The sequence below is a fragment of the Salvelinus sp. IW2-2015 genome, linkage group LG10 (assembly GCF_002910315.2).
Source record: "Salvelinus sp. IW2-2015 linkage group LG10, ASM291031v2, whole genome shotgun sequence".
In the NCBI taxonomy this organism is placed as follows: domain Eukaryota; kingdom Metazoa; phylum Chordata; class Actinopteri; order Salmoniformes; family Salmonidae; genus Salvelinus; species Salvelinus sp. IW2-2015.
The window spans coordinates 17,824,055-17,896,143 of record NC_036850.1 but is presented as its reverse complement, the minus strand read 5'-3'; the positions used below and the strand labels follow the sequence as shown (position 1 = coordinate 17,896,143).

Below are 72,089 nucleotides of genomic sequence, written 5' to 3'. Positions count from 1 at the left end.
CGGTAGGGATATCCTTGTCTCATCGCGCACAAGCGACTCCTGTGGCGGGCCGGGCGCAGTGCGCGCTAACCAAGGTAGCCAGGTGCACAGTGTTTCCTCCGACACATTGGTGCGGCTGGCTTCCGGGTTGGAGGCGCGCTGTGTTAAGAAGCAGTGCGGCTTGGTTGGGTTGTGTTTCAGAGGACGCATGGCTTTCGACCTTCGTCTCTCCTGAGCCCGTACGGGAGTTGTAGCGATGAGACAAGATAGTAATTACTAACAATTGGATACCACGAAATTGGGGAGAAAAGTGGGTAAAATAAAAATAAAATATAAAAAATAAAATATATATATATTGTCTGTGAGTATAACAGAACTGATTTTGCAGGCGAAAACCTGAGGAAATCCAACCCGGAAGTGCCTTTTATTTGGAAAAATCCCTGTTCCGTTGCCTGCCCCTCCTCCATTTAAAAGGGTATCAACCAGATTCCTTTTCCAATGGCTTCCTCAGGCTGTGACCAGGCTTTAGACATAGTTTCAAGCTTTTATTTTGAAAAATGAGCGAGAATTTTCAAAACGAGTCAGGTGTCCTTTTGATTAGTTCCTGCGCGCGACAGATGTAGCTCGACATTTTCTTTCTCTGTAGTATTGAATAGGTTACCGTCCGGTTGAAATATTATCGATTATGTATGTTAAAAACAACCTGAGGATTGATTATGAAAGACCTTTGACATGTTTCTACGAACATTACGGATACTTTTTGGAATTTTCGTCTGCCCTCGTCTGCCCTTCAGGACCGGAACGAGCCTGTGGTTTTCTGAACATAACGCGCAAACCAAATGGCGGTTTTTGGTTATAAAACTAATCTTTATCGAACAAAAATAACATTTATTGTGTAACTGGGAGTCTCGTGAGTACAAACATCCGAAGATTATCAAAGGTAAGCGATAACATTTTCTGCTTTCTGACTTTCGTGACCAAGCTAATTTAAGGCTAGCTGTTCTTAGTGTTTTGTCTAGTGATTGATAAACTCACAAACGCTTGGATTGCTTTCGCTGTAAGCATATTTTCAAAATCTGACACGATAGGTGGATTAACAACAAGCTAAGCTGTGTTTTGGTATATTTCACTTGTGATTTCATGATTATAAATATTTTTTGTATTTTATTTGAATTGTTTATTGCCTTACCTTTGACGAAATTATTTTGTTGGCACTCCAATATGTCCCATAACATGTTCAATTAATTCCGTCGATATATATCCAAAATGTCAATTTATTTGGACCGTTTCATCCAGAAAAACACAGCTTCCAACTTTCGCCAAGTCACTACAAATATATCAAAAGTTACATGTAAACTTTACCAAAACATTTCAAACTACATTTGTAATACAACGTTTAGCATTTTTAAACGTAATAATCGATCAATTTGAAGACGGGATGATCTGTGTTCAATACAAAAGAAAACAAACTGACGCAACCTTTTTCGTAACGTGCCTCTCTCAAAAAATGTACTTCATGTGACCCTCATTTACGATAGCCCTACTTCTTCACTACACAAAGGAATAACCTGAACCGATTTCCAAGGACTGGTGACATCCAGTGGAAGCGTGTAGTAACTGCAAGCATGTCCATTAGAAATCTGGTGTCTCTAAGAAAACTAATTGAAAAGACAGTGACATCAAAAAAATAACAAATTCTGAATGGTTTGTCCTCAGGGTTTTGCCTGCTACATAAGTTCTGTTATTCTCACAGACATGATTCAAACAGTTTTAGAAACTTCAGTGTTTTCTATCCAAATCTACTAATAATATGCATATCTTATATCTGGGATGAGTAGCAAGCAGTTGAATTTTGGCATGCTATTTTTCCGAAAGTGAAAATGCTGCCCCTGCCCTCAAAAGTTAAATGGAGGAGGGGCAGGCAAAAGGACAGGGATTTTTCCAAATAAAAGGCACTTCCGGGTTAGATTTCCTCAGGTTTTCGCCTGCAAAATCAGTTCTGTTATACTCACAGACAATATTTTGACAGTTTTGGAAACTTTAGAGTGGTTTCTATCCTAATCTGTCAATGATATGCATATTCTAGCATCTGCACCTGAGAAATAGTCCGTTTACCTTGGGAACATTATTTTTCCAAACATAAAAATTCTGCCCCCTAGCTGAAAGAAGTTAAGGAGAAGTTTATCTATAATTCCATGTATAACACTTGTATCTTTTATCAATGTTTATTATGAGTATTTCTCTAATTTGATGTGGCTCTCTGCACTTTCACCAGATGTTTGTTTGAGACAATGCATTTCTGAACATAAAACACCAATTTCAAATGAGGTTTTTGGACATGAAGATTAACTTTATCGAACAAAACACACATTTATTGTGTAACATGAAGTCCTGTGAGTGCCATCTGATGAAGATCATCAAAGGTTAGTGATGAAATTAATCGCTATTTCTGACATTTGTGAGCCCTCTCCTTGGCTGGAAAATGGCTGTATGGTTTTCTGTGACTAGGTGCTGACCTAACATAATCGTTTGGTGTGCTTTCGCCGTAAAGCCTATTTGAAATCGGACACTGTGACTGGATTTAAAAGAAGTTTATCTTTAAAATGGTGTATAATACTTGTATGTTTGAGGAATTTTAATTATGGTATTTCTGTTGTTTTGAATAAGTTGGGACGCTAGCGTCCCACATATCCCCGAGAGGTTTTAAACCCTTTACAATGAAGATCTGTGAAGTTATTTCGATTTTTACAAATTATCTTTGACAGACAGGGTCCTGAAAAAGGGACTTTTMTTTTTTTGCTGAGTTTATATATATACACACTACCGTTCAAAAGTTTGGGGTCACTTAGAAATGTCCTTGTTTTTTAAAGAAAAGCACATTTTTTGTCCATTAAAATAACATCAAATTGATCAGAAATACAGTGTAGACATTGTTAATGTTGTAAATTACTATTGTAGCTGGAAAAGGCTTTTAGTGGAATATCTACATAGGTGTACAAAGGCCCATTATCAGCAACCATCACTCCTGTGTTCTAATGGAACGTTGTGTTAGCTAATCCAAGTTTATCATTTTAAAAGGCTAATTGATCATTAGCAAACCATTTTGCAATTATGTTAGCACAGCTGAAAACTGTTAAAAAAGCAATAAAACTGGCCTTAGACTAGTGGAGCATCAGAATTTGTGGGTTCAATTACAGGCTCAAAATGGCCAGAAACAAAGACTTTCTTCTGGAACTCGTCAGTCTATTCTTGTTCTGAGAAATGAAGGCTATTCCGTGCGAGAAATTGCCAAGAAACTGAAGATCTCGTGCAACACTGTCTACTACTCCCTTCACAGAACAGCGCAAACTGGCTCTAACCAGAATAGAAAGAGGAGTGGGAGGCCCCAGTTCACAACTGAGCAAGAGGACAAGTACATTAGAGTGTCCAGTTTGAGAAACAGACACCTCACAAGTCCTAAACTGGCAACAGCATTAAATAGTACCCGCAAAACACCAGTCTCAACGTCAACAGTGAGAGGTGACTCCGGGATGCTGGCCTTCTAGGCAGAGTTGCAAAGAAAAAGACATATCTCAGACTGGCCATTAAAAAGAACAGATTAAGATGGGCAAAAGAACACAGGCACTGGACCGAGGAACTCTGCCTAGAAGGCCAGAATCGCGGAGTTGCCTCTTCACTGTTGACGTCGAGACTGGTGTTTTGCGGATTTTTTCTCTAAAAGCTGGGACCTTTTAATGTAGACTGTACTATACTGACTCTGTTTTACAAATCTTTCATTGAGAGTATTTTAACTTTTTGTATTGTTTGTTGGTTTGGCAATTTATTTATTTTATTTTTTTATTTCACCTTTATTTAACCAGGTAGGCTAGTTGAGAACAAGTTCTCATTTGCAACTGCGACCTGGCCAAGATAAAGCATAGCAGTGTGAACAGACAACACAGAGTTACACATGGAGTAAACAATAAACAAGTCAATAACATGGTAGAAAAAAAAGAGAATCTATATACAATGTGTGCAAAAGGCATGAGGTAGGCAATAAATCGAATAATTACAAATTTAGCAGATTAACACTGGAGTGATAAATCATCAGATGATCATGTGCAAGAAGAGATACTGGTGTGCAAAAGAGCAGAAAAAGTAAATAAATAAAAGCAGTATGGGGGTGAGGTAGGTAAATTGGGTGGGTAGTTTACAGATGGACTATGTACAGCTGCACGATCGGTTAGCTGCTCGGATAGCAGATTTTTAAAGTTGTTGAGGGAGATAAAAGTCTCCAACTTCAGAGATTTTTGCAATTCGTTCCAGTCGCAGGCAGCAGAGAACTGGAAGGAAAGGCGTCCAAATGAGGTTTTGGCTTTAGGGATGATCAGTGAGATACACCTGCGGAGCGCGTGCTGCGGGTGGGTGTAGCCATCGTGACCAGTGAACTGAGATAAGGCGGCACTTACCTAGCATAGCCTTGTAGATGACCTGGAGCCAGTGGGTCTGACAAGAACATGTAGCGAGGGCCAGCCGACTAGGGCATACAGGTCGCAGTGGTGGGCGTATAAGGTGCTTTAGTAACAAAACGAATGGCACTGTGATAAACTGCATCCAGTTTGCTGAGTAGAGTATTGGAAGCTATTTTGTAGATGACATCGCCGAAGTCGAGGATCGGTAGGATAGTCAGTTTTACTAGGGTAATTTGGCGGCGTGAGTGAAGGAGGCTTTGTTGCGGAAATAGAAAGCCGATTCTTGATTTGATTTTGGATTGGAGATGTTTGATATGAGTCTGGAAGAGAGTTTGCAGTCTAGCACAGACACCTAGGTACTTATAGATGTCCACATATTCTAGGTCGGAACCGTCCAGGGTGGTGATGCTAGTCGGGCGTGCGGGTGCAGGCAGCGAACGGTTGAAAAGCATGCATTGGTGTTTACTAGCGTTTAAGAGCAGTTGGAGGCCACGGAAGGAGTGTTGTATGGCATTGAAGCTCGTATGGAGGTTATATAGCACAGTGTCCAAGAAGGGCCGGAAGTATATAGAATGGTGTCGTCTGCGTAGAGGTGGATCAGGGAATCGCCGCAGCAAGGGCAACATCATTGATGTATACAGAGAAAAGAGTGGCCCGAGAATTGAACCCTGTGGTACCCCCATAGAGACTGCCAGAGGACCGGACAACATGCCCTCCGATTTGACACACTGAACTCTGTCTGCAAAGTAGTGGTGAACCAGGCAAGGCAGTCATTAGAAAAACGAGGCTACTGAGTCTGCCGATAAGAATATGGTGATTGACAGAGCGAAAGCCTTGGCCAGGTCGATGAAGACGGCTGCACAGTAATGTCTTTTATCGATGGCGGTTATGATATCGTTTGCCACTGCCACTGTCAGCCAGAGAAATATGCTGAGAAGGATTATCACCACAGCAAGCAAGGTACTTGGAGTCAAACAGACAGGCCTGGATAGATCTTTCAGGTCAGGACCCTCCGCAAGGCTCACAAAATCATTTCAGACCCAAGCCACACCCTGTACCCGGACTTTGAACTACTATCCCTGGGGCAGATGGAGGGCACCCCTCAGCAGGAAAAACAGAACTAGACAATCATTTGTGCCAGGTGTGATATCCCTCCTAAATATGTTAATGTTCCTATCGACTCAGTAAGGCAAGCAGGCTAGTCTTTTTATTTTTATTTTATTGGTATGTTAACTGTTATGAAAGTTGTATTGTCAATTTTGTTTATTTTAAACGCCACTTTAAACGTGTACATGACACCGCAACAAATTTCCACATGGGGACAATAAAGTCAGTAAGGTAAGTAATAGTTGCTGATAATGGGCCTCTGTACGCCTATGTAGATATTCCATTAAAAATCATCAGTTTTCCAGCTACAATAGTAATTACATCATTAAAATGTCTACAGTCATGGCCAAAAGTTTTGAGAATGACACAATATTAATTTTCACAAAGTCTGCTGCCTCAGTTGTATGATGGCAATATGCATATACTCCAGAATGTTATGAAGAGTGATCAGATGAATTGCAATTAATTACAAAGTCCCTCTTTGCCATGCAAATGAACTGAATCCCCAAAAACATTTCCACTGCATTTCAGCCCTGCCAAAAAAGGACCAGCTGACATCATGTCAGTGATTCTCTCCGTTAACACAGGTGTGAGTGTTGACGAGGACAAGGTTGGAGATCAGTCTGTCATGCTGATTTAGTTCGAATAACAGACTGGAAGCTTCTAAAGGAGGGTGAGCTTCCTCTGTCAACCATGGTTCTTCCTTACCTGCAAGGAAACACGTGCCGTCATCATTGCTTTGCACAAAAAGGGCTTCACAGGCAAGGATATTGCTGCCAGTAAGATTGCACCTAAATCAACCCTTTATCGGATCATCAAGAACTTCAAGGAGAGCGGCTTAATTGTTGGAAGAAGGCTTCGGAGCGCCCAAGAAAGTCCAGCAAGCGCCAGGACCGTCTCCTAAAGTTGATTCAGCTGCGGGATCGGGGCACCACCAGTAAGAGCTTGCTCAGGAATGGCAGCAGGCAGGTGTGAGTGCATCTGCACGCACAGTGAGGCGAAGACTTTTGGAGGATGGCCTGGTGTCAAGAAGGCAGCAAAGAAGCCACTTCTCTCCAGAAAAACATCAGGGACAGACTGATATTCTGCAAAAGTACAGGGATTGGACTGCTGAGACTGGGGTAAAGTAAAATTTCTCTGATGAATCCCCTTTCCAAATGTGTGGGCATCGGAAAAAAAGCTTGTCCGCGAGAAGACAAGGTGAGCGCTACCATCAGTCCTGTGTCATGCCAACAGTAAAGCATCCTGAGACCATTCATGTGTGGGCGTTGCTTCTCAGCCAAGGGAGTGGGCTCACTCACAATTTTGCCTAAAACACAGCCATGAATAAAGAATGGTACCAACACATCCTCGAGAGCATCTTCTCCCAACCATCCAGGAAACAGTTTGGTGACGAACCATGCCTTTTCCAGCATGATGGAGCACCTTGCCCTAAGGGCAAAAGTGATAAACTAAGTGGCTCGGGGAACAAAACATCGATATTGTGGTTCCATGGCTAGAAACTCCCCAGACCTTAATCCCATTGAGAACTTGTGGTCAATCCTCAAGAGGCGGGTGGACAAACAAAAACCCACAAATTATGACAAAACTCCAAGCATTGATTATGCTAGAATGGTTGCCATCAGTCAGGATGTGGCCCCGAAGTTAATGACAGCAAGCCAGGGCAGATTGCAGAGGTCTTGAAAAGAAGGGTCAACACTGCAAATATGTAATTGTCAATAAAAGCCTTTGACACTTATGAAATGCTTGTAATTATACTTCAGTATTCCATAGTAACATCTGACAAAAATATCTAAAGACACTGAAGCAGCAAACTTTGTGGAAATTAATATTTGTGTCATTCTCAAAACTTTTAGACACGACTGTACACTGTATTTCTGATCAATTCAATGTTATTTTAATGGGAAAAGTATTAAGTTCTGCTTTTCTAATGTATCAAATACTTATGTCATGCAATAAAATGCAAATGAATTACTTAAAAATCATACAATGTGATTTTCTGGATTTTGGATTCCATCTCTCACAGTTGAAGTGTACCTATGATAAAAAATGACAGACCTCTACATGCTTTGTAAGTAGGAAAAACCTGCAAAATCCGGCAGTGTTTCAAATACTTGTTCTCCCCACTGTATATGTATGTGCGTTAATAAACTCAGTATTTCTAAACCTGAGACTGCCTCCTGCCTACTCTTCTCTACACTTGTGACATGCTCAGAGTAATTGGAATAGAAAATAGCACTTCTATGAGGAAAACACTTGAGCACAACACACTTTTCAAACACACCTTTAAGTTATCACTGAAGCACTAGCCTAACCAATAATATAGGGATAGCACAAGAAAAACATCCCAAAAATGACCAATTCCTGTTAAACAAGTTGGAGCACTCAAAAAACAGGCAGAGATAGGTCTACCTGTCACGCCCTGGCCATAGAGAGGGTTTATTCTCTATTTTGGTTAGGCCAGGGTGTGACTAGGGTGGGCATTCTAGTTTCTTTATTTCTATGTTTTCTATTTCTTTGTGTTTGGCCGGTGTGGCAACTGTCTGATCGTTGTCTCTGATTGAGAACCATACTTAGGTAGCCCTTTTTTTCACCTGTCTTTGTGGGAAGTTAACTTTGTTTGATGGCACATTGCCTTAAGCGTGACGGTTTGTTTTGGCATTGTTTATTGTTTTGTTGGTGACATCTACTATTAAAAGTATGAACGCTCACCACGCTGCACCTTGGTCCTCATCTGTTCACGGCCGTGACACTACCTGAACTCTAACCAAGAATGTACTCAATACAATTAAATAGCTAAACTTTTGGGTTAGTGGCTTTAGACTAAAAAACTATTTTATCAAGGTTAAAATACAGCTGCTGTATTAAGCCTCTAGAAGATACATGAAAATGCCAGTTAGTCACATTTAAACTTGCAAATATACAGACATTGGATACATTTCAACTTACATAAAACTCCTTTCAAACTCTGCTTAGCTGTAGTCTCCCAAAGCATCGTGTTACACCTACAGTCAATATTTACAGGATTCATATATTCAAAACAATTTCAATGATATTACTGATTTGAAATAGACTTACCATGACTTTCAAACAATTCATCATCCTCAAACAGACATGGTCACATGGTGTAGGCCCCATAGTAGTAGTCTCTCCAAAAGGGGGACACTTTCACGGCACTTCCATAGAAAGCGATTTTCGAAGCAGGTTCGTTTTTGCTAACTCTGACCCAAATCCTTTTTCTTAACCTCAGTCTCCTAACGTGCTATGCTAATTTTCCTAACCTGCTGCGAAAAAGAAATTTTGTGTGCAGTGAAAAGCATTTCCCCTCTCCAAAATTGCTGACTGAAGTTGCCTTTTAAAGGGATAGCAGGTCATTGATTTTAGACCTTCATTACCTCACCATAGTGGTGGACATTCAAAAGGTCCCACCTGTTACTGTACATGTTGATCATGCTGGTCTGTATGTACATCTTATGTACAGTATCTTCTCATTCACACTGAGCATGACACCAGATATACACATCCTGACATCCATCTTACATGACTGTGGAGCTATCAAGGAGAAACACAGTATATCTAACATCACATTTTATTTGTTAAGTTACATGAGTAGCAACATTTAAATAAACATGATTTTGAGTATAGAATAAGATTTACATAAAACATCTAAATAACTTCTGTCACTCAGACAACAGTACAGTAAAAACAATTAACAGGTGGAAGACAGAGGGCATCTCAGAAGACAGGGGATACATTCAATCAATAGAGATGGTGATGAAAATGTGTTTGCATAAACGTAGCTTTAAAAGCTGTTTAAATGCATTATGTTACCAAAAACGTTCAAGTAAAGTTTAAATCGTTATCCCAAACAAAGAGTCAGTGATGAGTTGTAGAAGTACATTTAAAGTATTTAACCAAAGAAAATGATCACATTGGGGACTCAAAGGGTACTCCTGCATTGTGAAAATAGAGCAAAACCATTTTGGGGTTTTTCAGAGCACAAAAGACAAAATATTCAATTTTAACTAAAAGTAAACTACTGTCCTCTTCACATATGCACCAGCTGTATTAAAAWAAAAAAGTATCTGAAAAGAAAATGGGAAGAAAATGTACAACATACAAGGCCACAGAATGAGGATTGGTCAAAGTGATTTCATAAAAAAATCCTTTCCTCAACCTCATTCAATTCAGTGGTTGTGGTCAAAGATTTCACAGTGTGTGATTGTGTAATATATATATATATATATTACACAGTATACCAATGCTCAAGAAAAGCTCTATTGGCCATTTTGTGTAGTAGGTTATAGTTGGACATACATAATGTGGATTAAGTGCAGATCTTAGAGGTCCTTTCAATAGATCAGCATTTTACCAGAATTCCGGACACAGTGTTCCGTGCCAGTGCATAACCATCTAGGAAGTGTATGTGATCTAATGGTGTGGGTGGTGGGTGGAGGGGTGAAGGCACATACAGTATCTAATGGCTTCAAATGTAGGTAATGACCTTAAAAACCTGTTATGGCTGCAGGGGGCGTATTGGAAAAACTGGAAAATATGTGCCAATTTTCAAACGGCCTCTTAATCAATTTTTGCTCTTACAATATGCATATTATTAATACTATTGGATAGAAAACAGTCTCTAGTTTCTAAAACCGTTTTAATTTTTTCTCTGAGTGGAACAGAAGTCATTTGGCAGCACTTTCCCTGACCAGGAAGTAGAATGTCAGAAATCTCTGCTCTCTTCAACGTTATGCCTATACATGGTCATTTGACGTGACCGAGACCCTACGGACACGTCAGACGCCTTCCTCTGGGTGTCAAGAGGGTGTGAGAGAGGAATTTTGTGTTCATCTTGTTTAGAGTTGAATAATAGCTATTTCTGGCGTGACCGACCAATTCCGGAGTCTGAAACGCGCGACTTGGGAGTGACATTGGGTTCTGTTTTGCTGCCGTTTTGGACGGGAACAATCTCCGACTCGGTTTTTATTTTGTAATTGAGACCATATCATCGTAATGTATTGTTTTTTCAATATATTTAATCAGATTATTTGAAATTTTTTCGGGAGTTTGCGTGTTTCCGTTCTCTGAATTTATTTTATGTTGGACAGATCCGTGCCAGTGGACCGGTACCCATGCTAAATTAAGGTGGAAAGTTGCCATTATGAATCCAACAACGAACTCATCTGGACAAAGGACATATGATCAACAATCTGATGAAAGATCAGCAAAAGTAAGACCCAATTTATAATGTTATTTCATTATCTGTCGTTTGCATGTCAACTGGTCGTGCGCGCGCCCAAGTGTGTCTGGCAATGTGGCTATGCTAATATAGCGCTACATTTTGTTTTCGCTGTAAAACATTTTAATAAATTGGAAAATATGTCTGGAATCACAAGAATCCTGTTTTTCAATTGCTGCACAGTATGTATTTCTCAGATTGTTTTATGAGGAGTAATTAAGTATTTGATTGGTGTCTGTAAATGTTATGGCTGCTTTCGGTGCAATTTCTGATTGTAGCTGAAATGTAATTTATGATTTATACCATAAATATGCACATTTTTCAAAAAAAACATATGCTATACAATAAATATGTTATCAGACTGTCATCTTATGAAGTTTGTTCTTGGTTAGTGGCTATATATATCTTTATTTGGTCAATAGTGATAGCTGGTGATGGAGGTTAAAACTGATGTCGTGTTAGAAAGTTGGTGTCTTTTTGCTAACGTGGTTAGTAATAGATTTTACATATTTTGTCTTCCCTGTAAACATTTTAAAAATCGGACATGTTGGCTTGATTCACAAGATGTCTACCTTTCATATGCTGTATTGGACTTGTTAATGTGTGAAAGTTAAATATAAAAAAAAAAATAGCTTTTTGAATTGCGCGCCCTGCACTTTGAGCTGGATGTTGTTCATAAGGTTACCGGTTGTCGGGCTGCACCCCAAACAGGTTTTAACATAAGATGCAAGAAAGCATGTTTTAATGTGCCTTGTATAGGTGTCTTCATTTAAGGGGAGTGTGGTTGTCTGTTGGATTTCCGTGGTAATCCCGTGGTCCAGCAGCACGTATTTTGGGTAGTGGGTTGTCCTCACACCTCTGATTAGCTTTCACCAGTGTTCCACAGAGAAGTTGGACTCAGATCTATTAAGAAAGAGCAAAATCATCACAGACTTAGAACAGTTAAAAAACACCAATGTCTTCCTCTCACTGCTCTCTCTTGTGGAATTGATTAGTCATTACAATAAATAGAAACAATAATGGTTGAGAAAATGATTGGCATTATCTATAAACAAGTACTGTATTTAAAACTATCCTTGATTATAACTTCACAAAATCACTAACGATTTGTTTGTGACATGCGTCAAACAAGTATTGCTGAATGTGACTACAGGTCTTGCTGCTTGTGGATCACGTGGTTTGTTGTACTCCAGAATGGGAGGGATGCTCTCCTGATGCTCCTCCTCTTCATCAGGGAGCTGTGAAGAAATCATAGGTGATTTAGGTTTTATTGTCCTACTTGTGTGAAATGTCTTCAGTGTGGTCAATGTAATGCAATAGTTTTATTGACTACTATAGTTTCTTTTTTTCCATTTTTTTTCTCCATTTAGTCATAAAAATTCAATGTAGATCTCAAAGGTGGTCTGTAGGTCGTCACGTGAGACTAAATCAAATACAATGGCACCACCTAGTGGCTGTATTGTGAACAGCAGGTGATGAGCAGCTGGTTCCTTTACCTCCCAGTACATCTCATCATCGAAGCAGTTCTCATCAGCAGGATCACCCCAGATGGGTAACTTCAGGATGGAACCTGTGAACAGAGGAGATAGCGTTTAACTTCAGTCCCTTTCCTTCAAGTACGTCACCCCSTATACCACCCATGTCACCTCTAGGTCACCCTTTATATGCCCATGGCTCCTCTCTATCTCTGATGCTAGGCTGTCGCGGCCAAACTCACCGACTATAGCTCCGCCTACAACCCCGAAGACGATGGACACACACATGCCAGCGGCCTGGTATCCACCCTGAGTTAACACGGTTCTGTCCTTAAAGTCTCCAGTGAAGTCAAACGTGTTGATCAACCTGGACGGAAAAGAACAATGTACAGAATCAGATTGTGTCCCATATTTAGGCTTTATGTTGAGTCTTCTAATGACTCTGTATATTTCCAACTAACTGTCAGATTACAGCCTAAACTGTAACTGACATAAATTGTTTGGTGCAAAATGACATTAATCGTTTAAGATATGTCCTGTGACATACAGTAACTGTGTGATWTGATTGGTTGATGAGAGGTTGTGGGGGAATATGTGTTCTGATTGTCTGGTAACAAGGATACATGTTCAGGTTCATGTGGTTTGGCTGTGTAGCCTTAAGCCCTCGGGTCTCCGGACTCACCCCTGCTTTCCGTAGACTGACTCGCTGGCAGCTGCAGCAGTGATGGCTCCAACTATCCCGCCAATCACCCCAGGCATGGCGTGCAGGTTGTGTATTCCACACGTGTCCTGAATCTTCAGTGTCTTTTCCAAGAAGGGCTGGGAGGGGACAGGGAAAAGTTTAACACACCTGTAAACAGCCCCAAATAGTGTATTACCATTTATGGCAAAGGAATCTGCCCAACAAATATTAGGCAGCCATTTAGAGTGCTATACCTTCTTTATTGAGTGTGGCCCAACATCATTCATAAGAAGTAAATAAGAGTTGTAAGAGTTGTCATGCCTTTCTTTGGACAGAACCTACTAAGCCTACAAAACAAGACAATGTAGCTTCAAGATGTGAGAGGCCAGGGGTGAGACTCACAGAAATGAAGATGTAGCCCATGGTAGAGATGATGCCGCAGAAGAAGCCCACGATCAGAGCTCCGTAGGGAGAGATCATAAACTCAGCCGCTGTCCCCAAGGCAACACCCCCAGCCAGGGTGGAATTCTGGATATGCACCTGTTAAGCAAGAGAGAGCACCAGTCATGACACTCAAACTTGTCAGTCAACAAGATGAGTGCAGAGGAGGATTATGCAGACTGAGAGGTCATCAGTTAGTGTCACAAATACACAGTTACAGAGAATGTCACATATTCAAACACACATACACATAGTGATGGTTCCTTACCATGTCGAGCTTGCCAGTCTTCTGGGAAAGGCTGGAGATGGCCACTGTGGTGAGGACAGTGGAGGCTAGGCACAGGTAGGTGTTGATGACTGCCCTGTGCTGACCGTCTCCATGGTCAGTAATGGCCGAGTTGAAACTGGGCCAGAACATCCACAGGAACAGTGTGCCTGAGGAGAGAGAAGGGACAACACAGTTAAAATACACCGATCATCACACACACTTCAAAACAGGAACAGTTCCATGCAGAAAACTTCTACAAACTAAAGATAGGTCACCATCACCAGAGGGAGTGAAACCCACACAGAGCAAATCAGAACCATTCGTATGTTTATGCAATGAACAACTAGCTCACCGATCATGGCGAAGGTATCGGAGTGGTACACAGAGCCCTGCATATGCTTGCTCTGGTGTAAATTAGGTCGGTAAAGGACCCGAGAGATGGCCAGACCATAATAACCTCCAAAGGTGTGAATAACCATGGAGCCACCGGCATCCCTAGCCTGTGGGGATAGAAACAGTCATTTGTTACCAGGTGTACAAAACCATGTGATTACGTGGCTGCAGGCCATTGAGGTTACATAAATACGTTACTATATCAGGGTTATAGGGTGAATTCAATGAATCCAACCATGGCTAATACAGTGTGTTTAATTTAATAGTTGTACGCCCAGAGAGTGCTTAATGGGACTCACATGAAGTAAGTTCAGAATGATGTACTCTTCCACAGCGAACAGAGTGACACCAAACAGGGTCATAACCAACAGCTGGACCGGGCTGACTTTKCCCAGCACTGCCCCGTAGGCTATGAGACAGCCCGCCACACAGAAGTCAGCATTGATCAGACTGCAGATAGAAGACACAGGTGGGTGGGGTGGAGACAGATTACTACTGGAGAGTCATGTGAGAGAGTCAGTCATGTATACAGTAGTAAAACCTGAATGACTAGATCAGTAAGTAATCCTCCTTCAGGTAATCCTCCTTCAGGTCTTTCTCTCAGCTATGATAGGAATGATAGTCTGCCCTTCMAGATGAATAACCCGGGAGATAAGTCTCAAGGATAATGATATTTGTGATGAAGTCAACCTAAATGATTACAACCTCCCCGCCTCTTGTTATTGAGATTCTCAGAACAAGTACCCATCCATCAGTTGAACCCAGGGATGGGGAACTGTGATGGGGGTGACCCCCCTCATGACAGTGAAGATAAAACATTTACATTTTAAATTCAATTTCCTGCAAAACAGCACATTTTGGCATGGGACGTAGAGAAAATGTTGCTGTTCTAAAGCAAGTTTGCAGCAATTCTACACATTTTGTCATGGGGTGGAGGCAAATATTTGCATCGATGGGCCCCACACCGGTCGGTAATACGATCATGCTTAAATAGCTGGCCACTAGACTAACTCACCAATCTAAAAACAAATGTAGCTGACATGTGCTAATTGAGTGACTGCTGATGCACAACCACATTTTGAAATTGCACTTAGTTTATTCTATTATTCTAACTCTCAATAGTAAATTGAGATCCCTACTGAGTCCCCCCCAGTTTAAATAATAATAATATGATGTCCGCGGGCCGCCAGTTGCCCATACCTGGTTTAACCCATCACTGCTTAACCCATGGTGACAGCTTGCTTAACCCTAAGAGAGTTTATGGTACAGTCTATTGCTCCTACAACCATTCTGCCATTGTCTCAGTATGAGTAGCAACTCACTGATTAAGCCTCCTCCCCTCTCCTATGCATGTGCATACCTCATCAGTTCTCACTCTAATTACTGAACAAATTGCAGCCTCAGATGCACATCAGTGCGGTTGCATACCTTTCAATACCGATGAAGATCTTTCCTGTCTGGGGGTCTAGAGAGTGGAACCAGCCTTGCATGAGCAGAGCCCACTGCAGGCCGAAGGAGGCAATGAGGAAGTTGAAGCCGACCGCACCGAAGCTGTACCTCTTCAAGAAAGTCATGAGGAACCCAAAACCCACAAAGATCATCACATGGACATCCTGGAAGCCTGGAGAGAGGAGAGTTAGAAGGAGAAAGCGTGAGATAGAGAAAGAGAGAGATGGAGAAAGAGAGAGAGGGAGAGCGAGCGAGAGAATTATTAAAAGTGTGAAATAAATCCTACTAGTTAATGCAACATGTTATTGCATCAAATGCAAGTGGTTGCATAGTTTTTGATAAAAATCAGTCCTGGTGTTCTGTACCATTTGGTCAAAGTTTTAAAGCGATTAACTCAACATGTTCAACTGGATATGTCATCACCAGATTAGCAGGTTTAGGATACACACCCTGTCAGTTTACACGCCCGAGCTACAGCTGGGATATAATCTCTGACAAATCAAAACACATCATATTATAAGAGGAAACAGATGCCACATAACATCACAAGTGAACTTAACTTGTCACTCATTCAGCCTGGCTATCAGCAAAGATGCACCATCAGAAGCTGATATGAACCAAGCTAGAATCAGACAAATTGGAAATAAGACCTGACCAACATGTGGTAAAGAGGATACGTAGTTTTAACCCAAGTTAGGGAGGCAAATTTGGACTGCTACTGCATTAGTCCATTAATGAATAGATGCTTTCAAAATAACTGAGACTGAGATCGTTATCCAGAGGATATCACAGGGGAAATTGTCAAACATCTTAGAGATCAAAGGTTGTCATCTGATCAAACAGCAAGCATGCTTTTTATTAATAACCTGATTCTTTATCATTTCAATGAAGATGAAACCATGAATCATACATTTACTGTATATTGTCAACCTAAACGATGCACCAGGCAGTCCAGTGATTATGAATGTACTTACTGGGGTATCTGAAGTAGAAGTCATTCTCTATGTCRCTGGTGATGTTSTCATGGGCCTTGGTCTCTACCCAGTGTGYGTYCGACTCCTYGTCGTAGCGGATGAAGACTCCGAAGAGGATGATCATGGCGATCTGCCAGACGAAGCAGACTACCGGCAGTGTAAGACGGATGTTGGTGTTCTTTTGCCGAGAGAARTAGTCTTTGCATCCCTGGMTGCAATTCCCCATGGTGGTGGCTGAGTAAGTACTGAGACAGTGATGCTCTTTGACGTGCCCTGAGTGTGGCTGTGACCCTGAAACTACAGGCTGTATCAGCACAGGTATATATGGACCAAAGAGAGGTGTGTCCTCAGTGTGAGCCAGCTGTTGCCCTACCCAGCGCCAAACCCTCCCTCCCCGCCCTCTGGCACCTTGATAGATGACATCTGGCACAAAGCAGCAGAGAGTCCCGTGCATTTGATTGTTTGTCCCAAACAACATGTTGCATAAGAGGGGTTAGAGGAAAACCTGAAAAAAATACATTTGGTTGCCATTTTTTGTTGTTAGAGGAGATCTCCTTTGTTGTTACTGGGCAACAAGCAACCTGGTCTCAGAGAAAGAAGTATAATACTATACATCCTCCAAGATGTATGATAAGTTAAGTCATCCAATTTGTATGCTATTGTACTGTACAACCGGGTAAAACGTATGATGATACACAGTACCAGTCAAAAGTTTGGACACAGATACTCATTCCAGGGTTTTTCTTTATTTTTACTATTTTCTGCATTGTAGTTTAATAGCGAAGACATCAAAACTATGAAATAACACATATGGAATTATCTAGTAGCCAAAAAAGTGTTAAACAAATCAAAATATATTTTATATTTGAGATTCTTCAAAGTATCCATCCTTTGCCTTGATTACAGCTCTGCACACTCAACTGGAATGCATTTCAATTAACAGGTGTGCCTTGTTAAAATGTAATTTGTGGAATTTCTTTCCATCTTAATGTGTTTGAGCCAATCAGTTGTGTAGTGACAAGGTGGGGGTGGTATACAGAAGATAGCCCTATTTGGTAAAAKACCAAGTCCATATTATGTTGTTAGGTTCTAAATGAACCGAGTAAAACTCAAGGACGATTAGTAAAGCTTAAACCAAGTTTATTCACCCATTGGGTCATACAGCTGCATAAGACAAAAACATATTTCCACCAGGGGTAGTATATATACCCCAATTTGTGAGGAGTCTCCTCCTTCCCTCTAAATATTACATCTTTATTACTAGGCAGGACGTCAAGTGATGCGGGCAATAAACTGTTCCTTCTCCCTTAATGTCACCTCACCTGACCTCGACCCCCTTCCTCACTAATCCACAGCTGTCCACCATTATCAGTGAACACAATCATGTGATTGACTCTCCTCTACTCAGCACCTCCCAAAGCCCCCTGGCTCCTCCTGACCCAACCATATACAGTTGAAGTCAGAAGTTTACATACACCTTAGCCAAATACATTTAAACTCAGTTTTTCACAATTCCTGACATTTAATCCTAGTAAACATTCCCTGTCTTAGGTCAGGTAGGATCACTACTTTATTTTAAGAATGTGAAATGTCAGAATAGTAGAGAGAATGATTTATTTCAGATTATATTTCTTTCATCACATTCCCAGTGGGTCAGAAGTTTACATACACTCAGTTAGTATTTGGTAGTATTGCCTTTAAATTGTTTAACTTGGGTCAAATGTTTCAGGAGCCGTCCACAAGCTTCCCACAATATGTTGGGTACATTTTGGCCCATTTTTCCTGACAGAGCTGGTGTAACTGAGTCAGGTTTGTAGGCCTCCTTGCTCGCAAATGCTTTTTTCAGTTCTGCCCACACATTTTCTATAGGATTGAGGTCAGGGCTTTGTGATGGCCACTCCAATACCTTGACTTTTTTTACCTTAAGCCATTTTCCACAACTTTGGAAGTGTGCTTGGTGTCATTGTCAATTTGGAAGACCCATTTGCGACCAAGTTTTAACTTCCTGACTAATGTCTTGAGATGTTGCTTCAATATATCCACATCATTTTCCTCCCTCATGATGCCATCTATTTTGTGAAGTGCACCAGTCCATCCTTCAGTGTTTGAGGTGACAGACGGACAGTGCTTTAAATATCTAATGGTGCAGTCATAGTTCATCTCTTGCCAGGTCATGTTACTTAGCATTTCTTTCAAGGTGCTTGAGTGATTGTTAACATAAGATAATTGGGCTTTGTGACTGTGTTTACTCATGGTTGATCAATCACTCTGTGGTGTATGTCTGTCTGTCACCCAACTTGTCTTCACGGTTGGGATGGTGTTCTTCGGCTTGCAAGCATCCCCCTTTTTCCACCAAACATAACRATGGTCATTATGGCCAAACAGTTCTATTTTTGTTTCATCAGACCAGAGGACATATCTCCAAAAAGTACGATCTTTGTCACCATGTGCAGTTGCAAACCGTAGTCTGGCTTTTTTATGGCGGTTTTGGAGCAGTGGCCTCTTCCTTGCTGAGCGGTCTTTCAGGTTATGTCGACATAGGACTCGTTTTACTGTGGATATAGATACTTTTGTACCTGTTTCCTCCAGCATCTTCACAAGGTCCTTTGCTGTTGTTCTGGGATTGATTTGCACTTTTCACATCAAAGTAAGTTCATCTCTAGGAGACAGAACGCGTCTCCTTCCTGAGTGGTATGACGGCTGCGTGGTCCCATGGTGTTTATACTTGCGTACTATTGTTTGTACAGATGAACATGGTACCTTCAGGCGTTTGGAAATTGCTCCCAAGGATGAACCAGACTTGTGGAGGCCTACAATTATTTTCTGAGGTCTTGACTGATTTCCTTTGATTTTCCCATGATGTCAAGCAAAGAGGCACCGAGTTTGAAGGTAGGCCTTGAAATACATCCACAGGTACACCTCCAATTGACTGAAATTATGTCAATTAGTTGGAATTTCTGGAATTTTCCAAGCTGTTTAAAGGCACAGTATGTAAACTTTTGACCCACTGGAATTGTGATACAGTGAATTATAAGTGAAATAATCTGTCATGAAAACAATTGTTGGAAAAATTACTTGTGTCATGCACAAAGTAGATGTCCTAACTGACTTGACAAAACTTTAGTTTGTTAACAAGAAATTTGTGGAGTAGTTGAAAAACGAGTTTTAGTGACTCCAACCTAAGTGTATGTAAACTTCCGACTTCAACTGTACATTCGTCCTACAGATACCCATTAACTTCTGGTGTATAAAGTTACCAGCCTCAGAAATTGCAGCCCAAAAAAATGCATCACAGTGTTCAAGTAACAGACACATCTCAACATCAACTGTTCAGAGGAGACTGTGTGAAACAGGCCTTCATGGTCGACTTGCTGCAAGAAACCACTACTAAAGTATACCAATAAGAAGAAGAGACTTGCTTGGACTAAGAAACACGAGCAATGGACATTCGACCGGTGGAAATCTTTCCTTTGGTCTGATGAGTCCAAATTTGTTAGTTCCAACCGCCATGTCTTTGTGAGACGCAGAGTAGGTGAACGGATGATCTCCGCATGTGTGGTTCCCACCGCGATGCATGGAGGAGGAGGTGTGGGGGTGCTTTGCTGGTGACACTGTTGATGGTTTATTTAGAATTCAAGGCACACTTAACCAGCATGGCTACCACAGCATTCTGCAGCAATACGCCATCCCATCAGTTTTGTGCTCAGTGGAACTATTGTTTGTTTTCAATAGGACAATGACCCAACACATCTCCAGGCTGTGTAAGGGCTATTTGACCAAGAAAGAGAGTGATGGTGTGCTGATCAGATGACCTGGCCTCCACAATCACCCGACCTAAACCCAATTGAGATGGTTTGGGATGAGTTGGACCGCAGAGTGAAGGAAAAGCAGCCAACATGTGCTCAGCATATGTGGGAACTCCTTCAAGACTGTTGGAAAAGCATTCCAGGTGGAGATGGTCAAGAGAATGCCAAGAGTGTGCAAAGCTGTCATCAAGGCAAAGGGTTGCTACTTTGAAGAATCTCAAATATAAAATATATTTTGATTTGTTTAAAACATTTTGTTACTACATGATTCCATATGTGTTATTTCATAGTTTTGATGTCTCCACTATTATTCTACAATATAGAAAATAGTACAAATAAAGAAAAACCCTGAAATTATTAGGTGTGTCCAAACTTTTGACTGGTACTGTACTTCCTATAATTCGTATGACCACTATTCCATTCATAATGTCACCTAAAGTAGAAGTGTCAGAGATTTACTTACAGAATAATTCGACTTGCCCTAAGAACACGTTGGCTGCGGCCTGGAGTTACAAAGCAGAAATGATATAACAGTATTCATTACAAATCAAATCAAATGTATTTATATAGCCCTTCTTACATCAGCTGATATCTCAAAGTGCTGTACAGAAACCCAGCCTAAAACCCCAAACAGCAAGCAATGCAGGTGTAGAAGCACGGTGGCTAGGAAAAACTCCCTAGAAAGGCCAAAACCTAGGAAGAAACCTAGAGAGGAACCAGGCTATGAACCAGGCTACAAACAACATTCTGCATTAGAGAAGGTCAGGGAAACTACAAATACTCCAGGTCATGGTTGACATTTTTTGTAGTCAAAAGACAGATATATACAACATTTAAAGCTGCAATATGTAACTTTTTGGGCGACCCGACCAAATTCACATAGAAATGTGAATTATAGATCTGTRAATCTCATTGAAAGCAAGTCTAAGAAGTGATAGATCTGTTCCATGTGCACTATTTATATGCTTCCCGTGTTTAAGTTTCGTTTTTGCATCTTTTACTTTCGGTTTTGTACACCAGCTTCAAACAGCTGAAAATACAATATTTTTTGTGATGAAAAATATATTTTACAGCGGTTTAGATGGTACATGAGAGTTATTTAAGATATTCTTCAAAGAGGTAGGGTTTCAGAGGTTTTCGGAAGAGTGGCAGGGAACGTTGTCCTAACTTTAGGGGGAAGCTTGTTCCACCATTGGGGTGTCAGGACAGAGAAGAGCTTTGACTGGGCTGCGGGAGCTAACCTCCCTTAAAGGTGGGAGGGCTGAGAGACCAAGGGTGGCTGAACGGAGTGCTTGGGTTGGGACGTAGGATTTGAGCATAGCCTGAAGGTAAGGAGGGGCAGTTCCCCTTGATGCTCCGTAGGCAAGCACCAGGGTCTTGATGATGATACGAGCTTCGACTGGAAGCCAGTGGACTGTGCGGAGGAGCAGGGTGACATGGGAGAACTTAGGAAGGTTGAACACCAGACATAAACAACACATTTGGTATGTTATCCCACAGCACTGTGTTGTATGCAATACATTCCCCTTCTACCTGCAGTGTTCATTTAAGAAAGCAGCTGATGGATCAGCAACCTCAGCTTTAGCTGCTTTGAGTTACCATGAACTGTATTTGCATCTTGGGGGGATATTGCCCTATCCACTGTCTGTAATGAATGAATTAACATGTATTTAAATATTTATGTTTGGACAAACAAATTATCATTTTTGTTTAACATGTGAGTACCTATTTGACAATGTCGGTCTTCCTTAATCCATTTGTGCAGACATAATTCATGTAGCCTAATAATGTTGAGATGAGTACCAAGGCTATGCAAATTGCAGTACCAAATCTTCTACCCATAGCTTGCAACTTAGTTGGTGCATTATTRATAGAATTTAAGGTCAGTGCAATAGAAAATATAATTATTTACAGCAAACATAGGCTTGTTTGTCCTGGTGATGGTGATGTTTGGGTTGATAGTGTACTACTTGGTGCCCTGACTCCTGTTGATGGTGATGTGTGGATTGATCTTAAATAAACACTGCAGGCAACAGGGGCATTTCTGGCATACACAGACCTGCAGGATAACATACCAAATGTTTTGTTTATGTCTGTATCAATTTAAATAGACACACATAGAGCAATATCTGTCCAGTCATCTGCCCAAAGTGGTAATGAGGTGTATCTGAGGCAATAAGGGCATCCGGTAACTCCATGTGCCACGCTGCCTTCACTGAACAGCAGGCCTGTATCAGTCTGGATTATATGTACATAGCCAGAGCACAAAGAGGAAACTGGCAGTATAATGTGGGGTAACAATTTTACTACTAAATATGTATTTTTAACAAAGTATATTGAATGAAATGGCTTTTCAATTAAATKAAATCTGTAATTTTAAAGTTTTGTTCAGGGTAGGGAGAGAATAGAGGAGTGTGAGAATTAGAAATTCAAGTAATCTAATCCTGAAACAAATGTTCAGTAAACAAAATGATTCTCACCTGGACCTTGATATGGACCAATGTTGTTTCGTTTACCTTGGAGACTCCCTGATGTGGTTTTGAGTAGAGCCCAAACTTTAACTATGATTTTGAGTTAAAATTTGCCTTGATTGAGCACCTACCAAACTCTACTTTCATTGATCAGTCATTGAAAAAACATAGAAAAATAATTTCAACATCTTCTAAAGTCACTCTAACGAAAGTCGTCGGGAGAAGGAGAGGAGGACCAAAGTGCAGCGTGGTACGTATCCATAATTACTTTTAATCAAGATGAATACACAAACAAAAACGACCAACGAACAGTTCTGACAGGTGCAACAAACACTAACCAGAAAATAACCACCCACAAACAAAAGTGTGAAAACAGGCTACCTAAGTATGGCTCTCAATCAGAGACAACGATAGACAGCTGCCTCTGATTGAGAACCATACCARGCCAAACACATACAAATAGAAAACCTAGACCTACAGCATAGAATACCCACCCACATCACACCCTGACCAAACTAAAAATAGAAACATACAAAGCAATCTACGGTCAGGGCGTGACACACCCGTAGCTAACCACATAGGCCAACTACTGAATATATGATGAAATACAGTATTATTTAACCCTTAGTGAACTCAGTACACTATATCAATAAGGACCTGTGCACCTCTACTAGAAGAGAACATCCTCCTAAATGCATGTGTTTTCTAGGTATGCAGGCGATGCGTGCAGATGGGGCATCATAAGAACACGCGTGATGGACACACACACAGCATGATGTCGGTTGCTGTCTTAGTTGGTGTCTCGCTGATGACTCTTATCTTAACTATGATCAAGGCCCTGGAGCGTTTCTTTTGCTATTCTAACATCTACTGTCGTTTTTGACAGTTGATAATCAGAGGGAATTAATAGACAAACTCGTGGTATTGGTACTGTACAAGATCTTAGTGACATAAGCATAAAAAACTGTTAGGTAAAACCTAAATTTATGTTGTACTGTATGTAATCAACATGAAATACAATGATAAGAATGCTATAATGATTGTCAATTGTGCTGTAGTAGCAACAATAAGAGTGGTATACATTTTTTATTTTGCATTTCAGATTAGATTTGAGGTGTCTCTTTACAGTGGTATCTTCAGTGTTCAACTGTGGTAGCCTGGTCCCATCTCTGTTTGTGCTCTTGCCAATGCCAACTTCACTGCTGTCATTATCAAGCCAACATAGGCATTGGCATGATAGCACAACCTGACTGGCACTGAGGCCTCAACTACGGGATATAACTTCAACAAAATATGTTGGATGAGTAGGCCTAAGTTGTCTGTAAACAAAATAAATGAATTGTACGAGGACAAAAGTGCCTTGCATATCTAATAGGTTGTCTAATAAGGAGTTTTCTGATGGTTCGGAATAATACAACAACATTATTCAAAAATAAATATATGACTGGGTCTCACCTCCTCATTGTTATGAGCCTGAACAGCCTTCAAATAATTAACCATTAGAGACAGACTAAACCAGGGCAATGCCTTACAGACAGTTCAGGTTTTTTCAGTGATTGTTTTAATTAAAAGTTTGAGTGAATGTCAGACATAGCCACTAGCCTCTAGTACCTCCAGAAGACCAACCATTCAGTTGGGCCAAGGTGAGTTTCACAAACAAAACTAATCAGTGAAAGAATGTGACCAAGGGATATTATGGAGTCAGTTAGATCATTATCTTCAAAGCTACATTCCTACAAGGCTCTCTATTACATGGTGTGGTGTCCTCAACTGTCATTGCGGCACAGATACATTCCACCAGTGATGTACCATAAGATCTCATGGAGAGCTGCAAATCAATAGGCAGGTGAGTCACAGAACAGCGCACCACAGTTACCTCAGGCAATTTCTGAGTTTTGCTTTCTTAGCCCTCTCTGCCCAAAACAGTGAATGTGGTTTGCCTGCCAATGCCGCAATACAATAACACTATTAACCATCTCTGACACCACTGAGGGGTGTAGAACCACATGAGGTCTGAGGATATGAGAAAATGTACAGTGTAAAGCAACAGGGCCCTCTCTCCTTAAACTTAGCCAGTCTATTTTTGCTCTCTTACCAAATACTAATTGAATTATCATGTCTTTCATTGTTTTCCGTGACAAGGAGTTGGAATGATAGCATCGATCTGGGACCAGGCTCAGATGGTCCCTGACCATCTGAGCTGTGAAGGAGAGAGACAGTGAATATGAATATGAATGACACAACATCGGAGATGTGAAGGGAAAGGGGATACCTAGTCAGTTGTATAACTGAATGCATTCAACTGAAATGTGTCTGGGACCATTTAACCCTCTGAATCAGAGAGGTGCAGAGGGCTGCCTTAATCCACGTCATCGGCATCCGGGGAGCAGTTGTTGTTGGAGGTTAACTGCCTTGCTCAAGGGTAGAATGGCAGATTTTTCCACCTTGCTGGCTTAAAGGAAAATACACTATGCGTTTTGCATCATAATGATGTGGCAAGTGACACCTTGCTTCTTGAATGTCCAATATCTTGAAAACTTGACTGCTAACATGCAAAACATTTGGGGACTGTATCAACAGTAGACTAATGAAAAGAAAACCAAAGTATAGTTTTGGAGTGGGTTTTTCCTTTAAGTCAGGGATTTAAAGCATGAGAAGATGTATAATCCACTCATTCTGCATTATAGCATTGCTATACCATAGTAATAGAAACCAAGCGAAAGAAAACAGGAACAACAGTAAAGAAAAAAGATTTTAAAAAAGGCCCAAGCCCAGTGATTGTTTACCTTTGTCTCAGAAAGCTCCTCATCACTCATGCCATCTCTACTGTGAAAACGAATCAAATGTGATTTATGTGATACATGGTGATGCAGCAGTCTGAGCGACATACTGGCTCGGAGTGAAGCCTCCCTTGGCTCACATCACAGAGAATACATCCTTCGCCAGGTGATTAATAACTGGATGTCACTATTAACCCATATAGCTCGGAGGTTTACCAAGAGTTATCAGAGTATCTCTCACATTTCCAGTTTTCTCCTTTGTTCGTGCACCTTGGTTGATGCTTAGAGACATACAGTATGCATACAGTATGCATTCACGAGATAGGTGATAGCATAGAGGAATGAGAGACAGACAGCTATCTCTGGGTGACACCGACCCACGCTCACTCATAGTAGGGCCTGACACTCTTGATAGCCTGCTGACAGAGAGCACTGATCTACAACAGAGATACAATTCATCATACCTCACTGACGTGAAACCCTTCACAATGGCTAGTCATGTGATAACTCACTTTTAAGATGTCACAGACTGACGCAAAACCCCTGGCGGAGTCATAAGGTTTCCTGCATCATGATATGTGGACCAAAAAAACTCAGGTAACGCTGAGGGATGGATTGGATCCCCACCTCTTTAAGGAATACCTAGGATAAAGTAATCCTCCTAACCCCACCCCTCCCCCTTAAAAGAGTTAGATGCACTATTGTAAAGTGGTTGTTCCACTGGATTTCATAAGGTGAATGCACCAATTTGTAAGTCGCTCTGGATAAGAGCGTCTGCTAAATGACTTAAATGTAAATGTAAATGGATGGGAAGATAGGCTTCTGAGAAGTTTGGAGATTATTGGAATTATTGCACATAGAAGAAGCATGCTTTTATGAATTGGAATGTTCCTGCAGCAGCGTTTTGGGTTATTTTGTTGACCCCTACCCTGGTCATCCTGTGACATTCAGGCCCTGAAGACATTGTGGTTCAAAGCTCAGCCAGTAGGGTAGTAAAGTGGACAGGCTCATAGAGCGGAGAAGCCAACCAAAACTAGCTATAAATCAGGCCCTGAGTCAATTAAAGTATAAGGTACCTTTACAACTAATGTTTAAAAATCGACTATTCCCAACACTTTGCTGTACTAGCTTTAAAAAATCTTTATTAGCAATGCAATGTAATCTGTACTAGATGTACTATCTCCCTAACTGCAACTGTACAAACTGCACTAGCTTTGAAATTGTATCTGCTCAAAGAACATGCAGTGGTATTAAGCAGGGTTCCCAAACTCGGTCCTGGGGACCCCACTAGGTGCACATTAGAATTTTTGCCCTAGCACTACACAGCTGATTGAAATAATCAAAGCTTGATGATGAGTTGGCTGTTTGAATCAGCTTTGTAGTGCTTGGGCAAAACTCACAAAACTCACAACGTGTGCCCAAGGGGGGCCCAGGACCGAGTTTGGGAAACCCTGGTCTAAAGTACTTAAGTAAAAATACTTTAAAGTACTACTTAAGTTGTTTTTGGTGGTATCTGCACATTACTATTTATATTTTTGACAACTTTTACTTCACTACATTCCTAAAGAGAATAATGTACTTTTTACTGCATATATTTTCCCAGACACCCAAAAGTACTCGAATGCTTAGCAGGACAGGAAAACGGTCCGATTCAAACACTTATCAAGACAACATTTCTGGTCATCCCTACTGCATATGATCTGGCTGACTCACTGAACACAAATGCTTCGTTTGTAAATTATGTCTGGGTGTTGGAGTGTGCCCCTGGCTATCCGTAAATTTAAAAAACAAGAAAATGGTGCCGTCTGGTTTGCTTAATGTAAGGAATTTGAAATTATTTATACTTTTACTTTTGATAGTTAAGTATATTTTAGCAATTACATTTACTTTTGATACTTAAGTATATTTTAAACCAAATACCTTCAGACTTTTACTCAGGTAGTATTTTACTGGGTGACTTTCACTTTTACTTTTTTCTATTCTCTTAATTTTCTATTAAGATATCTTTTACTCAAGTATGACAATTGCGTACTTTTTCCACCACTGTGATCATGCCAGGAATAGTTGGTTCACGTCGCTTAACCCGCCCTGTGAATGGAAAGAGGGAGGAAAGAATTTCTGTATTATTGAAGTAAGATGAAGAATTTCTCCTGACCCATGTAAAGCTGGGATATATGAGATATGCGGTGCGAGCTTATGTACAAAAGCTTCGATGTCATAAATGTTTTAAAAAATGGCCACTTGTCAAGTGTTTGCAAACGGAATATCATTGTTGAAGAGTCTGAGGATGCAAGGTATTCCAATTGTAATGAGAATCAGCTTCCAGAGTTCTCTGAGTGCCCTGTTAGGGTGAAGGAGGTCAAAGTAGGAAGGATCAGGGCTGTCGAGAAGGTCTCCTATGCAGAGACAGTGAAAATTGTCAAATCAGCGAGTTGAGATGATGAAGCTATGGCCGTGGATGCCCAACAGTCTGTGGATGTTTCAGTTGAGATATCCTGAAAGATTAATCGCTGAAGAAGGTTGATTTTGTTGCGTTTATTGTGCAGGTGATTCATTGTACAGGACAAACTAACAAAAAAATCTGGAAATCATTATGAAAGTGGCTAAAAGGTTCTTGGATCTCCAGGATTTCAAGGCTGAAAACATTGCAGGGAATACTGTCGGAAGATGCTTTCCCCTCTCAGGCCCCCAGAGCCTGTAGCGATCTGAGTACATTTATGAAGTGAAGGAGTACATATACTTTTGTTTAGCTAGTTTTTTGATAATACAACCTAGTTAGTTCATAGCTCATACAAGTTTATTGTGTATTGTCTAGATACTGCTGGTTATGTAAAGTTATCATTTGATAATGCTAGCGAGGCAGTTTAGCTAGCTATAGGCTAGTTAACGTTAGCTAGTTATGGCCTACAAGTCGGGTTTGAAAGTTAATTCGTAGCTCATACAGATGTGTTCTGTATTGTCTAGGGCAAAACTAAATAATGGATGCAGCTATGGTGGTACCTAACACATGTCTCAGTAATACAGTGAACTAGGACTGGAGCAACAAACCATAGCGGCATTACCGGCCTGAATCTAATACAATCTGGTGCTAGTCATTCTGTACAAAAGGACTGGAGCAACAAACCATAGCGGCATTACCGGCCTGAATCTAATACAATCTGGTGCTAGTCATTCTGTACAAAAGTTCACTTCCTGGTCTTAATTTAAGGTTAGGGTTATGCATAAGGTTAGCAGTGTTGTTAGGGTTAGGTTTAAAATCACATTCTAAGAAGTGTAATTGTAGAAATAGGCRGTGTTTATAACTTTGTGCCTGTGGTAACTATGACGACCTAGATTTAACTTGACCCGAGTTACTGCCCTGGTGACACAGACGGCTTCATCAACAATGGTAATGTGTGTTATGTGAAAATGTGTCTAAAAAAAATACTCGGTTTGATTAAACTAGTTGGTTAATTACCCAGCCAAGCAGATACAAGGAGAAGTCATTTTKGTTGTGAAGTGCAAAAAAAGCTTGGTCCTTTCTTTATAACAAAATGCAATTTACCACTAGTGTATTTATTGAATAACCCTGTCACGGGCCCTCCCAGTCAACACCACCTCATAAGACGAGGAAGTACATTGTTTTTGAGGATTGCCTGCTGCAGAGATGTCCAGTTTAAAGCCGAACATGCAACATAGAGAAGACCAGCAGGGGGACCCTCAGCATCATGCAGACATGCCCTAGCTGTGCGCATTCCTATAAATGGAACAGGAATGACACTTGAAACAGGTTGGTGACATTTGACCTGGTCAAAGGTCAAAAGAGTTTAGAGTTTTTCCCCAATTCCCCTTCATAACTTAGCCTGGTGGAACCAGCCTGATCGCTGTGTTTACCATTGTATTTCACTTCACATACCATTATATCTGAAGTGAAATAGAAAGGTGAATGCAGCAATCAGGTTGGTTCCACCATGCTAATCATAACCACCATTGATAATGTAATCAGTGCTTTGTGTGTGTGTTTGTGTATGACCGACCAGTATCTTTGATGAGGGGCCAGGAGCTGATCTACGCTGTTATGCCCATCAATGGGGCGCTGGCAAAAACCTTACCTCCTGCCTCACCTTTTGCCTGCTCAACAATGTTTGTTGATGGGGAGACTATAATTAGGTAGGTTTAGTTTGACCTGTTCAAAGTTTAACATAGTATACACTCAGTGGCCAGTATACCTTGTTCACAAGAACAGATTGCTCCTACAGACAGTGAGTCACGGGGCAGTGGCTTGCTATATAAAGCAGGCCGACAGGCATCGAGGCATTCAGTTACTGTTCGATTGAATGTTAGAATGGGCAAAATGAGTGGCCTAAGCGACTTCGAGCACGGTATGAAAGTCAGTGCCAGGAGTGCCAGATCCAGTATCTCAGAAACATCCTCCCTCCTGGGCTTTTCACACACAACAGTGTCTAGGGTTTACTGAGAATGGTGTGACAAACAAAAACATCCAGTCAGCGGCAGTCCTGTGGGTGGCCGAAGGAGATTGGCAATTAAGGTCAAAGGAGGACGGCAAGATTCGTGCAATCTAACAGGCAAACAAATGGACAAATAATGGCACAGTACAACAGTGGTGTGCAGAATGGCATCTTGGAACACACAACTTGTCGATCCTTGTTACGGATGGGCTATTGCAGCAGACGACCACACAGGGTTCCACTCCTATCTTCTAAAAACAAGAAGAAGCGGCTCCAGTGGGCACGCGATCACCAACACTGGACAATTGAAGAGTGAAAAACATTGCCTGGAACATGTCAGCGTGTTCAGTTTACTTGAGTGCCCTGCACAKTCCCCAGACCTCAACCCAATAGAGCATCTTTGGGAAGATATAGAACTGGCTGTTCACAGCATGAACTGACGCCCGTCCAATCTGCAGAAACTGTGTGATACCATAGCGTTAGTATGGACTAACATCCTTGTGGAACGTTTCCGACACCTTGTAGAATGCCCTGAAGAATTCAGGCTGTTCTGGAGGCAATGGGGTTCCAACACAGTACTACATAGATGGGTGTACCTAATAAACTGGTCAGTGAGTGTATGTTTGTCAGATATCAAGAGGCTCTATGGAGCCAGCACTTGGAGACTTGCAAGATGATGTGATAGAGTCCTGACCGACAGACAGGCTTGATACTGACGTCGCTGAATGGACAGAGACCTGGCACTCAGCATTAACATTTTACTAGACAACTTTTACCCTGTATTGTCGTTTTGTAATATTTAATTGAATGGTATCAGTCATTATGGGGAGGGAGAACCTGTATGTATTCTGCATCAGGATCAGGAAATTCCTGTTGTATACGGGACACAACACAGGAAGTTATGACCGCTCTGACATGTTTGCCTAGGTAGCCCTATTACCACCAGACAAAATTCCTGAGAAAGACAATGAATGGTGCACATTGTTATATTAGCAGAACACTGCTTCTATGRTATTATGTAAACGGTTGTTTATTGTACATGGACCTGTTACTACATTTGAAAGTTTCCAAAACACTTAGTTTAGAATATCTACATAMATTCAGCAATTGCATTCATCTCATATTACTCTGTAGGCTACTGACCTATTCAACGCTTCATCCGGCATCTCATCATACATATATCTGCCTGTAGTTATTGAACTCAACCTGCAGGCAGTTTGTTTGTTGTGATTGAGTGGGGGAAACAGCTGCGGGCAAGGTTTTGACAGATGGGTGTGGCAAGGACACACACACGAAACACCCACATCAAACCACACCCCCCAAGCCAACTCACATTTGGCTTCTGTCATGGCCTCCAGCATTTCTTGAGGAGCAAGCCAAAAAACGATGCCAATTCAGCGAGTGCAGTTCCCCTTTAACTACAACAATGAATATAATTAAACACAAAGCTAATTTCAGTCAAATATGTTGCAACTGCAGCTTCCTATTTCATGTGTATAAAAATAGGGCTCTTTGTTTTAAGTGAGATGTGAGGAATTGGTGTGTGTTGATTCCTGGAACAGAGTGCATTTGGTCTTACATTCCTTATCTCACTTAAATCAAATGGTGAATGTGGCACTACTTTTGTACACATAAATACTGTATGTAGCTGCAGTTGCAACATATTTGACTCAAAGTAACTTTGTGTTTCTGCATATTCTTTTTTTTAATGTGTTGATTTCTGGAACAGAGTGAATTTTGTCCTTTCTCAAATCAGTCTCATTCCTTATATCTCACTTAGAACAACTGCAGCTACATACAGTATTTATGTGTACAAAAGTAGTGCCACATTCACTATTTGATTTAAGTGAGACAAGGAATGTAAGACCAAATGCACTCTGTTCCAGGAATCAACACACACCAATTCCTCACATCTCACTTAAAACAAAGAGTGAATTTGGCCCTACTTTTATACACATGAAATAGGAAGCTGCAGTTGCAACATCTTTGACTCAAACTAACTTTGCATTTATGCATGTTCATTTTGTAGTTAATATTCAACTACTAAAGACCTAGAGACACACCACTGAGTGTTGAATGCTGCAATATCAATAATTATTATCAAYACAACTTTACTATAAGTTATATGTTTAGTAGTTAGATATTAACTACAAAAATGAATATGCATAAACACATTGAGTCAAATATGTTGCAACTGCAGCAATCCATTTCATGTCTACAAAATTCGGGCCAAATTAAGACCGGCATTCAATCCAATCACGAGTTATAGTCATTGCGGCTTTTAAAGGCAACGTTCCAAATTCACTCTGTTACAGGAATCGAGGGAAACTCCTGGAACAGAGTGAATTTGGTCCTACTTTTCAAACCAGCCCATTCCTTACATCTCACTTAGAACAAAGGGTGAATTATGCCCTACTTTGTACACATTAAATGGGTAGTTGCAACATCTTTGACTCAAACTAACTTTGTGTTTATGCATATTCATTTTTGTAGTTAATATCTAACTACTAAACATATAACTTATAGTAAAGTTGTATTGATAATTATTGATATTGCAGCATTCAACACTCAGTGGTGTGTCTCTAGGTCTTTAGTAGTTGAATATTAACTACAAAATGAACATGCATAAATGCAAAGTTAGTTTGAGTTTATGCATATACATTTGTGTAGTTAGTAATGACTGTCTGTGACTACCTGTGTGTTTGAGGGAAAATGGGTGTTATAACTGAAAAGAGATAAAGGCTGTTGCCATACTTTATTTTCATCCACTGGAGTCAATAAGGTAAATATCAGATGGGTTCGCTTTGTTTGTTGTTCTCTATAGAGAACAAACACACTCATTTTATTTKTACCTTTATTTAACTAGGCAAGTCAGTAAAGAACAAATCCTTATTTTCATTGACGGTCTAGGAACAGTGGGTTAACTGCCTTGTTCAGGGGCAGAACGACATATTTTTACCTTGTCGGCTCGGGGATTTGATCTTGCAACCTTTCGGTTACTAGTCCAACGCTCTAACCACTAGGCTATCTGCCGCCCCCTCATCTTAAGACATTCAGCTGATGCAGAAAGTGACTGAACATGCTTAACTGGCAAGGTGCTTTTAACATCAGGCTAGTTGCACAATCACAGAGAATGTGACATCTTTATCACCTGGCTGTCTGCCTGTCATGCTATTTGCTGAAGATGGGGGATGAGTGAATTGCTGCCACTCCCCCAGGACTGTGTAGGTATTGCTCCTGTTAGATCAGCAGAGGATGAATGGCTATTAAGCACTGCCATATTACACATCTGCATTCTTCTACAACAGACAGGATCCAAATCACTTGAGCTACTCTCCTGTACGTTCATCTGTCTTTTCCCTGGATCAGTCGGTAGGCTGACCACTGCTTACCAAGATTATAAACCTCTATTTTTTTGTGTAATCTTCATGCTTTTGATCTTATACACATGTACAATAAAAATACAATACAAATTGCCAATGTTAGGCACAATATCCACAGATTTGGTTACTGATATAGTACATTCTCACTCTTGCTTAGACAGGTAGAATAATGCGACATATTTGGCTAACAATGACGTTCCCCTATAATTGGCCTCATTCTAAGTAATGAATAGTAGCAGTGTTTGTGTAATTCCACAGAAGGGGTTAGCATGTTCTCAGAGGTCTCTGGTGTCACTCCTGTATAATAGGTGCTTGCTCATGAGAAAGTGGCTCACAAGTCACTTAACTTGATTGTCATGCGATTTGCTGACCTTTCGGAATCAAGACCTTTCGGAATCACCGTTGTCTTTTAGCTCCTTTTTAGACCTCTGTTTTGCTAGTCTGGTCTCAGATCTGTATGTGCTTTAGCCAACCCTTCTGACTATCATTGCGTGTCAAGTTGGCTAATGCACAAACAGATCTAGGAACAGGCTACTGTTTCCCCTCTTGTCATTTATAATTGTTGTGAAAGGTCTTAATGATATAAGGTCTTGACATGAAAGATCTGGATAAAAACATATTGATGCCTGTAGACAAAGGCCAGTCTAAGAATCTGGAATTAAATGAGCGGCACAATGCACTAGAAATAAAGTTCCAGAATATGATAATGTGACAGTGCCAGTATCAATGTTTAGACAAGGTCCCATGCAGAGGGTGTGTCACATACCATACTGTACAGTAGTCTACATGTGAGCTGTCTCATCACTAGCCTCACTGGAAGTGGATCACTCTTTCATACACACAGCACTGCTCTCTAGTGGCCACCTTTTAAAAAGCAGTAGAAAACACTGGCATCATCATAATCAGAGGATTTGAATTCATTTAAATACACCGAACAAAAATATAAACGCAACATGCAACAATTTCAAAGATTGTACTGAGTTACAGATCATATACATCAGTACATTTAAATAAATAAATTAGGCCCTAATCTATGGATTTCGCCTGACTGGGAATACAGATATCCATCTGTTGGTCACAGATACCTTAAAAAAAAAGTAGGGGGATGTGTCAGCATCTGGTGTGAACATCATTTGCCTCATGCAGCGCGACACATCTCCTTCGTATAGAGTTGGTCAGGCTGTCGATTGTGGCCTGTGGAATGCTGTCCCACTCTTCTTCAATGGCTGTGCGAAGTTGCTTGATTTTGGCGGGAACTTGGAACACGCTGTCGAACACGTCGCTCCAGAGCAACCCAAATGTGCTCAATGGGTGACATATCTGGTGAGTATGCAGGCCAGGGAAGAACTGGGACATTTTCAGCTTCCAGGAATTGTGTACAGATCCTTGTGACATGGGGCCGTGCATTATCATGCTGAAACATGAGGTGATGGATGGATGGCATGACAATGGGCATCAGGGTCTTGTCACGGTATCTCTGTGCATTCAAATTGCTATCGATAAAATGCAATTGTGTTCATTGTCCATAGCTTATACCTGCCCATACCATAACCTCACTGCCACCATGGGGCAGTGATCAGAACGTTGACATCAGCAAATCGCTCGCCCACATGACACCATACGTCTGCCGACTGCCCGGTACAGTTGAAACTGGGATTCATCCGTAAAGAGCACACTTCTTCAGGGTGCCAGTGGCTATTGAAGCTGAGCATTTGCCCACTGAAGTCAGTTACAACGTCAAGCTGCAGTAGGTCAAGACCCTGGTGAGGATGACGAGCATGCAGATGAGCTTCCCTGAGATAGAATATCTGCACAAACTGTCTGAAACTTAGGTTGTGCAAACCCAGTTTCATCAGCTGTCTGGATGGCTGGTCTCATACGATCCCGCAAGTGAAGAAGTCATATTTGGAGGTCCTGGGCTGGCGCGGTTACACGTGGTCTGCAGTTGTGAGGCCGGTTGGATCTCCTTCCAAATTCTCTAAAACAACTTTGGAGACCGCTTATGGTAGAGAAATGGCAACAGCTCTGGTGGACATTCATGCAGTCAGCATGCCAATTGCRCACTCCCTCAAAACTTGAGACATCTGTGGCTTTGTGTTGTGTGACAGAACTGCACATTTTAGTGGCCTTATTGTTCCCAGCACAAGGTGCACCTCTGTAATGATCATGCTGTTAATTCAGCTTCTTGATATGCCATACCTGTCAGGTGATTTAATTATCTGGGCAAAGGAGAAAGGCTCATTAACAGGGATGTAATCAAATTTCTGCACAACATTTGAGAGAAAAACATTTTTTTTGCGTATGGACAAATTCTAGGATCTTTTATTTCAGCTCGTGAAAAATAAGACCAACACTTTACATGTTGCGTTCAAATTTTTGTTTGTTTGTTATTAAAAAAGACAACAGAGAAAAAGATCCCATCAACTATTTCAAGCTGATATAAAAGGAACATTCAATTTGTACATTTACAGTAATGTAATACAGTAAACAATAGCAACATTCAACAGATAGAATATTCTACTTTGTAGAATATGGTACCAATGTTTTCAATACACACATGTCCTGTGTACTTATATTACCTGTGGTCTCACAGGCTGGTGGATCATCACTACTTAAATATGGTCAATTCAAGATCACATAGCAACTGGTTCTCTATAATCAATGTATATTAAATAAAGGCAACATCTGCTCCATATAAAAAGGTAAAAGAGAATCAAACAAGTCACTTGAGTAAGGACACTTTGTGGTACAAAGCACTGAGTTCGGTCCTGAGTTCGCTGAAGGACGGCCGGTTCCTGGAGTTGTACTGCCAACAGCGACACATAATGGCATACACATCTGGAGGACAGGAGTTTGGGGCTAGCATCCGGTATCCTAGGAGACGGGACAGGAGAACATGAATGGACATCAGGTTGGCTTCACTTGGGGTTAATCCAGAGGGGTGTAATGTTTTGGACTCCTGTATAGAGCTGACCTAACTCTGTATTCTACCCAGAGTCATGTCTGTTCTATACACTTCTATAATGTTGCATCTCCACTCCTAAACTAGCTACACGGACTGTCTGAGTTAACCTTGTATCCTTATTGACCTTTTTATTTTTGCACTGTCTATGCACACTCACAGAGTCTTACACACTCACTCCTCACTCACACATAATATGCACATACATTTATACTGACTCGACACACACGCACACCAACTCACATACAAGCTGCTGCTACTCTGTTTATTTTATATCCTGGTGCCTTGTCACCTTACCCCTATACATATCTACCTCCATCACTCCAGTATCCCTGCACATTGTAAACATGGTATTGGAATTGACCCTGTATATAATATGCTTACGTATATGTATTGTGTTCCTCGTATTTCTCGTGATTTTTTGTCTAGTATTACATTGCATTGTTGATATTTGAGTTTGCAAGAAAGGCATTTAACTGCACTTGTTCATGTGACATTAAAACCTGAAACTCCTACAGAGCAAATTCTGAGTCATGTGTTAGAAATCTCAATGACTCGCTGTACCTTTCTCCACCTCGTCCCGTGTCTGCTGGTTGGACATGCTGGTGTAGGGGGTGACTCCCCTGGAGAATATCTCCCATAGGAGAACTCCAAAACTCCACATGTCACTCTCCGTGGTGTACCTCCCTGAAACACAGGCAGGGGGCAGCATTGAGACAGCAATTACATTTGATGGTGATCCTGTAGTGATGCCATACCTATTCAACTGTAGTACAGCACACTATTGCACAATCACAGCCTGAGAAAAGTAGTGATAGAGTTTTGAAAATGAAGCTTCCTCTAAGCCATAAAAAGGTATGTTCTGACTTTTATTCTGACAGAACTCTTCTATGTTTCACCAGCACTCCAACCCCAGAGAGCACAGTTCAGCGTGTGTGTTAGAGATGACATTTCAGAGAAATACAAAAGCAGTACACTGATCACAGGGTACGGAATGATGTCTGGGTTGGCAGGTTGTTGCCATGTTTAGTGAGTTCTCTAGCCTTGGGATATGCAGATAGAGATTGATGAATAAAGAGAGGAGGGGATAGAGGGATGGTTGTGAGTGTTGTGGCCGCGGGGCAGAGCCAGATGGGACGTACCGTAGTTGAGGGCTTCGGGGGCCGTCCATTTGACAGGGATCTGTTTGAGGCCCCCCGCGGCAGAGTAGACCCCGTCCTGCTGCTCGCGAGACATCCCAAAGTCACTGATCTTCACCCTGCTCTGTTCTCCCACCAACCGGTGACGATATTAAGTCGGCTGCCAGTCCCTGCCACAGAGAGAGAGAAAGAAGAGAAAGAGAAAAAAGAGAGAGAAGAGAAAGAGAAAGAGAAAGAGAGAGAGCGAGAGAGAAAGAAAGAGTGTGAGAGAGAGAGAAGAAAAGAGTGTGAGTAGAGAGAGAGAAGAAAGAGAGAGAGAGAGAGAGAAGAGAGAGAGAGAGGAGAGAGAGAGAGAGAGAGAGAGAGAGAGAAGAGAAAGAGTGTGAGAGAAGAGGAGAGAAAGAGAGAGAGAGAGAGAGAGAGAGACAAGAGAAGAGACCGAGAGCAGAGAGCCAGGAGAGAGCCAGAGAGAGCAGAAGAGCATGAGAGAGAGCATGAGAGAGAGAGCGCCAGGAGAGAGAGGACAGACCGAGACAGACAGAGAGAAGAGAGACAGACCGAGACAGACAGAGAGCCAGAGAGAGAGCGAAGAGCCAGAGAGAAGAGAGAGCGAGACCAGAGAGAAGAGAGCGAGACCAGAGCGAGAAGGAAGCAAATGACAGCCGATAAATAAGTGAGAGAAAATCAGCGCACTCTTGTCATATGTGGGCTCCCTGATGCAGGGTGTAGTAGTGAGCGAGCGCAGTTTGACATGCAGTGTTTAGAGAGTGTTAGAGGGTAACGGGGCTGGAGCATCCAGCCTGGTGTGTTCCTTGGTTAATTATCCAGCACTCCTCTGATGAGCCAGGAGCCAGGACTCTGAGCCCTACTCTCTGCTCTCTACAACCTCCTCAGAGACACAGCAGCTTAACACTCCTAGGGTCATTCCTACGCTACAGGCTCCAGTAACCCCTACACACTGTGTTAACTTCACTGTCCCAAAAACCTCAATCTGTTTCATCATCTAGAATAAATTGTGCAATCAAAGGAATGTAATCTGTCAATTGTATGGCAGCCTTCATACAGCTCCATATCTGAGAAGACTAGATCCATCTCCCTAGCCTTCACCGGTGGATGCATTTCTTGCTCTCCAGTACTCCATGCAGATGCACATTCTCTGCCATTTTCACCAGCATATTTGACTTCAGGTTGTGACCTTCACGCGCAGGAAGGACAGGAAGTCTCCCCCTGGACGAACACACACACTTTATTAGTCCATTTAATGATAGAATGTACTGTAGCTGTGGTTAGAGTGTAAAGGCCCTCGATAGATTGGCTCACCTTGTACCAGCTCCATAATGATATAGATGGGTTGTTTCTGTGTGCAGACCCCAATCAGCTTCACTATGTTAGGATGGTCATACTGCTTCAGGATCCTGCACAGCAGAGAGAGTCAGCAAGGTCAATGTGAATGAGAGAGAGACTGAGAAAGAGAACGAGAGAGGAGAGGGAGAAACAGACTGACCTGGCCTCCATAAGAACCTGTTCTTGTGTTCTGGGGCCAGGTTCTCTCTGCAGGCTTTCACAGCTACAGGGTGTTGTCAGAAAGCAGACGACCACTGTACACCTCCCCAAAGTTACCCTGACAACAGACACACATCAGGCTTCATTATTGGATCTAGGCTAAAACAAAAACAGAAGGCCAACCTGACAATCAGAGCCTCTCATAACCCAAAACAGACATTCCACGGGTGTGGAGCTCACCCGGCCAATGCTCTGCCCCAGGATGACATCATCGTTTCCAGAACCCACTTGTCCTGGAGGGAGTGAGATAGAGAGGAACCAATCAGAGACACCGGTGCTGCGTTCCTTCTGAATAGGTAGACTGACTTTGCAGCCTGGTAAAGCATTTCGGCCAACTTCTAAAACTGCATTGTGTAAAATAGTGTATTGTACAGTATGTTACAGTATGTTGTGTGTGTGTGGGTGTGTGTGTGTGTTGTGTTGTGTGTTGTGTGTGTTGGTGTGTGTGTGTGTGTGTGTGTGTGTGTGTGTATAGAATGGAGACCTCGTAGTGTGTGGCAAAACACTGGAGCCCTTTTATGGGCAGCATGGTAGTAGACAGTATGCATGCAGCTCTAGACTCTAGAGAACATGTGAGTGTGGTATGTATAGCACTCTGCAGGAGGATGAAGAAAGATGAGTATGTGGATCTTGGAGCTCATTAAAATCTGATGGATCCTAACGCTGAGACAGCTGCTACACACAGAGTGTGAGCAGAGCAGGTGTGTTCCGAGCCCATTCACTCCCAACATGCTCAGGAGAGGTGTAATAGAAGCTTGCGCGCATGCAGGCCACCCCTACAAAGTCGCTATTCCACACACACACAAAACATAGGCCTACAATATACATACAAGAACACCCCTGACTCACACATCTCCCTCCTCCCACAGACAAAGTTAAACCACAGGTCCCAACACCAGCACACAGGACCGGAGACACGGGGCCCATTACTACACTTTGCTAGCCCCAGACTTAATTGATGGCAACATCATTATTCTCAACCTGTTGGAAGCATTAACCAACAGCCACATGTCCCACAGCAGAGAATGAGAAGGGCAGCGGAGGGTTTTTACTGTGGACAGATTTAGAACACCATCTGAGATAAATTGTATGTAATTCATCTGTAAAAGTTTACTCCCTGAAAAATGAAAGGTAATAAAGGAGTCCATTATGTAATTACAGAACTACTAGAGAAAGATAACTCAACATGTGGGAGTGTAATGTCATCCTTATTAGGTAAGTGATATTAATATTTAAGAAATACTTAGACAAATAAGCATTGGGGAACCTTGAATTAATCACAATAAAACAAAACAAGGACTTTCAACAAAGGTAAAACAGGATCTACAACAGATTACAGTTGACCTGTTTGTGTGTGTGTGTGTGTGTGTGTGTGTGTGTGTGGTGTTGTGTGTGTGTGTGTGTTGTTTTGGTGTGTGTGTGTGTGGCGCACGCGCCCAAGTAAAGCCTATGACATTGAATATGCTTTGTTAAGTCTATTCCTGTGTTCGAATACTATCACATCTGGCTTGTATCAATTAATTAATAATTTCCACTATGTGGATTAGTGCCATAGCAACTATTCTCACAGAGCACGGATGTGAGTCATTTGCTGATTTGTGTGTGCAGCAGGTGCGTTACCTTTAGGACAGGTCTCTTCAGGACAATGTCGGACCTCTTGTGACGTGTTGGTGTGACGAGACCAGGTGGTTCATCAGCATGGGAATGGTGTGGAATCCCTCTCCATCCAGGCGGTACATATTCTAAACACCACACACGCTATAACTATACAAACTGTACAGACATGATCATATTGTACAACTACACACACACACACACACACACACACACACACACACACACACACACCACAGCACACACACACACACACACACACACAACACACACACAACACACACTCACGTCTGTGCTCTGGATAAGGAAGTGCCTGCAAGAGCCAGCCCAGTGGACAGAGAGGACATACTCCTGTTTGCCCTGACTCTGTCTGACCAGGAAGTCTCCATCACACCTCAGCAGCTCCTGGACTTCCAGCCTGGGTATGACTCCGTGGTACCAGTTCTGCTGCTCCAGGGGGCGCTCTACCTCTGGGACTGGGGACAGGGCAGGGGGCACCTGGAGGGGGTTCACACAGCAAGGTCAATGAGGGGCCAGGTAAGGAGGGACCTGGGCATGCAGCGCCCACTGTGAGACTCATTCATAAACCATAGATTGATTTCAATGGGAGATTATTGCGGTTTGAGATGCATGACTCTCACACGTGTATCTCTAGATGAGATTCAGCACAAGGGAACAAACACTACTAAAGTACATCCAGTGGTGTAGTGGAGGGTAAACAAGTCAACACAGTTTACACACCTTTTGCGKAAAAATGCATTGAAAGAATAGGAAGGGTTACATTTTTCACCACAACCGGCGATCAGAGTTAACCCACCAACTTTGTTACCACTACATCACAGAAGAATACATAGACAGGGTAACAATAGACTGCTAAGGAGACTAGATACAAGGAAGATACAGCTACCAACAACATTGATCAGGAGATATGAAACACACTGCTCAAAAACAATACAATGTATCTCTAAAGACCACACACATGGATACCTAGTCATTTTCTTTACTACAGACAACATGGCACCAATTCAAAAAGATACTACTGTTCAGATGACAAGATAAGGCATCCTACAACATAGTAAACAAACATCTCTAGAGAGAAGATAGATAAAGAGGAAAGCCAGATGAGAAACAAGGCGTTTCACAACTGGAGTCCTACTCTGAACAGTTAGGCTTACAAGGAAAACACGGCCAATTGCTGTTTGACAAGGGAACTGTTTGACTGTCTGACTTGGGTTGTTTGAATAGACAGAGAGAGATAAATCAAAGGCAGCAGGTGGGTGAAAACAGAACAGGTCCGTCTGTGACAGGGGTGATCACAATGATGCCTCACTGACAATGAATGACTATAGTTGACAGTGTATGAACATAACAGATTGCGTATGTTGCATCAGTGGTATGACCATAACTGTGTACTATGTATGACCATAAGTGACTATTTATGAACACTGTATGTTACATCACTAACCGTGTATTTGGGTTTGAACAGGCCACTAAGGTGGCTTATGACGCCGTCCACACTGAGGTTTCTGAGGCCGTCCCTCTCCTGAAACAACACAGAGCACAACCATCATCAACCCCCCTTTTAGGAATGCTCATCACCCCCAGTACCTGTGTTAATAATAACAACATGTAACAGCACTCAGAAACACTTAACATAATCCACAGATGAGGAGAGAATATCACAAAAAATTACAAACATGATGAGTAGAGAATGTCAAAGAAGAAAATACTTGTTTGTTTTAGGGTGGATCTGGATAWATCAGCGCTATGAAAATGAGTGAAGGAATGCACTTCAATCAACACCATGACAGACAGCAAAGTATGCAAAGCACCAAGATCCTCAATCATGCCTCTGTTTCAATAGAGATGGTTGTGTCTGAACGAGACACGAGGATAGGTTGTCCTCAGTACAGAACAGACTGGTTGAGTCAGTCTGTAGTTCAGATGCCTTCTAGTTGAACTGTAAGATAACATAAGGGCAATTCCACGGCAGCAGAATGACGCTGAGATTTTTTACTTTAAAAGTATGCCAAACAAAAACCATTGATTGCAAAGTTAAACAAGTCATACAACTCTATGCACAATCAGTACTTTTAAACATTTCCACTGAATTTTACAAAAACACATTTACTGGAAGAACAGTACAGATGTAAAGTTTGTTAACAGAATGACGGTAAAATCTCCTTCAGTTTTYTTTATGTGACCACGTTTTCCAAAAACTCTTAAATATCTACTCCGAATTAAGATTCAAAGATGTCTGCAGACAGATTGGGGTGTCAGCTATAACATGATACCTTGAGTTTGAAAAAAATCTATATTTTGGATATTGAACTACAGTAAGTGAAGTGGATTACCACCCGGTAACAGRGTGATGGTAACATAATGACATCATGGGTGCCTGAACTGTACAATACAGAAATGCATAATCCTGAATGGCATTCTCTTCATGGTGATGTATCCTGAATAGGTACACAAAGGTAGAAACATTTTATATCCTCCTTTGCATGTTTGGGTATTATTCTACATACTGGCTATTATTCTAATGAGCACTGCCCCAAAACAAGATGAAATTTGGTTGGTCCGGACCGCACCAAATCTGTACCAATCATAGACATCTATGTTTCACAAGTTTGTACATCACAGTTTAGCACAGTAGAGTTCAGTGCAGTATAGTACTATACAATAAATTATACTGTACTCTACTCTAGTGTGCTCTACTGTAGTGTACTAAACTCTACTATACTGTAAAGTACAGTACTGACCTATACTCTACTTTCTTTACTGTGTTGTACTCAATCAAATCAATTTGTATTTGCCACGTGTAGACTACTGTGAAACGCTAGCTTAGGAGCTCTTCCCAACGATGCACAGTTATAAATAAGAAAATAAGAAAAATACAAATAGTAACACAAGAACGAAGCTGTATAAAAGGGAGTACCAGTACCATGTCACTGAGCAGGGGTACAAGGTATTTGAGGTAGATGTGTACATGAAGGCAGGGTAACGTGACTAGGCATCAGAATAGATAACAATAAGAGTAAAATAAAGAACAGAGTAGCAGCATATGATGATTGTGAAATGATGTGTGTATGGCGTGTGTGTGTGTGTGTTGGGTGTGTGTGTGTGTTGTGTGTGTTGTGTGTGTGTGTGTGTTGTGTGGTTGTTTGTTGTGAGACTGTCAGTGTTAATGTTTATGGGTGAGTCTATACATAGTGTGTATTATTTGTATATAATATTGTAAGTGCGCATAGAGTCAGTGCAAGATAGGGTCAATGCAGATAGTCCAGGTAACCATTTAGCAGTATTATGGCTATTTAGCAATCTTTAGCAGCCTTATTGCTTATTCCTAATATTTAGGATGGAAAATGGTTGAACATGTTATACATGCCTTTATAACAATAGACTCAGCTTTCATTTGACACCAAATTTGATGTGCTCCAATGAACTTCACATTTTAGTGCTTGTGTGGTTTTTTACATGGTGGCATTTTACAAATGCCCATAACACCAGGGTTACAACACAACCTGCGTGGGAACATTAATGCAATTCACTTTAGTCATCTGGTACTACTGTGTGTCTGTATAGAGGGGACGACAAACCAATTAACCTTCTGTATCATTTCTTTCGTTTTCAAAACAATGGGATTTCAAAAGCTTTTACATATCGCCCAGTGATTTTCATAAGCCCACAGTACATTCATGTTTTAGTGATGATGTATTTGTAGAACTTAGAAAGCAGCAAACTACCAAGCTCACAAACTAAAGTACACAACAATCTCATCTGATACAGTGCCATGCGAAAGTATTCACCCCCTTGGCATTTTTCCTATTTTGTTGCCTTACAACCTGGAATTAAAATAGATTATTGGGGGGTTTGTATTATTTGATTTACACAACATGCATACCACTTTGAAGATGAAACATCTTTTTTATTGTGAAACAAACAAGAAATAAGACAAAAAAACAGAAAACTTGAGCGTGCATAACTATTCACCCCCCCAAAGTCAATACTTTGTAGAGCCACCTTTTGCAGCAATTACAGCTGCAAGTCTCTTGGGATATGTCACTATAAGCTTGGCACATCTAGCCACTGGGATTTTTGCCCATTCTTCAAGACAACACTACTCCAGCTCCTTCAAGTTGGATGGGTTCCTGCTGGTGTACAGCAATCTTTAAGTCATACCACAGATTCTCAATTGGATTGAGGTCTGGGATTTGACTAGGACATTCCAAGATATTTAAATGTTTTCCCTTAAACTACTCAAGTGTTGCTTTAGCAGTACGCTTAGGGTCATTGTCCTGCTGGAAGGTGAACTTCCGTCCCAGTCTCAAATTTCTGGAAGACTGAAGCAGGTTTCCCTCAAGAATTTCCCTGCATTTAGCGCCATCCATCATTCCTTCAATTCTGACCAGTTTCCCAGTCCCTGCCGATGAAAAACATCCCCACAGCATGATGCTGCCACCACCATACTTCACTGTGGGGATGATGTTCTCGGGGTGATGAGAGGTGTTGGGTTTGTGCCAGACATAGCGTTATCCTTGATGGCCAAAAAGCTCAATTTTAGTCTCATCTGACCAGAGTACCTTCTTCCATATGTTTGGGGAGTCTCCCACATGCCTTTTGGTGAACCCCAAACATGTTTGCTTCTTTTTTTCTTTTAGCAATGGCTTTTTTCTGGCCACTCTTCCGTAAAGCCCAGCTCTGTGGCGTGTACGACTTAAAGTGTCCTATGGACAGATACTACAATCTCCACTGTGGAGCTTTGCAGCTCCTTCAGGGTTATCTTTGGTCTCTTTGTTGGCTCTCTGATTAATGCCCTCCTTGCCTGGTCTGTGAGTTTTGGTGGGCGGCAATCTCTTGGCAGGTTTGATGTGGTGCCATATTCTTTCCATTTTTTAATAATGGATTTAATGGTGCTCCGTGGGATGTTAAAAGTTTCTGATATTTTTTTTATAACCCAACCCTGATCTGTACTTCTCCACAACTTTGTCCCTGACCCGTTTGGAGAGCTTCTTGATCTTCATGGTGCCGCTTGCTTGTTGGTGCCCCTTGCTTAGTGGTGTTGCAGACTCTGGGGCCTTTCAGAACAGGTGTATATATACACTGATATCATGTGACAGATCAGGTGACACACACAGGTGGACTTTATTTAATTAATTATGTGAATTCTGAAGGTAATTGGTTGCACCAGATCTCATTTAGGGGCTTCATAGCAAAGGGGGTGAATACATATGCACGCACCACTTTTGTTTTTTATAATTTTTTTGAAACAAGTTATTTTTTTCATTTCACTTCACCGATCTGGATTATTTTCTGCATGTCCATTACATGAAATCCAAATAAAAATAAATTTAAATTACAGGTTGTAATGCAACAAAATAGGAAAAACGCCAAGGGGTTAATACTTTTGCAAGGCACTGTAATGAATGAGTAGAACCTGAACTCTGAACACACAATGGAGAACTAGAAACGAACAAGAGCCAATAACAACATGTTTAACAACATCTTACACAATGAGTGCAATCACAGGTCAGGTTCCCATACGAGACAAGACAATGAAACAGACGCAAAGTACAGAGATCATCTCAACCACAGGAAGCATGGTATCTCTTTCAGATGAGTGGCAGGGATCAGATATACAGAGGGTGTGTGTGCGTGTGTTTGAGAGAGAGAGAGGGAGAGAGAGGGAGAGAGGAGACCTACACTAGAGGTGATGGAGGAGAGGGAGATACGGTCCTCTTCCAGCCCTAAGGCAGGTGGGGGTTCACTGGATCCCAGCCATTCCAGCTTCCCCTTCAGCAGCAACCTCTGGGCCTCCAGCCTGGTTCTAGCTCCCAGGGACAGCATCACCTGCTGTCGGCTCTCCTCCAGCGCATGCCTCTTACTGAACTGGTAAACCCTGCAGAGAGCAGAGCAGCCTGTCAGCTCATCAATTAAAGCATTGTGATGATACTGTGGAACAATGTGTTTCCATTACAACATATAGCAACAATTCCATTGACTGTCGCCTCACTGTCAATATATTTACAGCATAACTGACATGCCCGATGGTTTTACACAAGAATGCTGGTTAACTGGCCCATCTCCTACACCTTAGCCATATCACTTCCGCAGGGCACTCACCAACAGTATAGTTTAATTGAGATATTCTATATGGGAGAAGTAGGGTCAAAGATGCAGTAAGTCATGCCAGAAGGTAGCAGATGTATTACTCAACAACAGCTGCAAATAAAACTACATCACGTTTTAAAGTTCACTTTCCTTACTTTGTCTAACAACACTATCATGAATCAAGTGAAGAGATTTTGTGGGTCAGAGTGCAGTATTTATTTAGTTCAAAGCACAAATGTTTGTTAGCACGTTTCTCACACTGGCTTTAGCCATGGCGGGAGCAGACCAGCCAAGGCACGTGTCCTTGTAGGGAGACGTCTTCATAGGGTGACAAATTCCCATGATTTGTGAATCTGTTCGAAYCGAACAGCTAGCGCGACAGCTAAAATGGCTTTTAAAAATATATATTTCAGCTAATAGGGAGTATCTAACAAATTAAATACATGATGGCATTTACTAATCATAAACATTTTACATATAATAGATATGTGGGTATATTTGTGGACAAAATTCTTCCTTACATAACTTTCAAATATTACACTGCTACATTAACTAACATCACCACTTGGGTAAAATATTTATTTACTAATCCAGGAAGCATTCAGTCTGTATCTGTTGATTTCCAAAGTGTGTCATCAAACCCAAGACTCCTTAAGGAGAGGGATGTTTCCCTCGGCACCAGTGAACATCAGGCTAGTGTCAGTCAACACAGCTGCTCCATCTATGCACTAAGAGCTTATTAGTAACTTCTAATAACAGCGGACAGGCATCTAAACCAAGACAAATGAGAGGAGAAGCTTGAAAAGTCTCCTCATATCACCATGTTATATTCATAAGGCATAGTGAGTCTTTCCCCCAGAGAGCAGCTAGCTTAGCCAGCCATAGCAGAGAGGAGAGCAGCCTAAACTACTCTGATAGGAGACTGCCTGCAGATGAACACCACCGTTGAGAGAAGATCAACACACTGCAAAAATACCAACACACTGCAAAGATATGATGCAGATCAATGCCAAAATTCATTACTCTTTTTTCCCCCAGTCAGTGTTGGTGAAGACAGTGGTTTGGTGCAGCCAGAGCCAACTTTATCCTGGTTCAGACCATAGAAATAGAGTTCTATTCTGCTAATCCAGGATAAATTATCATATTATCAGGTATAACAGCTGTAAGTACTATCTAATTACACTACATCTGCCTAAGTGCTTACCAAGTATGCTTGTAACAGTATAACTTTGTGTAACAGTATAACTTTACGTCCGTCCCCTCGCCCATACCCGGGCGCGAACCAGGGACCCTTTGCACATATCAACAACAGTCACCCACGAAGCATCGTTACCCATCGCTCCACAAAAGCCGCGGCCCTTGCAGAGTAAGGGGAAACCCTACCTCAAGGTCTCAGAGCAAGTGATGTAACCGATTGAAAGGCTATTAGCGCGCACCACCGCTAACTAACTAGCTAGCCATTTCACATCCGTTACACATGTAAAGTTGGACCTTCCTGTACATGTGGATATCACCTCACCTCTGACCCCGTTTGATGCCCTCTTCCTCTGCCTCCAGCTCCAACTCCAGCTGGTTGACTGAGGCCTGTTGGGAAACCACATTACCAGCAAGAGACAGCAGTTCCTCTTCTACTGTAGTCAACCTGGTAGAGGGGGAGAGACATGGGGAGAGAAGGGGGACAAAGGGGTGAAATGTGTTGTTGGTGTTGAGATTGTGTGTGTGTGTGTGTCATATATATAGTACCAGTCAAAAGTTTGGACACACCTACTCATTACAGGTATTTAAAAAAAACTATTTTCTACATTGTAGAATAATAGTGAAGACATCAAAACTATGAAATACCACATATGGAATCATGAAGTAATAAAAAAAAGTGTTWAACAAATCTAAATATATTTTATATTTGAAATTCTTCAAAGTAGCCACCCATTGCCTTGATGACAGCTTTGCACACTCTTGCCATTCTCTCAACCAGCTTCAAGAGGTAATCACCTGGAATGCATTTAAATTAACAGGTGTGCCTTGATAAAAGTTAATTTGTGGAATTTCTTTCCTTAATGCGTTTGAGCCAAATCAGTTGTGTTGTGACAAAGTAGGGGTGGTATACAGAAGATAGCCCTATTTGGTATATTATGGCAAGAACAGCTCAAATAAGCAAAGAGAAAAGACAGTCCATCATTATTTTAATCTGGAAAATTTCAAGAACTGTGAAAGTTTCTTCAAGTGCAGTTGCAAAAACCATCAAGCGCTATGATTAAACTGGCTCTCATGAGGACCGCCACAGGAAAGGAAGACCCARAGTTACCTCTGATACAGAGAATAGTTCATTAGAGTTACCAGCCTCAGAAATTGCAGCCCAAATAAGTGCTCCACAGAGTTCAAGTAACAGACATCTCAACATCAACTGTTCAGAGGAGACTGCATGAATCAGACAAATTGCTGGTCGAATTGCTGCAAAGAAACCACTGCTAAAGGACACCAATAAGAAGAAGAGACTTGCTTGGCCAAGAAACACGAGCAATGGACATTAGACCGTTAGAAATCTGTCTTTTGGTCTGATGAGTCCCAATTTGAGATGCAGAGTAAATGAACGGATGATCTCTGCATGTGTAGTTCCCACCGTGAAGCATGGAGAAGGAAGTGTGATGGTGCTTTGCTGGTGACACAGTCAGTAATCTATTTAGAATTCAAGGCACACTTAACCAGCATGGCTACCACAGTTTCTGCAGAGATACGCCATCCCATCTGGTTTGTGCTTAGTGGGACTACCATTTGTTTTTCAACAGGACAATAACCTAACACACCTCCAGGCTGTGTAAGGGCTATTTGACCAAGAAGGAGAATGATGGAGTGCTGCATCAGATGACCTGGCCTCCACAATCACCCGACCTCAACCCAATTGAAAAAGCATTCCAGGTGAAGCTAATTGAGAGAACACCAAGAATCTGCAAAGCTGTAATCAAGGCAAAGGGTAGCTACTTTGAAGAAGCTAAAATATTTTTTTCTTTGCTTACCACTTTTTTGGTTACTACATGATTCCATATGTGCTATTTCATAGTTTTGATGACTTCATTATTATTCTACAATGTAGAAAATAGTAAAAAAATTAAGAAAGACCCTTGAATGAGTAGGTGTTTTAAAACTTTTGACCGGTAGAGTGTGTGTGTGTGTGTATATATATATATATTGTCACGATCGTTGGTTGATTTATTGGACCAAGGCGCAGCGTGCATAGAGTTTGTTCATTGGATGAAACTCAAAGAAAACAATAAAGCGCAAAACGAAACGTGAAACTAATGTAGCGCTCGCAGGCAACTAGACAAGATCCCACAAAAACCCAGTGGGAAAAGGCTGCCTAAATATGATCCGCAATCAGAGACACCGATAGACAGCTGCCTCTGATTGGGAACCATACCAGGCCAACACAGAAATGAAAAAACTAGACTACCCACCCTAGTCACACCCTGACCTAACCAAAATAGAGAATAAAAAGGATCTCTAAGGTCAGGGCATGACATATATATATACATATGTATATGTTATATATTTGTTACATTACAGACTTTTTCAAAAATGGATTTAAAAAAAAGTATCCTCATCAATCTAAACACAATACCCCATAATGACAAAGCAAAAACAGGTTTTTCGAAATGTTTGCTAATTTATTTAAAAAAAATGTAAACAGAAATATCACATTTACATAAGTATTCAGACCCTTAATCAGTACTCTGTTGAAGCACCTTTGGYAGCGATGACAGCCTTGAGTCTTCCTTGGTATGATGCTACAAGCTTGGTACACCTGTATTCAGGGAGTTTCTCCCATTCTTCTCAGCAGATCCTCTCAAGCTCTGTCAGGCTGGATGGGGAGAATCGCTGCACAGCTATTTTCAGGTCTCTCCAGAGATGTTCGATCGGGTTCAAGTCCGGGCTCTGGCTGGGCCACTCAAGGACATTCAGACTTGTCCCAAAGCCACTGCTGCATTGTCTTGGCTGTGTGCTTAAGGTAGTTGTCCTGTTGGAAGGTGAACCTTCACCTCAGTCAGAGGTCCTGAGCGGTCTGGAGCAGGTTTTCATCAAGGATCTCTCAGTACTTTGCTCCGTTCATCTTCCCTCAATCCTAACTAGTCTCCCAGTCCCTGCTGCTGAAAAATATCCCCACAGCTCGATGCTGCCACCATCATGCTTCAGGCCAAAGAGTTCRATCTTGGTTTCATCAGGCCAGAGAATCTTGTTTCTCATGATCTGAGAGTCTTTAGGTGCCTTTTGGCAAACTCCAAGCGGGCTGTTATGTGCCTTTTACTGAGGAGTGGCTTCCGTCTGGCCATTCTACCATAAAGGCTTGATTGGTGGAGCGCTGCAGAGATGGTTCTCCTTCTAGAGGGTTCTACAATCTCCACAAGGGAACTCCGGAGCTCTGTCAGAGTGACCATCGGGTTCTTGGTCACCTCCCTGACTAAGGCCCTTATTCCCTTATTGCTCAGTTTTGCTGAGTGGCCAGCTCTGGGTAGAGTCTTGGTGGTTCCAAACTTCTTCCATTTAAGAATGATGGAGGCCACTGTTCTTGGGGACCTTCAAAGCTGCAGAAATGTTTTGGTAGCCTTCCCCAGATCTGTGCCTCGACACAATGCTGTCTCAGAGTTCTATGGACAATTTCTTCGACCTCATGGCTTGGTTTTTCTCTGACATGCACTGTCAACTGTGGGATCTTATACTGTATAGACAGGTGTGTGCCTTTCCAAATAATGTCCAATCAATTAAATTTAACACAGGTGGAATCCAATCAAGTTGTAGAAACATCTCAAGGATGATCAATGGAAAAAGGATGCACCTGATCTCAATTTCGAGTCTCATAGCAAAGGTTCTGAATACTTATGTAAATAAGGTATTTCTGTTTTTATAAATGTGATTTTTWWAAATAAAAACCTGTTTTCATTGTGTCATTATGGGGTATTGTATGTAGATTGATGAGGGGAAAAATTTATGAATACATTTTAGAATAAGGCTGTATCTTAACAAAATGGGGAAAAAGTCAAGGGGTTTGAATACTTTTTGATTGCGCTGTGTCTGTATGAGCGTATAAACTAACCTGTGCTGGATCCCCTCCACTGTAAGCTCATTTAGTTCCAGCTCTCCAGTCTTTAGTCGATCTGTGTTCTCCAGAAGACCAGAGTCAAACTCCACACACACCGGAACTTCCCCTACAGACCTGAACACACATGGTGAAACTTTTCAGCCTCTTGACAGYACTAAGATCAGAATATTTACATTTGAGTCATTTAGCAGATTCTCTTATCCAGAGCAACTTGCAGCTGAATACCTGTTCTGATGGATGAAGCTCTCGTACTCTTTGTGTGGCTCTATGGCCTTCAGAGCAGTAGACATCTCCTCGTGGACAGATACCACCTCCTGTTGGAGCATACTGGACATGTCATAGTACTCCTGCAGGATCTCCTTCCTGGGTTACAGGGAAAAAGTCAAAGGTCAGGTAGAGGTCAGGGCAGTATTATTCAACCCTGGTCTGGGGACCCACTGGGTGTGCAGGCTTTTTTCTAGCTCAGCACTAACGCACCTGCTTCATCTAATCAAAGGCTTGATGATCAGTTATTAAATAGGTACAGTGTCTTCGGAAAGTATTCAGACCCCTTAAACTTTTCCACATTTTGTTAGGTTACAGCCTTATTCTAAAATGTATTACATCGTTGTTTCCCTCATCAATCTACACACAATACACCATAATGACAAAGCAACAATTGTTTAGACATTTTTTGCTAATTCATCAAAATTTAAAAAACTGAAATATCACATTTACATAAGTATTCAGACCCTTTACTCAGTACTTTGTTGAAGCACCTTTGGCAGCAATTACAGGCTCAATTCTTCTTAGGTATGATGCTACAAGCTTGGCACACCTGTATTTGGGGAGTTTCTCCCATTCTTCTCAGCAGATCCTCTCAAGCTCTGTCAGGCTGGATGGGGAGTGTTGCTGCACAGCTATTTTCAGGTCTCTCCAGAGATGTTCGATTGGGTTCAAGGCCGGGCCACTAAAGGACATTCAGAGACTTGTCCCGAAGCCACTCCTGCGTTGTCTTGGCTGTGTGCTTAGGGTCGTTGTCCTGTTGGAAGGTGAACATTCACCCCATTTTGAGATCCTGAGCTCTCTAGAGCACATTTTCATCAAGGATCTCTCTGTACTTTGATCCGTTCATCTTTTCCTCGATCCTGACTAGTTTCCCAGTCCCTGCTGCTGAAAAACATCCCCACAGCATGATGCTGCCACCACGCTTCACCGTAGGGATGGTGCCAGGTTTCCTCCAGACGTGACACTTGGCATTCAGGCCAAAGAGTTCAATCATGGTTTCATCAAACTAGAGAATCTTCTTATTTCTCATGGTCTGAGAGTCTTTAGGCACCTTTTGGCAAATTCCAAACGGGCTGTCATGTGCCTTTTRCTGAGGAGTGGCTTCTGTCTGGCCACTCTACCATAAAGGCCTAATTGATGGAGTGCTGCAGCGATGGTTGTCCTTCTGGAAGGTTCTCCAATCTCCACAGAGGAACTCTAGAGCTCTGTCAGAGTGACCATCGGGTTCTTGGTCACATCCCCGACCAAGGCCCTTCTCCCCCGATTGCTCAGTTTGGACAGGCGGCCAGCTCTAGGAAGAGTCTTGGCGGTTCCGAACTTCTTCCAATTAAGAATGATGGAGGCCACTGTGTTCTTGGGGACCTTCAATGCTGCATAAATGTTTTGGTAGCCTTCCCCAGATCTGTGCCAACACAATCCTGTCTCAGAGCTCTACGGACAATTCCTTCGACCTCATGGCTTGGTTTTTGCTCTGACATGCACTGCCAACTGTGGGATCTTATATAGACAGGTGTGTGCGCCTTTCCAAATCATGTCCAATCAATTGAATATACCACAGGTGGACTCCAATCAAGTTGTAGAAACATCTCAAAAAAKATCAATGGAAACAGGATGCACCCGAGCTCAATTTCGAGTCTCATAGCAAAGGGTCTGAATATTTATCTAAATAAGGTATTTCAGTTTTTTGTTTTAATTGTGCAAAAATGTATAAAAAACTGTTTTCGCTTTGTCATTATGTGGTATTGTGTGTAGATTGTTGAGGAAATTGTTTTATTTAATCAATTTTAGAATAAGGCTGTAATGTAACAAAATGTAGAAAAAGTCAAGGGGTCTGAATACTTTCCGAAGGCACTGTACTTATAGTACTGGGCTGAAACACCCTGTGGGTCTCCAGGGCCAGTATTGATTACATTACGTGGGTTTGKACAACAGCCAAAAACGATTATATCAAACTTCCCATGAGAGTGCTTGAATTCTTATCAAAAGGGAAGGATATTAGGTGAGATACAAAACCATGCAGTGTAACAATGGGATGACCATAGTCACAGTACTTTCCTACCACGCTGGACACACACGCAATATGATCTAATCACTGACTGGGAATTCACTGACAGAGTTGTGTTTTTCCCTCACACACACACACTTACAGTACGAGTACCATCTCCTGCTGTAGGCTCTGTAGTGCCATGAGCAGGGCAGGTTGGGCCTGGCTGTAGTGGTGCTGATGGTACACCTGGGCTGCTCTGACTGACAGCACATACTCATTATGAAGCTCATGGAGCCTCAGAGTAGCCTTCACATAGCGCTCCCTCGCACGCTCACGYTCTTTATCTAAACAAACACAAGATATATGTATATATATATATATATACCAGTAGRACACACACAAATGTAGCATAGAAGTGGAAAAACAATACACATGACAAATAGTCACTACTAATATGATCAACTGTGTTAATTTGGTGAATCAATAGGATATCAGTTGTCTAAACAGAAATATCAGGAGGTAATGATCATCTGTTGTCCAGAATGTAATCCTTTCAGTCAGTCAAAGTGAGAGTGTCTCTGTGCTGTTTGGAGAATTGAGACGGAGCCAGACAGAGTGAGCTTCCCYACCTTTACTGGCCTCCTGGTACTTCCTCTTTGCCTGCGCTGCATCCCTCACCAGCTGTCTGTAGCTGGCCTTCAGCCTCTCCASCTCCGTCTGGGTCACCTGACAAATGGAAAGGGTATATTAGTGTTACCTCATCCAAACAAGGTGCATAAATTGAAGAACAAATGGGATGCCTAGAGAGATATTCAGCCACTCTCTGAGGACAATGAGAGTCCTCAAATACATTTCTACTCGTCCTGTGATCTAACCACACAGCACCGTCATCAGAGAGCGAAAGGAGGGGATCATAAATGTACTTAAAAAGGAGCGGAGGTGATACTGTACAAACAAGTGATACGGGTGAGGTTTGTTAAAAGCGGGAGTGCCTTCACAATGCAGGCTTTTGTTTGACCCCAGCTTTGCCACCTCTGAGACAACACAGACAGACAAGAGAGAGTAGAAAGACCAGACAGGAAAGACCAGGACCCAGACCCTACAGGCCTGTATCCCAACACCTCTCAACTCAGAGGTAGAAGCACACAGGAAGTGGTCGGTGACGTCAGAGAGGCCCTGTAACAGRAACTGGTTTGACTGCAATTCTTTACCCTTAACATTTCCATTAGCCACCATCTAAGGCAGTGGTCACCAACCTTTTCTGAGTCAAGATCACTTTCTGAGTCAAAATGCAAGTTGAGCATGCATGTTAAAACATTTTTTTAAACATGACTTAAAAAACATAAGCCTACGTAACATTAACCAATTAAAAACAGTTCTGTAGCAATGATGTTTGTGCAGTAGGCTTGGATGCCCAATACATTATCACTGCATATTGGCTATGCTTGAATTGCCCTGCCAATTATGTTCTTCTCAGAAAATGTTGAAATTATATTTTAAAAATGTAGTTATATGATCACACTGGTAATAGATCATTTATTGTAGTACTTGTGAGGCAGTGAGCTGAGTGAACATAATATTATTATATATTTATTACTGGACTGATGGCCTGCATCTGATGGTCAGTCTGAGGAGAGGGAGGGAGCAGCAGTCCCTCCACTTAGAAAAGAGGACAGTCTTCTAGCTGATGGCAAAACTCAAGTCACACTGCATTATTTCTGCCTCATGTACCAATTCATGTTGTTCTTCCTATGACCAGAGAAAGTGAAATATTCCTTGATATTAAAAAAAAGACAAGCCGCTAATAATAACAACGCAAGCGTATCGAAAATGTTCTACACTCATTCATTGCAGCTGCAGTGCTGGTTGTAGCATGAGTGGAAGTAGGGAGAAAGTGTATTTTATGGCTTATAAAAGTGTTGACAGTGCTGAATAACAACTTAAACAAGAACTTAAATCATGAAAACAGCAGCTCTTTGCTGTACTCAATTGAGTCTTCATAGCCATCGTTTAAAAAGTTTTTAAATTTCACGCTATCAACTTTTCTGTGAAGACGCCGGTGCACTTGATTTGCTCTCTAGGTCCGCCGGGTAGGCGGAGTTCTACCTTCAGACATGAAATGGCTCAAAATGGGAACACTTTGCCTTCCCGGGACTGGGGCTGCTGAATGAAGTGCACCTACCGCCAACAGCACGAAAAAAAGAAAAAAAAATAGGAACAAGGCTTTATCGTAGTTTTATTTACAGAAATGTTTGGTGATCGACGAGGAATGCCATTCGACCGGTTGGTGACCACTGACCTAAGGTTAATTATAACTATTTTTTATTTTTTAGGGGGTAGATCAGCTTTAATATTGCAGATAGATTGTAGCTTCCATCAATGTAATTGTCTGCATCTTTTCCAATTTCTACCTAGATAACTGCCTTTCTAGGGAGTTTTTCCTAGCCACTGTGCTTCTACATCTGCATTGCTTGCCATTTAGGATTTTTGGCTGGGTTTCTGTATAGCACTTTGTGACATCGTCTGATGTAAAAAGGGTTTTATAAATACATTTTATTGATTGATTTACGGACACAGTATATTTTACAATAGTTATCTTGTTTGTTTTTAATCTCATCCTTCAACTCCACTCAACCCCTCCCATCTATCTCTGAACACCATCCAGTTGATTTCTATTTGCCATATATTTTTCAACTGTGCTGTGATGCTTCACAAAAGTTCACAAAAGGTTAATTATACCTTGCACTACCAAAGTGCAGAGGATGTCTGCATTAGGCCTGTGACTTGTTTGTAGTGCACTGTACAAGGTACTAAGGCAAAACCTGACCCAGGAAATGTACAAACTGCAACCCATAAACCCAGGAATTCATTAAAGATGAACACAATTTGCTCGCCGTAATATGGTAATGATAGAAATCACGGAAAGGGCAAAAACTATTGTCATATTAAAGTCCCCGATGGCTTTTGTTCATCAAAATGCATTTGCTATGCAAGAGCAATTCTCAATTAGACAACAATGGCCAAACTCAGTTACAGCCCATTGGCTTTCATTTCAACTGAGTGCTGTCTGTTAATGAAGTTACAATAACTGTGCAGCTCTGCATCTCAAAGAGGAGCGCCTGCTGCATATCCACACTGGTGAAAAGGGAATGCATTATATTCACACATTTGTGATTAATTTAACTATTTCAAGCCCAAAGTTTAAAACAGCTTTCTTTGCAACCTATGCCACGATCTTCAAATGAAGCACATCATATTACAGAGATTAGTACAAGGTGACCGTCTGTTTTGACTGTTTGTTTAAGGTGATAACAGTATTCCTACGTAAGGTCTTTCGGCGCAATAAGCCTTAATAATAGTAATATTAATAGTCTTACAGTGATATCCCTTTGTGCTACAGGATGTTTGATCATTGTTATTCGTACATTTCCTGTTTGACAAGATCAGTGGCAAAAGGCTCTACATAGAGATGTATACTGTCTCTAAAATAGAGTGGTATACAAAGAAACCATCAACACTCATAACAAACAAACCAAATACAGTATGAGCTACAGTGGCTTGGGAAAGTATGGGGTGAATACTTTCCCAAGCCACTGTAGCTCATACTGTATTTGGTTTGTTTGTTATGAGTGTTGATGGTTTCTTTGTATACCACTCTATTTTGGCATTTTTCCTATTTTGTTGCCTTACAACCTGGAATTAGAATGGCTTTTTTGGGGGGTTGTATCATTTGATTTACACAACATACCACTTTGAAGATGCAAAATATGTTTTATTGTGAAACAAACAAAAAATAACACAAAAAAACAGATAACTTGGTGTACAGCAATCTTTAAGTCATACTACAGATTCTCAATTGGATTGAGGTCTGGGATTTGACTAGGCCATTCCAAGACATTTAAATGTTTTCCCTTAAACCACTCGAGTGTTGCTTTAGCAGTATGCTTAGGGTCATTGTCCTGCTGGAAGGTGAACCTCCATCCCAGTCTCAAATCTCTGGAAGACTGAAGCAGGCTTCCCTCAAGAATTTCCCTGTATTTAGTACCATCCAACATTCCTTCAATTCTGACCAGTTTCCCAGTCCCTGCCGATGAAAAACATCCCCACAGCATGATGCTGCCACCACCATACTTCACTGTGGGGATGATGTTCTCGGGGTGATGAGAGGTGTTGGGTTGTGCCAGACATAGCGTTATCCTTGATGGCCAAAAAGCTCAATTTTAGTCTCATCTGACCAGAGTACCTTCTTCCATATGTTTAGGGAGTCTCCCACATGCACTTTGGCGAACACCAAACCTGTTTGCTTCTTTTTTTCTTTAAGCAATGTATTATTCTGGCCACTCTTCCGTAAAGCCCAGCTCTGTGAGGTGTACGGCTTAAAGTGGTCCTATGGCCAGATACTACAATCTCCGCTGTGGAGCTTTGCAGCTCCTTCAGGGTTATCTTTGGTCTCTTTGTTGCCTCTCTGATTAATGCCCTCCTTGGCTGGTCCGTGAGTTTTGGTGGATGGCCCTCTCTTGGCAGGTTTGTTATGGTGCCATATTCTTTCCATTTTTTATTAATGGATTTAATGGTGCTCCGTGGGATGTTCAAAGTTTCAGATATTTTTTATAACCCAACCCTGATCTGTACTTCTCCACAACTTTGTCCCTGAACTGTTTGGAGATCTCCTTGATCTTCATTCTTCATGGTGCCATTTGCTTAGTGGTGGTGCGGACTCTGAGGCCTTTAAGAACAAGTGTATATATACTGAGATCATGTGACACTTAAATAAAGTCCAGCTGTGTACAATCTAAATAATTATGTGACTTCTGAAGGTAATTGGTTGTACCAGCTATTATTTAGGGGCTTTATAGCAAAGGGGGTGAATACATATGCACTCACCACTTTTCAGTTTTTTATTTCTTTTAACTTTTTGAAACAAATAATTATTTTCATTTCCCTTCACCAATTTGGACTATTTTGTGTATGTCCATTACCTGAAATCCAAAAATATATATATTTAAATTACAGGTTGTAATGCAACAAAATATGAAGAATCAGAAATAGAAACACTCTCAGTAAAGTTGTGTGATTTTTTTCAACACTGTAGGCTACTGCATATTTCTCCAGCACAAGCATATAGCTGAAAGCCAGCATGTGAAAGTGGAAACTACTTCCCATTTTGAAAGCAAACTGACGAGGTGTTTGGTGGAGGACTACAAAGTGCCTGGTAATAATTATCAGGGCAAATTGAGTTTTACAGAGTGATTTGTTCATCTGTTTGTGTGTGTGTGTCTGACCCTGCTGAGCTCCTGGCTGAGCTGGCTCCACTGCTCTGCGTAGGTCTTCCTGAGCTGCTGCTTGTCTCTGATCAGCAGGGTCAGTTTGCTGAGAGGCCCAACCTGCAGGTCCTCAGACTGCCGCCGCATCACACGACTCAAACTCTCCGTCTGAGCCACCAGCACACCCCACGACTGAAAGAGGAAGGAGGCCAGAGAGAGAGAAAGAGACAGAATTAATAAAGAGAATACTTTGCGTATCGCTATCTACTGATCAAACGTAATGCTCAATCATCAATACTGTTGAAATGTCAAGTCCACTTTGCAGCTGGGAGTGGATGTGGTCTAATGTCTAAACCAGTGAGCTTGCTAAAACCAGTGATATAGTGTAGGGGTCATTCCATTTGATTTCAATCACTGAATGAAAGTTCCCATTCATATTTGCCCATGGTAGAAGTAAGTGGTCAGAAAGGGACTTTTTGGACCGGAATGCCAAAATATTTAGGAGATGTGCTCAAAGTTGACCCATTTTGCCTACCCCACCCTACCATGAGACATACTGTACATGTCTTAATCACTGGAAAAGATAAACGGTTGAGTTTGACATAATTAAAACATTTAAACAGGGTTGTCAAACCCTTTAACATCAATTACCTACAAACAAGTAAATGACGCTGTTTTTTTGTTTTGGCTTATGTTGTAGCTTAGACCCTATTTTACAGAATCTGAGATGTTTATATTGTGCCCGCCATCGGTTGAGAAGCAGTATACTTTTGAATACAGGGTGGGTGTCATTTCAATTATAGAAATAGAATTTATAGAATGGACATATCCCAGACCACTGCAATTTAGATGGTACATCAATGAAATATAATATACATTTTTACTTCCTATTACAACCACAAAGATGGCCACTGATCCACCCACCGTGGAATGTCAACTTAAATAGGAATGGCTATTCTATTATCTATATTCAATAGGTTTTCTATGGAAGATTGACAGTATAATTTAAAACAACTGTCACTATCAAACCCAACCGTTTATATTTTCCAGTGATGAAGACATGGATGTCTCATGTTGGGGTGGGGTATGCAAAATGGGTCAGCACTGAGCACTTCTATCTTCTAAATATTTTGTCATTCAGGTCCAAAAAGTTACTTTCTGACCACTTCTATGATGGGTAAATATGTATAAAAAGTTTCATTCAAAACAAAAGAGGTGTGGTCAACAACAAAAAATGTCAATCAAATGGAAGGACCCGTAAAGAACCTGGTTGAGCTGGCTGATGTAGTCCAGTCCTCCCCCAGGCTGGGGCCCCTCCAGTTTCTCAACCATGGCAGCCATCTGGTGCAGCTGAACAGAGAACTCCCGGTCGCTCTTGGACCGCTGGCTCATCCACTTCTTCATCACCTCCATGAGACGTAGCTCTGAGTCTTGCAGCCGCATCAGGGCCGCATTGGCCTGGGGACACCACAGGTACTCCCCAAACCCCATCAGATCTGCACCCAGAGCAGTGGGAACCCAGTCAAACTGTAGACAGTAGACACTGGAGTGGATGCGAGAGAATAAACCACACACACACACTTGACCTGGCTAATAAGGTGCAGGAAGATGAAAAGAAAAACTGAATGAGAATGCATGGGATTTATCCTCAGTCTAGACTCTGGACTTTGGGTGTACTTTCTTTACCGGACTGTAGAGTCATTTGAATTAGTTAAACTTAGTGAGGCCAAGGTGTTTAAATAATAATTCCAAGATTACACAACTGATTATTTAAACAAGTTTTATTTGTGTAACTAAGCAAATGTGGCATGTGGAGGGTTTCGCTTCTGGGTGATTTATTTCAAAGGGAGAAAACATTTAGGCAGCACTTCCTCTTGAAATACAGAAGTGCTGAGAAGTGTGACATGGCTCTAAACTGTTTTTTTCGTTTCAGTATAATTTTATTATTATTATTATACTATTACAGAGAAGAACGTTAAAATAAGTTGGACATGAGGCTTAACATAATGCAGCCTACTGTGGAACTCTGGCATCATCCATAACCACTCTCCTTTGCCAAGATAATCCATCCACCTGATGGCCAAGGACAAAAAAGGCCACTCTAAAATGTGCTGTTTTGTCACACAACCCAATGCCACAGATCGCTTGAATTGAGGGAGCGTGCAATTGGCATGCTGACTGCAGGAATGTCCAGCAGAGCTGTAACCAGAGAACTGAATGTTCATTTATCTACCATAAGCCGCCTCCAATGTTGTTTTAGAGAATTTGACAGTAAGTCCAACTGGCCTCACAACCGCAGACTACGTGTATGGCGTCATGTGGGTGAGCGGTTTGCTGATGTCAACGTTGTGAACAGAGTGCCCCATGGTGGCGGTGGGGTTATGGTATGGGCAGGCATTAGCTATGAACAACAAACACAAATGCATTTTATTGATGGAAAATTTGAATGCACAGAGATATGGTGACGAGATCCTGAGGCCCATTGCCATGTGATTCATCCGCTGCCATCACCTCATGTTTCAGCATGATAATGTATGTCACCATGTCGCAAGGATCTGTACACAATTACTGGAAGCTGAAAATGTCCCAGTTCTTCCGTGGCCTGCAAACTCACCAGACATGTTATCGAATAGAGCATGTTTGGGATGCTCTGGAGAAACGTGTATGACAGCATGTTCCAGTTCAAGCCAATATCCAGCAACTTCGCAAAGCTATTGAAGAGGAGTGGGACAACATTCCACAGGCCACAATCAACAGCCTGATCAACTCTATTTGAAGGAGATGTATCCCACTGCATGAGGCAAATTATGGTCACACCAGATACTGTCTGGTTTTCTGATCCACGCCCCTTCTTTTGTTATGGTATCTGTGACTAAGAGCTGCATATCTGTACTCCCAGTCATGTGAAATCCATAGATTAGGGCCTAATTTATTTATTTAAATGGACTTATTTCCTTATATTAACTGTTACGCAGTAAAATCTTTGAAATTGTTGCACGTTGAATTTATAAATTTGTTCTGCGTACATACAGCAGGGATGAGTAATATGTTGACGAAACCTACAACTGAACATGTTAAACCCGCCCTGCTGAGGAATTTACCTTGATCGAAATTCGATTACACAAAATCCTTTATCTAACTACATAGGGAGATGTGCATGTGTAGCTTGCTGTTGAATCCGATACAAATTGTATCATTATCAATAGCCCATGTAGGCTATCATTAAGAGTTCAATGATAGTATACTGTAGTGTAGTGTACTATGAGTTTACGTTGTCCGAAAAAACATTCTCACCTCAGGTTATTGCAAGCAGTCCACTCCTACGTTTCAAGGATTTATAGCATATGTAAGGCTATGACGATTCTTATCGAGGAGGCATTAATTGTGCCGACAGAAACTGTTACAGTGAGTTAGTACTGATATCACTGGTCTGGCTCCGCGACCATACTTGCATCAGAAACACAAAAGCAGGAAGCTAGCGCTGTCCTACCACAGCGGGACTGACTGGGGAGGTGAGTGACTGCGTCCTCTTCGGGACGGAAGGCTTGGTACAGCACAGTTCAAGAACATAACGTCTCATTAACTGGGTGGATAAACTGGGACAATAATTGAGGTAAGCAGGTGACTAAGTTGGAACGCATCATTAGCTTGAGCAGCGGTTGGCCTACAGTACTTGCCCTAGTGACACTCATGATCCAAAATTATACTTTCTGAAAATGCTGTAGAACACATGCAACACATACAGAACACCAGCCTACAGCACAATGAAATGTATTAGTATGAAATGTACATGCATAAGAATGCACCATAAATATAAATAAAAGGACTTGTTAATGACCACAGTATGAGTCATAATACCCATAAAACCTAGCGGGCAAACAGGGAAATTGTTCTAATCGTTTTCCTCCATTCATTTTCCCATAGGGAATTTTAGAAGGGAATTTCGTGTAGGTTTACCCTGGCGTGACGTTTTGATAACTGTGTAAATCTCTCTAGGAAAAGGTGACATTGACAAGGGGGAGGTCCTAGATCATTATCCCTACTGTGAGACGCAACCCTCTTCCTGGATTGCCGTACACCAGAGTTGCGTTCATTTCACTTGAACGTTTGCAAAACATTTTTGAACAGACTGAGATACGTTTGTGCCGTTCAGTAGGTGTGGCTTGAAGCAATGAGTGACACTTAAATGGCAGCTGTGCGTTTAGAACCCACAACCCAACCCCTCCCTTTTTTTCAACTGGTCGTTCAGTAGAGCTCCGTTCCATTTAACGTTCTATTAGGTTTTTATGTGCTGAACAGAGCCCTGATCAACTGGGCTAATTGATCAGTTCAGTGATTGCCTAAATTCAATACACCTGGTCTTCCAGTTTGGTTCAATTGAAAACATGAAGTACTTGCGGCCTGCCCTAGAGGTATTAATCAATGCCTATGAACTGAATATTGTATGTGAATTTCCATATCTGTGACACTAACAAAAGGGTTAAATTGTTCAGCAACATGTGCAGTAAATGCTAACATGGCTTTGGTGATGAAAGGTACATAATCCATGTATTGTCATCTCCCTATCAGGTCACTGCATGCTGTGGCATGGACCTGGATGGTGACATCTTCAAGCTGCCTGCCTGACAACTGACCTTCAATGGTACCAGAAGCAGGGGCCTTACGTGGGAGTACAGCAACAGTCTCTCTTTCTCCATGCTGTTAACATGTATTGTATGTAAATTCATACAAACAGCTACGAACGCAATCACTGACTTACAATTGAAGTCGGAAGTTTACATACACTTAGGTTGGAGTCATTAACTCGTTTTTCAACCACTCCACAAATTTCTTGTTAACAAACTAGTTTTGGTAAGTCGGGTTGGACATCTACTTTGTGCATGACAAAAGTAATTTTTCCAACAATTGTTTACAAACAGATTATTTCATTTTTGTAGCCCTCCTTGCTCGCACACGCTTTTTCAGTTCTGCCCACAAATTTTCTATAGGATTGAGGTCAGAACTTTGTGATGGCCACTCCAATAACTTGACTTTGTTGTCCTTAAGCCATCCTGCCACAACTTTAGAAGTTTGCTTGGGGTCATTGTCCATTTGGATGACCCATTTGCGACCAAACTTTAACTTCCTGACTGATGTCTTGAGATGTTGCTTCAATATGTCCACATAATTTTCCTCCCTCATGATGCCATCTATTTTGTGAAGAGCACCAGTCCCTCCTGCAGCAAAGCACCCCCACAACGTGATGCTGCCACCCCCGTGCTTCACAGTTGGGATGGTGTTCTTCGGCTTGCAAGCCTCCCCCTTTTTCCTCCAAACATAACAATGGTCATTATGGCCAAACAGTTCTATTTTTGTTTCATCAGACCAGAAGGACATTTCTCCAAAATGTATGATCTTTGTCCCCATGGCAGTTGCAAACCGTAGTCTGGCTTTTTTTATGGCGGTTTTGGAGCAGTGGCTTCTTTCCTTGCTGAACGGCCTTTCAGGTTATGTCGATATAGGACTCGTTTTACTGTGGATATAGTATACTTTTGTACTTGTTTCCTCCAGCATCTTCACAAAGGTCTTTTGCTGTTGTTCTGGGATTGATTTGCACTTTTCGCACCAAAGTACGTTCATGCTCTAAGAGACAGAACGCATCTCCTTCCTGAGCGGTATGACGACTTGTGTGGTCCCATGGTGTTTATACTTGTGTACTATTGTTTGTACAGATGAACGTGGTACTTCAGGCGTTTGGAAATTGCTCCAGGATGAACCAGACTTGTGGAGGTCTAACAATTATTTTCTGAGGTCTTGGCTGATTTTCTTTTGATTTTCCCATGATGTCAAGCGAAGAGGCACAGAGTTTGAAGGTAGGCCTTGAAATACATCCACAGGTACCTCCAATTGACTCAAACAATGTCAATTAGCCTAATCAGAAGCTTCTAAAGCCATGACATAATTTTTCTTGAATTTTCCAAGCTGTTTAAAGGCACAGTCAACTTAGTGTATATAAACTTCTAACCCACTGGAATTGTGATACAGTGAATTATAAATGAGATAATTCTGTCTGTAATGATTGTTGGAAAAATGACTTGTGTCATGCACAAAGTAACCGACTTACAAACTATAGTTTGTTAAAAATAAATTTGTGGAGTGGTTTGAAAAATTTGTTTTAATGACTCCAACCCTAAGTGTATGTAAACTTCCGACTTCAACTGTATATATTGCACACTCTTGTTTGTGTACTGTAAAAATCACATGGAGTAACGTAACATTTTTCATAGTTTTAAACTTCAGTAGCTCCTTGGTCATGTCAATTACACACCTAAGAAGCGTGGCAGTGGATATACACCAATATTGCATAACCTCTAGTCATGTATCTTCTATATTGTTGTCATTAATATTAGTTTGACAATTAGGGGGTTTAGCCCAGTGTTGTGTTTTACCCTTTTCTTTAATATTTATCTATAATAATTGGTAGTTTCTAAAGTACTTATTGTCCCTGTTTTTTCCCCCCACAGTATTTAACAGCGGTACACTCATAAGGCGGAAATCCCAGGGGGGACGGGGGGGACACGACCCCCCCATCCTGGGGAAAATATGATTTGTCCCCCCCAATATATCACTGTAAACATAACTATGTAATTTCAATAATATTAATAATACGCAATGAAAAGCACTTGTTGCTGATTATAGACACTTATAGCGCGTTTTTAAATTTCACAAGATTGCGACCCCCCGCCCTTTGCCTCACAATGGTTTGATCCACTGCCAGTTCTTTAGCTGGCAAGGTAATAGAGGGTCGTATCTACTGTCGCAAAGGCACTCAATGTACGTAACTGACGTGAGGTAATCCAGTCAATCGCCCTTAGCAATGTATATATTTTTTTTAATGTTGCAGGGTTCACACACTAGCTGAATTTGCAGAGCTAGCGCGCAAACTAAAGCAAACATTAACTATCAAGCTAGCTAGTACCTATTCCATTTATGTGGCGTCGTCAAAGATGGAATATTTGCTATCGTCAGTTTATTCCAAGATTAGCATGCAGCTGTAGTGCTTCAAAGTCCCTGTGATAAGGTTAGCGATAAACTGAAGTCCAAACTGAACAGAACTACACTCTCTTATACCATTGTCTTAAATATATTTAATGGTCTCGTTGCAAAAGCTAAATTGTCGCTAGTGAATTTTTTTTTTTTTTCACCTTAACCAGGTAGCAAAGATTATATGCAAAACACCACAGAAACGGAATTGGTGGCTCGCTAGCTTTGCAAATTCAGCTATTGTTGGAAGCCTGCCAATATGAAACAAACTATGTTAAAATTTCAAAAACCTTGCAGCATGTGTTGTGTAAATGTGTGTGTGCAGCTAGACCGGTCAGCCAGCCAGCCAGGTAGAAAAATGTCAGAAAAAAGTAAAAAGACGGACATCAGAGTATTTTTCAGTACACAAAAACGCAAAGTAAGAACTCTAGTAGCCTAATATCTCAAAAGACCAGTTGATAAAATGTTCATAAGAAAGAAGTGAAATGCTAATGGAAATATTTCACAATGATGTCATTAGGCAGAGCAGGCAACAGATGGCACACAGACAGCAGAGCTGGGGACAGATATGCAGGGACAGACTGGCAGAACAGGGAGTCTCAGGTAAGTTTGTTGAGGTCTTTGTTTTGGCAACATTATGAAAGGTTTCTCATTTTTTGATTTGTAAAATAGGGACATAATTGGAAAATGCCATGAATACCCCCACTCTCAATTTAAACTGGTGACTGAACCAGATTTGTTTAAGGCAATGGTATTGCTGTTGTGATTAATTGTGTAGTTTTGGGTACCGGTAGTTAGGAGTACAGCAAACACCTTATTTCTTTCTAGGAGACAGACTGAGTCAGTGAGGGTGGTGAAAGGGAAAGAGCCAAGGAGAGAGACTTCAGAGGACAGTGTCACAGCACGGCAGGACCAGGTGTCACCCTTGTTGCCAGCAGCACCAGTATAGGGGACAGTGGCACAGCATTGTCCAGTTACCTCAGTGATGACACAAAACCATATCAGCCACACCACAATTTATAAGAACCGCAAACTCTTGCAACGTTTCAAGAGAGAGGAACACTGCACTGATAAGGAACATTGCTATAACTATTATTATTAGTAGTATTATAATGATTTAAACAAGTTGGGACAACCCTTCAGTTAACTACTATACCTAACAATTATCCAGTAGTAGTGATTATGGTCCCTCAATATACATTTAACATATTACAACATAGTATATGTGTTACAGGCACTACTTTTGGTGTCCCCCTCAGGAATTGCTCCTGAGAAAATTTCATGTAATTGTCCCCTCCAAGGTTGATATCAGATTTTCGCCCCTGGGTACACTGTTCTGTTATAATCTCCACCCGGCACAGCCAGAAGAGGACTGGCCACCCCTCATAGCCTGGTTCCTCTCTAGGTTTCTTCCTAGGTTTTGGCCTTTCTAAGGAGTTTTTCCTAGCCACCGTGCTTCTACACTGCATTGCTTTGCTGCATTGCTTGCTGTTTGCACCTGCAAATTGCTTGCTGTTTGGGGTTTTAGGCTGGGTTTCTGTACAGCACTTTGAGATATCAGCTGATGTACGAAGGGCTATATAAATACATTTGATTTGAGTTTGCTGAAAATAAGTCTGACTAAAGTGCCAGAGGTATGAGGAGAGACATCCTCCTTTGTATTTATGGGAACAAATATTTCCTAACAGTTTGGATCCTATTCTTGGACAGTTAGAAGACCCAATGTTTACAATGCAAAAAAAATAAAAAATAATACTAATTACTGTCCATGAGTAACCTCAACCTTGTGGGTGTTTGGGCCAATAAAGTACCAACTCAATTCTACCACTGACTAGTCTCTCATGCCCCGTTCATAGAAAGGATTTTACTAACAATGAACTTCCAGTAGTTCTGGTTCACATTCAAGAAACTCATGACAGCATTGTAGTTACCGAAGTTCACCTGAAATAAATAATTTCACATGCTTGCCACTAAGCCCTCCACAAATGTATCAATAGTTAATCCTTTAAAATTCCACAAATAATTAAGCATAAACTAAAATACATAGACATTTCAGAGAATATTGGTTGGTTAGAAGGATTGTTAATCAAGATTTAAAACAAACATAATTATATTTGCCTTTGTTTTTATTTGTCTAATATATTCTGGCTACATGCAATTTAATGGGTCATGGTCACATATATATGCCTTTTTAGGGAGATTAAGTATCATACATAAGGTGTTATGTAGTCAAAAAAGTGTGTTATTGCTGACAATACTGTGTTTACGTGATGACACATCTTCACTATTTACTTTAAAGTGACAGAATAAGGGCCATAAATATTAAAGTGTACGTCATCAGAAACATTCAACTCCAATTAACTACATAATGATATTACATTTCCTTAGACTTGGTTAGGTGCACATCTTTATTTATTTATTTTTACCTTTATTTGACTAGACAAGTCAGTTAAGAACAAATTCTTATTTTCAATGACACCCTAGGAACAGTGGGTTAACTGCCTTGTTCAGGGGCAGAACAACAGATTTTTACCTTGTCAGCTTGGGGATTCGATCTTGCTACCTTTCGCTTACTAATCCAACGCTCTAACCACTAGGCTACCTGCCGCCCCTAATCTAATGTACTTCTATGTTCATCCTTCATACTGTATGATTTTTTCCCCCACGATATGTTTAGAATTGTGATTGGAAAAATGCTTATGTCATGTTATGACTAGTATTTATTACCTCACCCACAAGCCATTTATGGAGCTGCAGAGTTATAAACTCTGAATGATGGAGAAGGAAAGAGGACTTTTTGTCTGTAGACCTCACAACAGCAACCACCACCTCGCAATTGTTTCCTCGCCACAGAGCTGTGACCTGCAATATGCAAATTAAACACATTTAGAAGAGTTATTCTCCGCTTAAACAAGAACTGAAAACAAACTATCACAATCCTTTAACATTTGAAAAAAAAACATACCTGGCCTGCAGCCTCGTTGTCTTGGAGTGATGTTGCCTCATCCCTGCTTTCATATTTCTTGTGGTGTGCCTTCCCTGCTGGTTTCTTTTTACCCTTCTTCTTTGGCTCAGGTAATTGTCTGGGAGGCTGGAAATACTTTGACCTGGACTTGTGAGGTGAGTCTTTTATTTGTCTCTTGGCCCACTGCTCCTCTTCCTGGTCCAACGACTTGTTGCGGTAGGGGGATTTAGTGAACAGTGATTCTGGCAGGTTATGTTTTATTATGTGCTCCCTATACCTTCCTTGGAGGGTGGCATGCATTTTCAAAATGAATTCAGCTGGATGGAGGAATTTCTTCTTTTGAAAAATGGAATGCTTCAGGATCCAGAACCATTGTTCCACATAGCAGTTGGTGTCCCATGACTTCACTGATTGCAATGTTGTGTTGGTCACATTACAATATCTTGTAAGGTCACCCAGCAGTATCCCACTCCATAGGGGGAAAATGGCCATCTAAGTGTCCATTAGAACATTGATTATCCCAGGGCAGAAAAAACTATTTTTAGGCCCTGTCTGTGTCTCCTGCAGAAGACTCTGCAAATGATTAAGAACTGACGTGTGAAGGGAGATTGTCCACATATTGTTTTATTTTTTGCTGACATGACAGTTATGAAAAAAGTGCAATCTCTCATCACGTCCTCCACTTTCACCTTCTCGGACTTCAATACTCTCATCTAAATGCTTTTGTGTTTCATCCACAAGATTACTTTTATGTTGTGATTTGAAAAGCACACACTTGTCTAAACGCATTGAGTGCCTTGAAGAAAGAGGTGCTGTTGAGCAACAAGGCAAACCAAAAAGTTTCATACTCTTTGAGCCCATTGTCATTTGTTTTCTTCCCAAATCCCTGGGCGGATGTGGGCAGAGCACTGTGAAGTCTTCGCAATCTTCTTTTTCCTCCAAAGAATCTCTGCTGTGGGCTCTGTTTAGATAAGAAGTGATGCTCTCTTTGTTAAATGAGAGCAATACACTTCCAATCAGCCTCCACCTGTCTCAGCTTGCAGCTTGTCATTTGTGAGACCTTGCATACTGTCTCCATTAACCAAAAGATTATTGTTGGGATAGTGCTGAACACTAATCATCTCGGATACGGGGATGGGGGGGGTTTATCCTTGCCCATTCCAGGAAGAACCAGAGCATAGTACAGAACTCTTTTACTTTGATTGCTAATCTTAGACACAACCCCACCAATGGTATCAATATGAAGAGTCACTGGACTGCGCTTTCTCAGATGTTCAACTAGGATCTTCAAACCCTCTTCTGTGAACAAGTGAATACCAAACGGCTCGACTTGGAGGTGCTGCATGTATCCAGATGTAGTAGCTGAAGTTGTGGCACACTCCTTCAAAACCGTTTGTGCAAGCTCTAGCATCATGTCATCGTGCAGCCTTGTGCTCTTTCTGATTTCAGCCCCAATCACTGAGAATATCTTTTGAAGGGCTTCTTGTAATGTTGCCTGCCAAAATCTCTTCTGTACATGTGTTTTCTAACTTTCTGTAGTGGTAGCTGCGAACACCTTTTTGTGCTGCCTTTGCTACTGCACCTCTGCGATTATATCTTACAGGCCTACATCTTCTCTCCACTTCGTTGGTGTGTCACCTCACCAAATCTGAATACCATGATGTTGACATATTTGCTATATTTGCTAGGCCTTTTTTGTTGTTTAAACATGTATTACGCTTTACACAACTGAAAGGTGCAGGTGGCCGAGGTACAGAAGTAAGGCGAGTCTTTTTTCCGGCTGTGACTAGCTTTGATTTGCTGGTATTTGAATGCCAAGGTGCAGCATGGATTGACCTTATTAAATTCAGAATAAAGCACATCTGTCCATGGCTGTTGTAGATTTGAGGTACCTGGTAAGGGCTTTATTTTCTTCCACCTGTCCATCTTAATATAAATGTAAAATGACTTTGCCCCTGGTCTGGTCATTCTTTTAGCATCACTCACTTGTTCTGTCCCTGTCTCCGGAGTACTCTTCATCACTTTGTGCTTGTATGTCATCTTTCCTGTCCTCTAGAGCCTCTGCCTCACATTCTGTCCCTCTGTCTCTGGAGTAATGGTCTAGTTGGTGTTGACTGAATTTCTGGCCATCATCTTTATTTGCCAGTTTCATGACATGCTCTGTTTCTAATGTGTTAACTCGATCATTTTGTTTTATGTTTTCTGTAATGACATTAAAACTTAATTCATCACTATGTCGATAGCTTCACGTCACTCAGAAATACAAAAAGCTAAATTGATCACTGCACAGGAAAAAAACTAGTTTCAACGTGTAATTGTGGTGTGAATGTTATACATTTGTGTTACACAAAAGATGTGGGAATGTATTTTTCCAGTTACAAATAGTAGGCTATGCATCAAATAACTATTTTCATCATAAAAACGAACCCTCAAATGCACTATTGCATTTTGTAAGTTGTCTGCAGGTGGTTTGTTGTGAATGCACTCAAATATCAAGTCATTATCAGGTTATGTAAACTGCTTCTAATACTCAACGTAGAAGGATTTGTCTTAATGTACAGTGTATGAAAGTGATGCTATGAAAAGGATTATTTCACATTATCAAGCTCACTCTGACTGACAAATCACTGCCTATTACTGTGATTAAAAAGAGCATATGAAACATTGTTTTTCATGAGGCCTACCCGTGCGCCTTCCTTTAAGTACCTCTGTTCGAACACCAAATTAATTACAATGTCGTCTTTTCATAAGGGCTG

At 41.4% G+C, this 72,089-nt stretch overlaps 2 protein-coding genes across 2 annotated transcripts; both read right to left on the bottom strand.

The window, feature by feature from the left end:
* Positions 1-11,495: 11,495 nt before the first annotated feature.
* LOC111969130 (ammonium transporter Rh type C-like) lies at positions 11,496-16,761 on the bottom strand. Its single transcript, XM_023995072.2, has 11 exons — positions 16,459-16,761; positions 15,464-15,656; positions 14,335-14,485; positions 13,995-14,142; positions 13,643-13,809; positions 13,336-13,473; positions 12,934-13,070; positions 12,494-12,618; positions 12,273-12,346; positions 11,928-12,014; positions 11,496-11,679 (listed from the first exon to the last, which is right to left on the bottom strand). The coding sequence occupies exons 1-11, from the start codon at positions 16,682-16,684 to the stop codon at positions 11,674-11,676; spliced, it is 1,452 nt and encodes a 483-aa protein (XP_023850840.2). The 5' UTR covers positions 16,685-16,761; the 3' UTR covers positions 11,496-11,673.
* A 19,207-nt stretch (positions 16,762-35,968) lies between these two features.
* LOC111969436 (tyrosine-protein kinase Fes/Fps-like) lies at positions 35,969-62,765 on the bottom strand. Its single transcript, XM_023995590.2, is given in 23 exon segments — positions 35,969-36,220; positions 36,873-36,995; positions 37,451-37,617; positions 38,555-38,648; positions 38,651-38,674; positions 38,768-38,862; positions 38,948-39,023; positions 39,026-39,068; positions 39,191-39,225; positions 39,228-39,243; positions 40,631-40,671; positions 40,674-40,752; positions 40,913-41,122; positions 42,090-42,167; positions 46,328-46,523; positions 48,255-48,377; positions 51,822-51,941; positions 52,053-52,190; positions 54,242-54,425; positions 54,711-54,807; positions 59,364-59,537; positions 60,612-60,872; positions 62,640-62,765. Coding segments are annotated over 22 exon segments (2,490 nt in total). The 5' UTR covers positions 60,837-60,872; positions 62,640-62,765; the 3' UTR covers positions 35,969-36,068.
* Positions 62,766-72,089: the final 9,324 nt, after the last annotated feature.